We start from the raw sequence: 72,089 nt of genomic DNA, 5'->3' as shown, positions 1-72,089 counted from the left end.
GAGCAGATATTAAATTTGCTTTCAAAATAATTTGATCAACAGCCTTGGGAGCCTCTTAGAATAGCATGAAAGTCAAAAGTTATTGCTAAAACAGGTGCCTTTCTTAAAAATGTCCTGCCATTGTTTAAGTAGTGTTTTTGTTTTTGTCCTTGATATGATTGCTGCGCTCCATGCCATGTGCTATGGCCGTGAGCCGTGAATAAATAAATGAAAAAAATGAAAAAATGGAAATTATCATTGGAACCCTTTATCAGTTTTTCCTCTTCCCTGCCCTGTGTGTTTTTGTGTGTCGTAGCACTAGTGCTTTCATTCTCTTTTTCACATCATTTAAGCTTCTGTTTATCCTTATATGCCTTATCTCCCTCTCTTTCTCTCCCACTGTGTGTGTGTGTGTGTGTGTGTGTGTGTGTGTGTGTGTGTGTGTGTGTGTGTGTGTGTGCTTTTCTGTATATGAATAGATTAGGTGGGCACAGCAGCTCCCATTAACCTTCCATTTCACAGTCCACAAAGTGCAATAATCTAGGGGCAGAAGACACACACATACACACGCACACACATACCATGGTACATTGAAAAAGTGTGGGAGGTGATTCCTGTGACTACATCTGTGATCACACCAATTTAAAGTGCCTCTAAGGCAGTCTCACACCGCACACACACACTCTCTCTCTCACATACACACACAAACACACACACACACACACACACACACACTCACACATAGATAATACTCTCAATGATTTTTCCCTCTGGATGTAGTCATTATATTGGATTGCATCTGGATAAAGTTAATAAAGATCAGATCAGAAGATGTCTGATTATAGATAGCCTCCACAACATTATGGACAATACCTAAGAGTGTGTGTCTTTGACTTTTGGGAGTGTGTACTTGTAAGCTTTATGAAGGTGCATATGTGTATTTGAGAGTAAGAGATGTATTACTTGTCTAAAGTATATCTGGAATGTGGACACAAATGCAGTCTTTTACTCTAATCCAATGTTGTACTTTAATTAGGGGTTTGCCAGAATATTGATAGAAATGTGTACTGCTCTGGCCTCCATTGACCTATTATTTACCCTAAAGGGACAAGTAATATGTTTAACAATGAATTTCAGGGTTGGTGTTAAGGAGTAGGAGCCATTGCAGCTCGCAGTATGTGTTTCTCTGGCTGCTAGCCGACTTGGATTCTGTGTTTTACTTTATCTATTTAGGTATGAGTGCAACCCACGGCCACTGGTAGCAAAACATTTGTTCTTGTGTTTTGTTTTGCTGCTCTAAAATAACTTTCTTGCAGCACGCAGGTGGAGGGGCTCACCTAACATTGTGTACTTATAGCCCAGATGGGGATGTGCTATGTTGCTGTTGATTGTAATGTCACATTGAACAGTTATCACAAATGCATGTTTTGTGGTTGTATGTGAATGCACACACAGAGAGATCTCATTGTGAATGCTTTCCATTGTGCTGGTCAACGCTTTGTCAAGACACAAGCATTATGGTCCAGCTTTTAGACCTATTTGAGTCATCTTAAGCTGATAGAGTGGCTATTTTTCTTTGACATTAGTTTTCAGTATATGACGGCAAAGGCAGCAGTTCAGCAGATAAAAATGTACTCATTGTGCTTCGAAAAATGCATCAGCACATAAATGTTGATACTGATGAATTGAAGTACACCATCTCTTCCTTATTCTTCACACACATTGCTTCAAGTGTGAGCGTGCATGTGTGCTAGGGGTTTTGCTGGAAGCTTCAGCACCATAAAGGATGTCAGTTAGCACATGTTTACTCACACTGGGCCATGTTCCAAATCCAGCATCACACTCTCTCAAGGGAGGACACTACAGACATTACAGCTAATATTCCAAAACAATAGAGATGTAGGCTTAAATAGATGGCTAACATTGATCCAAGCAGCACATTTGATTTGACTTTTGTTTAACTCTATTTTGCATAGATTTATACAATGTTTTCCTCAAAAGAGTAACAACAGGAGGTTATATTTTCTCAATTAGATGAACACATTAATGTCAGCTGTATTTTCAAAAATCTCTCTCTCCCTGTGCACCAATATAATGACAAACATACTCGTACATGTTACATTTACATTCTCTATGGGGAAAACAAGCAGATGAAACCTGCATCTCCCCAGTCCTTTAAAAAAGGATTTTATAAACAAAATGTTATAAACAAACAGCACATAATCCCAAAAGTGTTAATACTCATTACACTTGCCAACTATATAGTTAGCCATGGACTGGTGGGGCACTGGGAAATGTTTTTTTTTTTAAATACGGTATGTTTACTGTTGCTCCGTTACAATCTTCCTTAGATGGGGTACTCTGGACATTGCAGTATTCCCCTTACATACTGTATAGTGTTAGGGTTTTTTAGTATATCATTGTTCTTTAAACTTGAACTGAATACTCCTTGCCCTGTTTGGAGTCTGTTAGGGCAGAATTTGAAATTGGTGTAGCAGAGCGCTAATGTATATCCTGTCCGTGTGCCCCTGATATGGGTCATGCATGCTCTGAAATACATAATTCTGTTATTTCAACAACATACCACAACAGCATTTTTGTTCGACCCTTCCTGACCGGTAAACCATTTTCCTTTCGAAAAATAACAGATAACAGCACTAGTTATTAACTCTGACAGGAGATATTGTACAAGTGTGTTACATGTTCAGCAGCAATTCCTTTGTTGGAGTTATCCTTCAGTTTTGCAAAATCTAAGTTGTTAGCACACCTGACACTGATGGCTATGAAGGATCTATATTACTGGTAATCAAATCTTCATCCTCCCAACATCTCTCAGTGGGGTGTGGCAGGTGCATGCGGGAGAATCCAGCTGATCACATTTCAAACCTTGTATTCCCTGTGAGCTCTGGCACAGTCCGGTGGCGAATATGGGCTGTGGAACACACTTCGAAGTAAACAAGAATCTAAAATAAATCCCCCGGTTGCTTTAAATGAAACTGCTAATCCCAGTGGAAGTCGAGAAAAAACATGCTGCCTGTGGGACACATTTCAAATTAAAAACAAGTCAATACGTGTCCTGTTTCCCCTACCGTGATGCACTGCAAACAGCCCTGAACAACCAGACGGATTACATTCACCATCAAACCAATTGAACATGTTATGAAACCATGATGAGAACACTCAATGTAACCAGAGGTCAGTGGCAGAACAGTATCACTTGAGGTGGTGGGGATTTATGCCTATAATTTCAGGAAAGGACAAGACAAAAAGACAATTCTACTTGAAGGATGATCATTTGAGAGGACAGGGCACAGAAACAGTCAAAGATATCTCATGAACCGTGAGCCGGTAATGACATGCATTTCTTTATTTTCTCACTTAAATCATCAATTAAGATTGTTGTGCTCTTATAACTCACAGTGCCTTATATTATGCTGTGCAGCTCAGGAACAATACATATTTACTTAAGGATTTTTGATCATAATCCTTAAAATAGTTTTTCTCACATCAGCAAATAGTTTGTAGGCTAAACTGTCAATCATTTATCTCATTATTTGTATCTTTCCTGCAATTATTTACTGTCTTGCAAATCACCACAGTATAAGCATAATATGCTGGCTTCATGTGGTTTTTCAACAAAGCGTACAGTAATTGCAGGTACAGCTTTCCTCATAAGCAAAATAAATAAATACACATGAGACATATACAATTTTTATATATATATATATATATATATATATATATATATATATATATATATATATATATATATATATATTTCACACAAAACATGCCAAGATGGAAAACTCTCCCTTTCTGTTTAAATGATGGTACTATGAATACTTAATTTATTTAAATATAGCTTTCTAAACTTCCTTGTTGTTTTGCCACTGCAGCACGAAAAAATTCTGCACCACTTACAGTTACAAAGCAAATGAGTCAATTACCATGCCTGTTAGCAAATGAAAACACTTTTCATGTTTGAGCAACTTATTTCTATAGGCCACCTGCCACATTTATGTTAATGTCAATAAAATATCACCTTAGTCAAAGGTGACGTCCACAAATCGAAACCTATGATCCTGGTAGCACTTAGTGTATTGACGCATAGTCAATAGTCATAGTCGCATAGAGCACAACCTTTAAACCAATCAAATCACCACAGCTAGACTGTCAAACACAAATTGGATCACAAGTTCAACATAAACCAACGTCTTGTAGCCAAGAAGCTTTGACAAGTATTTGCAGGTGCATTCATCAAAATAAGCTTGTATATAGTGTATCTGCTTAAAGCTCTACATGTGGTCAATCTATTCACAAAAGCATATTGCCAACCAAATGGAGTGACAACCAAATTCTTATTTAGTAGTAAAACTTCACAGATTTAAACTGACTTCAATAAGAGAAACATAAAAATGTTGGCTCTGCTGTTGTAGTACGTGGATAGAATCTACATCCTGCTAGCTACAAGCTGGTGAGAGACTTCCCTTGGAGGGTGATAAAGTGTTGGGACGGCTTCCAGTTCAATTCAAGTTAAACCAAAGAGTATTATAGATGCAGTATATGCACACACAAAAACCCATACTGAATAATATATATGCATAAATACCTGTGCGGATAAAGTGTGATAGCAAGATGAGTGCTGGTTTCCGAAAGCTGAGTAGATTTAGTGTGTCCCTGATGTGATGCAAAATTTGAGCTGACGGTTATTTGTGAACCAGAGATGAAAAGCTGACAAAAACAAGCTATTTGTGATTGAAAACAGCGGAAAGAAGTCCTGAAGCTATAAATAGACAGAAAGACTCAAGAAGTAATGTATTGTACAAGGTGATGATGTTTGAATGGGAGATTTGCTTATGGTGGAAATGGAGAACATCATCATCATCATAATTTTAGTTTTCAATTTCCAAACTTGTAGTTTTCAGCACCAATCAATTGTTGTGCATCTGCAGTTGTACTTCCAAAGACCTGTAAACAGAAATTGGTGGTATTCCCTTTGAGTGGGTGTGGGGGAACTTGCTTGACCTGCTGCTGTATTGAGAGACAGCCAACACCTTGTTTGACTATTTATTTTGCATAAAACTACCTCTAGCCTGGCTCCGCCCGCCTACCTACTTCCACTCAAATTTAATTTTCCCTTCAGTAGTCAGTCTGGGGATGCGGCGTATTCATGGCTTCTTGCTCGGACAGATTTCTGCCGGTCCAAACAGCGAACAGAGGGAGTGGCTGAGAACGATGATGACGAGGTTGTGCGCCAGTTTCAGTTGTAGTCACAGCAAGACAATGGATAAGGATATGAGAGAAGCTATTCAGTCTGTTGTGGCAACGCTGCCGAATATCAGAAAATTGAAGCCGGAGCAAGAACAAGCTTTGCTGAGTTTTGTTGGTTTCCGGCCGGTCCCGGCGCAAGATAGCCTGGCTCCGCCCGCCTACCTACTTCCGCACAAATTTCATTTTCCGTTCAGTAGTCAGTCTGGGGCTGGGGTGTATTAGTGGGATCTAGCAGAGGAAAATTGACGGCCGTCCAATCAGCGAACAGAGTGAGTGGCTGAGAACGATGACGTCGAAGTCGCGCTCCAGTTTCAGTTGAATGCTGCGTTCCTTTATACTCGTAACTCTGAGATTTCCGACTTGGTAGTTCCAAGTTCCGACCTGTATGTGTACCAGTGCATCTGCTTGCGAAAGTATGGACGCGTACAACCTTTCTCATCCAAATAACTAAACATTAGGCTCTAGCAAGTTACCGTTGCCAGGTACCGGTAGATCCATAGACCACAATATGTAGTGAAGTCGGAAATTTACGAGTTCCCAGTACAACTGGAACGCAGTGCCAGAAGCCGGCTCATGACATACGTCATGACAAAACGTTATGCTGTTGGTTGGCTGATCCAGAGTGGCACTGCAGATCCAATAGTTTTAAACTTCAACAGACATCCGCCTCCAAGTGAGTGAACGTTTGCCAAATAGAGCAGTTCCAGACCTTGAAATGTAGTATGATGGTCTGGTTGGACCAGGCTAGGCGCAAGACATACGTACGTCACGACCAAATGCTATGCGATTGGTTATGGCAGATACGGGTGGCACTGGGCAGATCCAATCATTTTAAACCTCAGCACACACCCGCGTCCAAGTGAGTGAACGTTTGTCAGTTGAGCAGTTCCAGACCTTCTTTACAAATGAAATGAAGAACGATGGGCTGGTAGAACCAGGCTAAATTACCTCTACATGTGTTTCCTTTTTGGACCAACCACAGACACCAACACATAAAAAAAAAATCTATTTTCAATGGACTCAATTTTGGGTTGACATCTGCTTAAGGGGCGGCTGTGGCCAAGCTGGTAGGGTGGTCGTACACTGGATTGCAGGGGGCAGTGGATCGATTTCCTGCCACATGTCAAAATGTCCCTGGGCAAGACACTGAACCCCAAATTGAACCCAGTAAGCTTTCACCCTGCGTGGTAGCTGCTGCTATCGGTGTGTGAATCTGTACAAAACAATGTAAAGCGCTTTGGGTCTATGAAAAAACAGGGGAAAGTGCTGTATAAGTGGTGTCCATTTACCATTTGATGCCAACCACAAAAGAAAGCCTTTCAATTCCTTTACCTCGGTCCGTATATTGTTATCTGAAAGCATATCACTGTGAAAAGAACTGAACACCTCCAAACAACACTAAAGAAAATATTGGGCTCCTATATGTACAATTTTCTCATTCTTGTTAAAGTTTTAAAGGCTTCTAGTGTAATCCCGCCGCTGCCATGTATGTACCACGTTTCCTGGGACATACTGAATTATTGGAAGTGAAATCATTATTTGTTTAGTACATTGTTCCTGTAAGGCTATTTTACCTATACCATTCCTGGTGCAGAGTAGGATAATGTAAGATAGTAAGATATACAAAGTAGGATAATGAGCAGAAATGGTGAATTCGCAAATTAACACATACAATGCCAGACACTGAAAACATCAACATCACAGAAAGATATTTTCTCAGGCCTACTAACAGCTCTCCATTCATTTGCTTTTTTGGACTTTTCTCCTCCTGCTTTTTGCCTCTGTCTTCTTCTATGGATGACAGAATGAATTTTTTTTTTTTAGAGATTCCGTTTTCAGATTTTATATCCAAAATAAATCAATGCCAATTCAGTCAAGCACGCTGGACACACTGTATATTCATGAATGCGTGTAGGTAGAAGCACCAGAAAATTGGCAAGCTGATGACTCCTGAATTCCTGTGAGGCGGTGTCAGTAAACTCATAGTGGCACTCAACTGTATACCGGCCTGTGTCAGTGATGATTTATTGAATACCAAAAGATACCAAACGGAAGAGAGGAGCGATGTTTTATGTATAATCAGTCTGCCTTTCTTTGGACAGAGTGCTCACACACCACTTTAAGAGACAGGACTGTTAAGTTTCAATTTGTCACTTCCTGCTGGCTCAGAACATTTCTTAACAGAGTCTATACCCAGCAGTGCAATTTAATTTGTGTAAATAGGGCAAATCTACTGGGGGCCTATCCGAATAGTATTTTTAGCATAGGAAATTTCCTTTCCTATCGAGATGACCCGGAAGTACTCGGCAGATAGGTGATTCGAATTCTCAAAGTGCTTAGGAAAGGCATAGGAAAGGAGCCTCGATTCATCCTTTAACCCTCCTTTAGCATAGGTTACTCCGGACCAACCTATGCTAAAGGAAAGGAGATAGTGGTATCCCATAATCCTTTACGGCGCCAAGATTTAAAGCAACAGGCCACCGCCGGAGTTAACCGACTCTACACGAATACGAACGAGAGGTAAAACAGAAGAGAGGAGAGGAGAAGAGAGGAAGATTTAACTCGGCTAAAACAAAATACCCCCCCCCCCACACACACACACACACACAGGCTAAAGATAATAAAGAACTCATAAAAGACCAACATCATAATAGTTATTTTCGTAGCACATAATTTACACCATAAGAAAATAAAATACCAACTTCACATTTAATGAAGTTACTGGGGGCAGTTCATTTCAACATCAACACAAGTGTAGCCTCTTTTTATTCCACATGTGAATTGGGATATATGGGAGTGATTCTCACTCTGTTGGCGACAACCTGATTAAAATCAATATGAAAAGAACGCATGGATCAAACGAGCGCTTGTTGTAGTCAATTTTCGGAGAATAGGCTATAGTGTAGTTTCACGCTAGTGACTCACGTCAGCAATACTCGCCGTCGCGCAATGACGTCGGTTAGGAAAAGTGGAGTCGAATTATTTTGAAACAGTGCTGTCTTTTCCTATGTTCGATAGGAAGCACCTTTCATCTCTCCTTAACCCCGATGACGTTTAGGGGTTAAGGTATAGGAAAGGAGGCTTATAGGTTAGGAGATTAGACTATTCGGATAGGCCCTGGGTCTCCATTAGTGAAGATGAGATTCTGTTGTCTACTGAACCCCACCTTTTAGATTAAAGGATGGGGGGACTTTCACATTTGTGAAAAACCCACAAAAAAAACACTTTTGCATGCTGCAGCTTTAACAATATCTCATGTCATTGTTCATATTTCAACCTCTAAAGCGTTCACATTTGGGAGCTACACATAGCATGCTTTTTAGAATGCCATCTGTTTTTAAAGTGATTGTTGCATGTCCCATCCATTTATTCGGTCTGTCAATCATCATCTTTGTTCTTCTCCACCTGATTGTGGCGTGTCCTCCCGTCCTTTTTCATTAGCTGCAGAGACTGTATGCCTCAGTTTCCACATGCAGTTCTATTTATCTGTATCCAGTCTCTTTGGAGGAAGAAACACAAACAAACCCGAGTGCACAGTGACACACACACACACACTCTCTCTCTCTCTCTCTCTCTCAAGTCCACTGTGTCTCCATTATTATTTCTGAAAACTTCAGCGTTACTCCTGACTCCCAACCACTCACCTTCAGAGCAGTTGATTTAAAGTACAGCAGCAGGAAGTGAGAGCGATAGCAAGGCACTGGGGACTATTGCCACTGCAGCATAGGTAGGTACTGTATGTATGCTACCTTATAGTAAACTATGGAGAGAGAGAGAAATGAGGGCCAAGGGACATAGGGAAAGAAGCCAGAAAGAAGAGGAGAATAAAAGGTGGGAAAGGTATTTGTAGGCTCTAAAGCAATGTGCTGTTTTAATGTTTAACTGTGCAAATACAAATGCAGCCTCCTCATTCATTTGAATGGAATCAGTCTGGGGGATGCAGTGGCCAATCAAACACAAGCAGGTCCACATGGCAGGCAGATTACTGACGTTGTTGTAAAATCCCCACTCAGACGATTATAAACAGCTGTGGAGTGATTTAGAGACTGATAAGCCTTAAAAACCAGTGTCATATTTCATGTATCACCAATACCATGGAGTAATACATTAACTAACTCAAACGGTATCTAAATGTTTAATTTATGCACCGATTTTGACAATGTGTACAACAAAACACAGAGAGCTACTCATTTCTGACATCTATACGATCAGTGCAAGCTCAGGTTGTCTTTTCCTATTGTTAAATGCAATGCATAGTTTCATTTGAAGCACACGCATAGACAAGAAGGAGTGAGATAAGAGAGACAATGAATATTTAAGGTTCTTATTGAGGGCTTCAAAAATACAAATAGATGAATGCAAACTCCTATTTATTCTCTACGTATTTGTTTGTTTCCCCTTCTGAATTATTTCTTTCACTCTTCTGTCATGAAACAAATGATAATGTTTATGCATGGTTTGCTGCCATTTTAAAATGTCACTATATTATATAGCAACACACTGCACCATACAATTGTGTCAGGGCAAAACAGAATGCTTCATAATCCTTTCAAAATGGGATTTGTGAAATAGAGATGGAGGGTTATTCCCCACATAGGAATGCCCACTGAATACTAGCCTCATTTGAATAAACTGTAAGAGAAATGTGTTAAGCAGAGAACGAGAAAGATAGAAAGTGAGGTTATTGCACTAACAAAAAAATCCATGTTCATACGGCAATAACATTGCAGAGATTTCTTCTGGGATTTGGTTATTTTTATGGGGATTGGAGATTGCAATACTTCAAGTAAAAAGAGAAATATCCAGTAACCAGTGTCTTATCATTTTAAGTTAAGAAAAAAAATACCCTCCACTTCTAGTTGGAGGTTATGATTCTGGCCTACTTGGTGTGTGTCTGTTGGCAGGATAATTCAGAATGTGAGAAATATGGAAAACTTTGTAGAAAAGTTGGTCAAAGGCAAAAGAGAAACTCAAGATTGATGAAGTGCAAGTTCTACCACAAGATAACTCATTGTTCCTATAATAAATGGATTGTGTGTTAAGATGTAAAATATGGGAAGAGTGATACAATATAGAGTGAGTCAACCATAGGAAAAAAACACATTCTGTGTACGGACAAATCAGTCAGTTTGTAGTTAAGAACATTTCATAATTTATAGAGGATAGCAGAACTTTTCTCTTCTGTACATGGTATTGGTAGTTATGCAGCCAATTGTGTACATAGAATTCATCTTTATCGGTACCAATTGGTCATTCTAGCCGGTCTATGTACTATGGAACACTGTAGCCATTTGGCCAAAAAGATCTACTTCCTCCAATCTGTACTGGTCATTTGCTAAAATAGAAACTTCCACAACTGTTTCACGTCTGATATTTTTATCATACATGTCAGATTTTCTCGTGCTACCTGTCATTTGTATAACTGCCACAAAAATTATTTTATTTCAATACATGTGACAATCACCATGGTATTACAAATATGCATTTATAACTCTCCGAATACAGTGCATTTTAATTTTTTTCATATTATACTATTTTATTCATACGACATCCCTGCTATATACGCATCATATGTCACAGTCAAATAGAGATTGCAAGAATGCGGGTGGAAAGGAAAAAAGATGGGGAAGGAAGAAAGCCAAAGATGTTAAAACGGATGACTAAAAAGAAAGTGAGTAAGATGTGTGAGAGAGGGAGAAGGAACAGTAGCTCCTCAATTGCAGAAGCATCTGTGCCCTGTCAGAGCTGCCTGACTTACTATAGGATATATACACACACACACTCCTTTCAAAACGGTATGCAAAAGAGATGGAAACAATAGGAGAGATTTACACAAACCCATACACAATGCTGTGCTGCCATGTATGATAAATGTGTCTTTCTGCAGCCTCTGTGACCCACTTGAAGAGAAACCCTTCCACCGTGTCTCCTGGCACTAACTCACCGAAACATATTATCTATACACCTCCTTTCCCTTCTCTTTCTTTGCCTCTCTCCTCCACTTCTCGCTCTCTCCTCCCACTCAAACCCTCTATTGTCAATGTTTATGTGGGATCTGATTCACTAGAAGTGAGACATCTCTTTTTCTCCCCTCTTTATCAGTTCTTAAAACATCAGTCCCTCAATATTTTTTCTGCTTGTACCCCTTCCTCCCCATGTCATTGTAATACTGCTGATACTGTTCTGTGGACACTTGTGGCTGGTCTGAAATGTTCCCTATTCCTTGTATTTATGGACAGTCCTGATGTACTGAAACCTCTATATGCTCAAATATATTTTGACTGTAGAGATTGTTTTTTCCTAGCTTTTTAAGAAAGAATTTTCATTGCGGAAAAACCCACTCAGAATTTCTATAAACTGACTCATATTCCCTTGTCACCAACACATGCCTATCTGTTTCTGAAGTCTCTCTCTCTCTCTCTCTCTCTCTCTCTCTCTCTCTCTCTCTCTCTCTCTCTCTCTCTCTCTCTACCCGTCCTGTCTTCTTTTCATCCTTGTTGATATAAGCTGGAGTAAATCCAGTAAACAAAAATAAACCAAAAATACCCATCTTCCTCTCCCATCCAACTCATCTATATTTCTTTAATATCCACCTTCTCTCTCCAAAATGTTGGCTTTTCCTCACTCCTTTTTGTCCATCCAACACGGCATCTGTCAAACATTATTTCCATCCCTACTCCTTGGCTTCCTTCACTAAGAACTAAAATCCTTCCCTAAATCACCTACGCCCCATCCTAGTGCCTCTGTTCGAATACTAAACGAACTTTAGACCACAACATAAACCCCCTTGTTTCAGTCAGGGTGTCTGCTTTGATCTCACTACCAGACCAAGTTTCTACTGTGTGTCTGGTGTTGATTTAGACCATGCCTGATGCATTGCTGCTGCACCCTAAATGAAATGTATTTTTCAGAGGAAAAAACAACTATTTGGAGGCAATTTTAAGACTTACTGTATTCCGTCTTGTCTGGACTTAAGCCCAAGTTTCAGTATTTCTGCACAATTCAATCCCTCGTGATTTTGTTCTACGCCAGTTCATTCCCAGCAGTGATGAGGACCTTATCTTGTGAAGCAGAGACATGTCTCTCTTTTATTCAAGAGAAAATAGTTAGCATCGCATCAATGACCATTAATTAACTTCTAAATATAACCGTAAACTGTCCATAACCCTATTAAGTAAGATGCATAACTTATTCATAGTGTATTTTCCACAAAGCCTTCGATTCACGCGCTTCGATGAGGCGCGGCCACGCGCTAGTACATTGACTTTGTATGTAATCTCGCCGTGCGGCCAGTGCAGTGTGTTCGCAGTTTAAGGGGCCTGGTACACCATGGACAGGATTCTAGCCTATATCCTCTAACCATCAACACTACTTTATACAGTGTAAATAATATAACATACTATTGCACCACCCTCCCTCTTTGACTGTCTCTATATGCTTACATCCTTGCGGAAATATTCAGTCGTAGAGGTAAATATTCCACTTTCGGCTGCATCTCCCCATCACTTCCTACCCACTTCCCTATTTTCTTCCACCCTCTCACTCCCACTGAACATTGAGTCCCTGCCCCTTATAATCATCCATACATTTCAACTCTTCCTTCCCCTTATCTACTCTTCCTGTCCTCTCTCTTTAGATTTCATGAGATTTTTTACCAGGACTAGTAATTTCTTAAGCCTCCCAAAAGTCTTTATTGGTAGCTGATTCTTTTCAATGCTTCTGCTGCACTCCATTTTCATTGGAATATGAACGCTAACCTTCAGGAATCACCTCGGGTTAGCCATTGTTAGCAATAGCAGTTGAAACAAATGTGCATACAAATATGGTTGCAACATATCTACTGTATATCTTATAGAAAATGGGCAGGAACATGTGTACTGGTGACTTAAAAGTGACACAAATAATACAGAAGACCTCAAATGTAATATTATCAAAGTGTTCGCTGCTGTTTACATGCTGAGTAGCCATGTTGAATGTTGCACTCTGGGTTGGCCAGGTTTCTCCGAGTTTCCAAGTAGGAATTTTTACTTAATTTGAAATTTCTAACAGGGAACTCTGAACGACAGATTTCCCAGTACAACTGGAACGCAGCATTCTTTTCCTTTATTTCCACATTCTGCCTCCCTTCTTCTTCCGCGTGCCTCCTCCCCTGGCTGGATATCTCACCTTCTGGTTCTCTTTCCTATCATCCTTATTTGACATTATTCCTGTCTCATACTTTTTCCCCTATCTAATCACTCCTACTTAACAAAACACTCCTCTTTCTCTTTCTTCCCCCTTCCCTTTTATTTTTTCCTGTTAATTCATTTTCTGATGTCTTTCTTCCTCTCTTCCCACTTCAGTTCTCGTACCGTCCCTTGCGTTAACCTTCCTTTCATCTCATACTTGTTCCTATGCAGTCTCCCTCCCTCCCTTCTTACCCTCTTACTGTCTGATTTCCTCAAGCCTCACTTTCCTATATCCCACACTCTTAACACTTCCCCAAATTCCTGGCAACCCTCTTCCTTTTGGATCCCTTACCCGCATTGTCATGATTTCTCGAACCTTTTGGGCTTTCTCCTCACTCACTCTCTCTGCTAGAGTTACAAGTAATACAGTATATATTACACTCTCCAGTCCCCTGTCCAACCCTTCCCTCTGTATTCTTCTTTAGCTGAATTCATTTCTCTGTTTCTCAGCTTGAAATGCTAGAGATAATTCAGTAAACACAGTATATCGGCCCTACTCTCTCTCTCACACACACACACACACACACACACACACACACACACACACACACACACACACACACACACACACACACACACACACACACACTTACTTACCTAGAGCTCATTCCCTGCTGGTTCTGATCTTGTTCTACATCTCATTCTTGGCTGTATTACTCTGTTACTCTGGTGCACTTCTTTGCTCCAGCAAGGCCAAACATGTACTCACCACCAGTCCCTCCCATGCTCTTGCTAGCTTCATGTTTCTTGCACTCTAACGTCCCTCTGCTCTCCTGTCTTCTGACGATCTCCACACCATCCCTGACTTTTTTTTCTCATCTCTTTGCTGAACCTGCACAGGAGACCGATGCATATTTTCTGACTGATTCCTACTTTTCTGTTTTTTTTATTCATCATTTCTTTCTGAAAACCCAACCTACCCTTATCCCTGACTTTGCCATGTATCAGTTCTCAGCTTATCTTGTATCTCCTCTCCCTCCCTCTGCTTTTGCAACCCATTGGTTCCTCACCACTCACCTCTCTTTATCTCCTGAACATGCCCTACCTTCTCCCCTGTAACGCCTTCTCACTGTGTTGCTTCCACTGAGGATTTCAATTGAGAAATAATTACAATTCTGTAGGGGTGAAGCATGGTCATGCATACTTAGTTTGCACACATAATAACCCACGTTCACAAACAAAGGCACTGTGTACCAAAATGCTCAAGTAAAGTCAAGGAATGAGAGCCAAACAATAGCGCAATGCTGCTATCTGCTGGAAATTCATTGAAACACCATAGTGCATGTGCACGGTATAATTATACTAAAAATGGCTGATGGCTGTTAGCTGCCTTAGTGAGCAGGTTTTTAAATTGTGCATGCTTTCCGGGATACTTGAAACACCTACTGTATGTGTTTCCTACAATGAGGAGTCCCAACTTCTGTTAAAATGGATCTTGGATTAACAAGGCTAAAGACATTATCTAAATGGCGGCAAATGGAAATTATTGTTTGCCATGCCCATTTTTTTATAAACAAAATAATGTCTTAATAAAGAAAGACACTATTAGGAAAACAACACTAAAAGGTATCACCAAAATATAAAGCACTACGCAAATGTTTTCCACACCACATCTGTTATACACTTTCTGTTTCAGTTGATTAAAAACCATTTTTAAAAAGCCTTTATATGCATGTTAAAGCTCCCAGACCTCATACATTTTGTGAAGTCAAAACACAACTGCAGCGACAACATACACACATAAAACACACACACACACACTCCTCTTCCTCTATGTTAATTTTGTTTTAGCAGCTGTCACATCTGTAATATCAAATTCTAATATCCATTCTTCCCCTGACCAAAATTAATTTGTCTGCCTGATCATAGTAGTACTCATTACTCATTTTGCTTTACCACATTCGGTTCCATTGCTATTTAGGCGATGACCTTTGATACCTTGAATTAGTTTATTGCTGTGGTGGTTGTGTTGTGTATACTTCGGTATGATTTGTTTTCTTTAAATAGATTGTGTGCATGGTGTATAATACCAAAAAAAGTTAAGATTTACTTTTTGCAACGAGCAAAACTGATATTTATACTAACAAGCAGTGCAAGTGGTCATGCTATCAACAAAACTACAGCAGTGACTATCTGCAAACTTAAGAGGCAACTCCCACAGGCTGAAATGCACTGAGTGTAGAGACCAATGTCTGACGGAAATAATTTAGCAAGCTCTGTGGCCCACAAGCAGCGTCTTTCTGCATTCATCACTAGCACTATGGTTTGTATGGTTAGTTATGTTGAGGTCACTGAAGATGTGAGTCATGTTTAGCACAGGATATGGTTTTGCAGCAGTAACACATTTCTTTGCACTGACCACATCAGCTATCATATAAGCTATACTTTCTCACGGCACTCAAACTGAGTTTGTACAAGTGTAAAGATTGTAATTCTTCCACAGTCAAGATTTCTTAACAGATACATATGCAAAGTGGTACAGATTGGGAATGGGAATAACTCATTACCTCTCCAAATCTTTTTCTTTTTTTCCCTTTTAGATCAGTTACATCTCGAGTCTACGAGATGCTAAAGGGGACATCCAATTGAGCATGGCTGAAGATGCTGGTTGATGACATGCACTCTGACTGCAAAGTAGGGATGACAAAAATGGTAGAGGACTAATACTACATAAAAAGAAAGAGGGTAATATTTGAAATATTATGGGGAACAAGTTTGTCTTAATTGATCTCTCGAGTATAAATAAAGGTTAAATAAATAAAACTAAGACCTGGCCTTTCCCTGTCTTCCTTCCATCCTGCACCTCATCCACACACTATATACAGTATATACAGCAGACTTCATCCTTTGTTACTTGTCAGATCCTCACTGTTGTCAGCTGTCATTGTGATATGCCACCTATCTACCTGATTGCTTATCTACCTGTGCCTCCCTGCTCAACTGTCATCATTGAAATGTAACCTGCTGGCTTGACTGTCTATGTTTGAGACCAATCTCCATTACCCAGCTCACACCATCATGACTGGAGAGTCTGACCAAATATGAGACCAGCAGATGGATTACCTTCTGATGAAAGTTTGATTTTCTGATGAAAGTCAATTTGTCTGAGGTGACTAATAATACTATGTGCATCAACAATGACTGGAAAATTTCCTCCAGTAATTAGTAGAGGCAGGCAGCCTAATCATCGGCACCGCGGTAGGTGTCTTCTGGGCAGTGGTTGGAGATTGCTATCTGCATGAAGAGTTGAGAGATTTCATCAACACACCTCTGTCCTAGAAACCAGCATTACCCACCAACCAAGGCCCCGCACACCCCTGCCTACCTCCAACATGACAACCAAGTGTCTGCATCCAATGAATTTTGTATGCAATGATACTTGGCCCTGTTATATTGACTTAGACAACTGTCAGATTTGCTTTTGGCCTCCGTTTTGCATTGAAAGCCTATACAGAATTGGTGATGGTCCTACCTGCCTGTTATAACACTGAGCGACACTGCTAACTAGCATTACAATTAACGCAGTTTGTCGTCCTTTGTTCCTTGTCGGTGTTTTGATGTGAGTGCCTTTGGTTTATACACTTCATGTTCTCCGTTGAAAGTTCCTAATTTAGATCAATTGTGACCTTTAATGTCCTTAAAGGTCACTGACAAGGAACAAAGGACGGCAAACTGCGTTAATCATCTGTCAAGCTGCCTTGAAACTGGACCAGTATGTCGCTTGAAGAAATGTCATGTATAACATTCTCCATCTCACCACTCAATGTGAGATGACAACAATGTCTCTTTGGTTCTGATCATTTGGCTTGCAATTAAAAAATACCGTATGTATCTACTGTATCATTTAACAATAATACACTCTAATTGTTTTCCTTTGATGTGCTGCAGCTCTCTCATAGTGTGTAAAGTGTGGATGGATCTGCATACAAACACATTGGTTAGTGAGACAATGGACCACTAAAGGTAGGAAACTTGTCAACTGTCTGGCACAAACCTGACTCATTTCCTTCAACAACCACAGAATAGTCACAGCCGAAAAACCCACCTTAGGCACACAAACCAAGCTTGACAATGACATGTGCAGACAGCATACAAACACTCGTTATAACCAAGTTGCAGTAAGTGCATGTGGAATTTGTCTGTCCGCAGATTGAAGTTGTACTCAACATCATTATCGACTGAAGACTGGTGAGTATCTACATGACTCATGCATTTTTAGCATTTGCCACGTCCAATTATTGGTACATTAAAAGAGAAACTAAATTATTCTTGACGTATAACATATTCTGTGCACATTTACTGCAGGTCTGTGTACGTGTACATTCAGAAGTTGTTCTCTTGACTGCAGTGATGAAGGGTAACATGCTGATATTTTCTGTCCTGTGCATGTTCCTTTGCTGGATGCTGCCACTAGAGTCAATGAAGGTATGTGGAGCCATTTGGGATAAATCAAAGCATGCTAATATTGTTGTAAATACCATGAAAAATTATAATTTCTAAGATTTTATAAATGTTAACAATGAATGGATATTCGTCATTCATGATGCAGGACAATCATGGTTTATTAGAACTTAATAACAATGGTTCTCTTCTCAGTATAATTAAAATTGTGTCGGGTTAGTTAACACTTTTCTTTTAATATATTTTAATAATTTCCTTCCCTTCCCTCTAGATCAGCGTTCTTTTCAATCTACCAAAAGCACACCAGGGCACCCCAATGAACATGGTTGAAGATTCTGTTGATGACATGTATTTTGGCTGCAACAAAACCATGACAAAATGTATCAGAGACAAATACTTTAAGAAAGAGAATACTGGAGACTTTGGAAAGGCCTGGAAAACAGCACGACATTGTGCAACCAGGAACCTGGACCAAAAAGATACAGAGGATGCGGGTCTAACAAAGGATCATATGCAAGCAATCTGTGTTTATACATCTTATTTTTATGAGAAGTTCAATCCTGCAATCAAGGAAGGCCTGCCCATATATAGGTCTGAATTTAAATTCCACTCCTTACATTTCTGGCTGACATCGGCTGTACAGATCCTCAATAATGACAAAGCATGTCACACGACTTACCGCAGAACCAAAGATGAGCTTTCTGCCAATGTCAACCAAATCATTCGGTTTGGTTTCTTTGCCTCCAGCTCTTTCAACCCAAGACTGACCGACTTTGGTTCCAAGACCTGCTTTAAAATTAAGACTTGTTCTGGTGCTCCCCTGAAAAAGTATCCAGCCCTTAAAGAGAAAGAGGAAGAGGTGCTCATCCCCCCCTATGAGAAGTTCAAAATAACTGAGAAAAAAAAAGGTCCACAAACACATGTCAAAGTTCTAGAAGATTGTAAGGTTGTTTATGTCTTGGAGAGTGCAGGAATTCACAGCAATCTGAACTGCGATGCTGTGCACTAAAACTAGACCATGGTTTTACTTCATCATGTCTAAAACCCTGTTTTTTTTCCTTATTGTTTTTTTTTAACCTTTTACTCTTGCAACAATTCATGAGAGCCACTTGTGCCATTAACTGCTACTATATCTGTAACAAATATTTTACTGTGGAAATTCTTTCTATTAAATCAATAAATGTGTCATACAGCACAAATGTGTTTGTTTTCTTTCTATGCGAAAATGTCCAAAGCTAATATGTAGCCTATTATGGAGCCTGGGATGTATAGCGTGGAGTAGGTGACACCACACTAGGGCAATGCCTGTCGAGTCAGGCTTCCTGTATAGACATTACATAGTACATGACATCCTCACATATAAAACTAACCCAAGTGACTAGCCATTGATCAATTGCAAAGAAACCTTGTCCTTAAAGTTTTAATTGAATTGTATTATTGTTAGTCAGTTAGTTAGTTTTTTTTTTTTTTAATTTCCAACTACTTTTGATGTCTTTGGGTTTTCACTTTTTTGATTAACAAATGAAACTTCAGGAGACAGACTTTAGAAAATAACGTGTCAATTATTCTACCTTTCACAAGAAATGCTGAAATTTCACTCGGCAGCTTGTGATATTGAGCCAACTTCATTTGTATCATCAGTCATCCTGCTAATAGTGTCAGTGAGTGAATTTGGCTTTTAAGAAGAATGTTCTCACGTAGGAAGATGGAATAAAAAGCATATTTTGTGACCCCAGAAGGAGGAAGTCTATAGTCAGTGTGGTTAGAGTGGGGGACTATGAATGTTGGAAGCAGTTTATGGGTTAAGATGCAGTGCAGCTGTTTAGATAGGTGACTTTTGGTAAGATGGGCCAAGTGATTCAGATATGACATGAGCAGGCCTGATGCATCTGTGTGCAATGAGAGCAAAGGTTCTCAACTGAAGCACACATTTCTGCACCATATCTGATTTGACATGGTTTATAGTTACGTTAATGGAAGGGACTTCTCTCTGTCACAGTTAATCATGTTTTCTGTTACTTTACAGTGGTCTGATGTAATTGTCTTCCCAGCTCAAGTCAATAAGAAGATTTCTTTCAGAAACTGTGACAGAAATACATTCAAAGAGACAGGCATGCAGGTCCATGAGGTCAGGGCTAGCAAACTGAAGGACTTTGGGCTAGTCTCACAACACATGATTATTGGTGGCTTAGATTATTTAGAGTGAGTGAGTCAAATTACTGGCCAGACATGCTGTATGTAGTTGTAGTTGATAAACCTAAATAAATGAAATAATAAATAAATAAATAAAATAATTAATTAATTAATGAATTAATTAATTAATTAATTCATTCATTCATAAATTAATACATTAATAAATAAATGCTTATATGTCAACTAATATGGTGTAGTGCCATTCATTTGTTTTCAAGACATTGATTTATTTTTAGACCACACTGTGCTATTACACATACTGTAAGGCAGGGGTCCCCAAACTTTTTTCACTGAGGGCCACATACAGAAAAATCTACGAAGGGCCGGGCCACTTTGCAAAAATAACACATTTATCAGGACATGTAGCTGCTCTGATGTTTAGTTTCATAGTGTCTTCGTAAATTGTAATCCTTCTTCACGGCAACACTTTCCTTGCACATTAAACAGACACATTTCCCCTCTTGTTTATATGCCAATGATACACCCAGTGTTTTCTGCCTTTGCGTCCAATGTCCAGCAGGGTGAATATAGTATCCAGCCGAGGTCCCGACCCTCCTAGGGGGGTCCGGGGGTATGCCCCCCCGGGAGATTTTTTAAAGTTTTTAAAGCAAAATGCATGAATCTGGTGCACTTTGAGAGGGAAATTAAGAGGCTAAATCTGAAGAATTTTGTATGAAAAAAATGGAGACACTGTGTCAGATGAATTAGAAGCTATTGGAGAAGGACGCATAGATTTTCCATAATAATATTAACTTAAAATAAAATATTATGCAGGGTCCTCTGGGATGGGCTTGTTGCTCATTTTCTTTTAAAGGACATATTTCTCTGTAATATAATGAGTGCATTTAAATTATTTAAAAATTAAAAACGCCATATTACATTATATTTTTAAAATGTGCCACGGGCCAATCAATCAGTGTTTGACACCTCTGCACTAGTGGGTTAACTAAGAAAAAAAATAAAAAAATTCAAAGGGCCATATTACATTATCTTTTTAAAATCGGCCGCGGGCCAATAAAAAGCGGGCCGCGGGCCGCATTTGGCCCGCGGGCCGTAATTTGGGGACCCCTGCTGTAAGGCATCCATCCTATTGTGTGTTTCATATCTGTCTTTATTTTTATGTGGAAATTCCAAAATGTATTTCCAGAAACAATACAGTAGACACATAAAAGCTTTTGATCGGGCAGACACTTTAGACCAAAGTTAAATAGATTAATATGAGGCTACAGTGGGGTAAATCAGGGAGCCAGAGAAGGTGTTTAGGCCCTGGACATTCCCACATAGCTGCCTGCCGTTCAGCAGCTCTACGTAGACCTGGCCTCCCTTCTGCAGCGTCAGCAGTACAGCCTGGGAGCTGCTGTCCTCTGGGTCCTCTCTATTGTCTTCCCAAGTGGATGCCACCACCTCCCCATTCCTCATCAGCTGCACCTTGTAGTACATTTTGCCTCCTGTCCCGCTCACCTTGGAGTAGACTGAGAAGGAGAAGGAGTACAGTCCGGGACGGGGAGCGGTGAATGTACCTGGAAGTCGGAACAAAAAGCAATTTTTTTTATATTTGTTGCGCTAGGCAAGCCATTTATGGGGACGGATATGTTTCCCAAGACAGACAGACATGCATTAATCCGACTATTATCAGATGAGTTTAGGCCGTGTTCTCTTTTCTTTAATCTGTATTTATATACCAGTGAAATGTTTGCCAACCAAATACTAAATCAGCTCATGTTACTACTCGTCTTGTGGGTAAAGTTGCCCGTCATTCACTTAAAAATCCCGACATAACATGAATCATGAATTTCTATGGAGTTGAATTGACTGAGCACTAACCCAGGGCGGGGTTATAGCCACTTCCATGGTTGAGTGTGATGACATCATACGGAATGGGCCGGTTCCTGATAAAAGGTCCAAAGCAGTTTGTTCTGGGGCTCATGGAGGCTGTGAACGCCACCTGTATCCCTTCTGAGACGAGCCAACAGGGAAGCAAAAAAATGCATTAAGATTCTCAGAAAAAATCAGTCAGTGAGATTAAGAATGAGGACATTATTGTTGTTTATCCTGTAGCTACATAGCTACCTGCATTTTTAAAAGTAGCAACAGAAAAAAGGGGAAGGAGGATGGATTATAGCAACAAAACAATCCTCCCCCTAGAAACTAAAAATGGGCTAACACAAACATGAGGATAAATAAATTAAATTAAACAATATGGCAGTTCAGTCTGATTATAATACATTTCACTTGTGTTGGTTTTAAAGTTGAGTTAAGTAAATAAAAGACTTCAAACACCACAAACAGTTATATCAACTGCTATAATCACATGAATATGGATTTGATTCTGTGGGATTATTTCTACCGGTGTCTGCGTTCCATGGTACCTATGACTTCAAGGATGCCGTCACGCAGCTGGGATATCCTTGCTGACAGGTCCATGACTCTTGTAAAGATTTGATCCTCCGCCTCTGGCAGCTCAGAGGCGGCGCAGCAGCAGCCTCGCTGGCGCTTCAACGTACAGTCACAGTCCCACTTTCTGCACGGCAGCTCCCCCTCCCACGCCACTACAGATGTGGAAGGAAGGAGGGAACTATCGTTTAGCTAGTAATCAACTTCTGCGTTGTGTTTGGGTGTAAAACACACACAATCATATTCCAATGATAAAAATGAACAAAAAGCACCATATATGTACAGTATGTATGCAATGAAAAGTATGTGGTTCTTGCCATGACATTCATGTAATGTGATACACATCAACACATTTCATGCACCAAATTTAAAGAGATGAATGTGTGTGTTAAATTGTGCTTTTTTGCCCCTGAATTGTGCTTCTCCATGCAGAGTCAAAACAATACTTGAATAACAGTTTAATTTACCTGCTGCCATTTGCAGGCTTCTGGTTGTGTTTTCGGCTCTCACGCTGTCCCACAGCAGGCCCAACACGAACAGAGTGAATGCTGTAGCTCTCATTTTACAACACAGAGAAAGGTCTGCAGACAGAGTAGTTTGTGAGAACCAATATTAATATTAATTGTATAACACCAAAGACAATGTTATGGTAACCTGGAATTCGATGTTCTTTAGATAGACAGCAGTAACTGTAAAGAATTTTTTTAGAAAATGTATCGTTAATTTTTTCTTTGACAAAATCATTTGGCAGGTTAAAAAAAGACTAAATAATGGTTTCTTTGTCAATAGATTGTTCCAATTGGCAGATCTGTTTCCGTTCTTTAGCTGAGTTAAGTTTAGTTCCAATAATAGAGGTGAACGCTATTTTTTGCACCTTATTTACTGGATATTTCCATGTAAGAAATACCAGAAATGCATGAACTTTTTCTTGATTCTGATTATATCCGCAGCTCAAGACATGTACACGAGCTGAAAGAGAATGGCTGAAACACAGCTGTTTCTGATGTTACAAAGATAGAACTGCAACAGCAAACGGAATGTTGCTTTTAATATGTTTGATTTCAGTAATAAATATCTTGACTCACAGCAGTCTGCCAAAATATTCTCCTCCTCAGGGGTTATCCAAGTCAAATCTTTGTAGTCCAGCGTTTAAACCAGCAAACAAGGTAAACATTTACAAATATCCAGGACCGTTGAGTCATATGCAGAGAGATATTTGTTTACGCATCATTTTTATTTCCAAGAGGGTGGAGGGATGTCTGTGTCCAATCAGCTGGCAGCTCACCCTCTCCAGTCTAAGTACCCTAACATTTTTCTCCCCTCCTATTCACACTTTAAAACATGTGCTTCGCTGACTAGCCTAGGTGTGACCCTTGAGGGAAGGCTCCCCAGTGACCATCCTGATAATCTCCGAAGTGTATCTCAAAATCTCTTAAAGATATTATCTTATAGAGCCAATGTGTATATGTTGGTGATTAGGTCAGCGGTGTCAGGTTGACTGATAAGGTTGCTTAGTTAGTTGTCTATGATAAGCCTGCTTCATTATCCCTCCGCACCTGTCTCTCTTCCTTGTAAACTGATGACACTGGGTCAAACAGGGCTTTAGCTTGGTCCAATAGTTGTATAATGGTTTCTATCCATGGTGGTTGAATCATGAAGAAGCAGTTTGAAATGGAGAGTGTTAAGTGGAATATTGACACTATTTCAACAAGTTCTTTACAGTGTCTTTATGAGCAGTTCAATGGGGGCTGAATGATCTCTTGTGTTCATTACCAAAAATAAAGACATTGCATTTTGTAACACTGCACCATAAAGGGTGAGATGCGTAGAGCTGGCCGTCGCCGTAACCTGTCTCATGACATATAGCTTAGTTTGTCTGAATTGTGAATTTCTATAAAACACATCCAAAAGAAATGTATCTGTTCTCGAAATGAATATTCTGTTTTGTGGTAGATAATTACACATTGTATTATTTGAATTCAATATTTGTATGGAATGCCCTTGTTGTATGGACTACAGCTGTCATTAAATTGTCAGCTAATGGGGATCCTATTAAAAACAAAACAAAAACAAGCTTGTTTGTCCGCATTGTACATTGTAAAAGTGGTATATCTTTTTATTCTGGATTTCCCATAACAGTGTATTTGTCATGATCCTGCCTGGGCCTCTTTGCCTCTGTTTTGTTTTTTGCCCTTTGCCCGTGTGCTTGTCTGGTTTATTGCAGGGTTGGAGCAGGTTCGTGGGAGTCAGGCGAAGCACTCACAGCTGCCATCAATCACCAATCAACCCCTCTTCATATACCCGGCCCGACCTTCCAGATACTGTCAGATTGTAGTCTCAGTTCACGCAGTCAGAAGCGCTATCTCTCTACCTACCTGTTTGCAGCTCCGTTCGCATTTTTGCCTCGTGCTCATTTCTGTTTTTTCTGCCACAGCTCTCCCGGCCTGACTCCCCCATCGGCTCCAACCTGCACCAGCGAGCACCTCCCCCCCGGACTCCTCTGCCCGCCTGCTCTGGTTTGCTCTCGCCCAAGCCCCTGGACATTCTCTGTTGCTCTCCCCCTGGACCCCTCCCTCACCCCCCCCCCCCCCCCCACATTGGAAGCAATGATTTGGTAAACATGTTGGAGCATTTAGCCGCTTAAGAGCCAGACCTGTGGTCCAAGGGAGCGCATAAAGAAGAGTGAGAATGGGACTTAAGTTTGTGACGCAAATTAAATGTAAAAGTTTCTCCAAATATGCTTGATCTAAATGCACCATATATTTTTCATTAAGTAATATAATGTAATGTCAATGTTGTGTTTCCAGCTTGTTTCAAGTGGCGTGAAAAGCAATTAATGCAAGTTTAAATGTCTTTAAAAACAGACAAGAAGTTTCACCTCTGATAACCAGCAGTGAATGATGACTCCACAAAAGTTATAATATACAAAATACATTTTTAGGATTTTAAATGTTCTATTTGTTTATGTTTTTGCATTGAGATCTCAGCAATTATATTGAATCATGCGTTGAGGCAATACAGAGAATACATGCTCCATATCATGTAATGCAATGTCAGTGTACCAAAAACCCAGGTGATGCTTATCAGCTCAGGCTTATAGTGTGAAAAGAAAAGGATTAGGGATATATAGACAATAAGCATTGTTAAAATGGTTACTATGAATCCTGCATAAATGCCATTAGTGTCAAATTACAAGTAGGTTCCAGGTAGGATGATGAATGTATACTGAGTGTGTATTGTTCTACAATGAACTCTTTGTGTTGTGAAATTCTATCCTTGCTATTCCTGAAACTCAGAAGGGGTTAGGTAGGTGGTTGTTATCTTTAACCTTATTTATAAAGAGAAAAAGAAAAAATTATAGGTAATTTCATAAATTATATTCGAAATTTCCTTTCTTTTTGGGGGGGATTTCAAGTACCATGCTCAATAAACGTATGAATCAATATGTGTGCCATGGATCAATTTTTTTTTTTTTTTTTTTAAGAATTCCCTTATTAAGGTCTACAGAGGTATGGGTAGTGTTGCTGCAACAGACAAGTATGAACAATGTATATCATAACTGACACATTTAATTTGGCATTGCTTAGCCACAACACAGCACTGCTAAAGCTATCATTGGGGGCTCTTCTAAAAGATGACAACAAAAAGCATCTTCATTTTCCTTTGTTATCATGTGATATTGCAGCATGCCATATAATTCACTGAGACATAGAATAAACATAATGGCAAATATTCATATAAAACTGTCATATTAGTACATATCTATTTGATTTATGTTTTACATTCACTCAAAGCATTTTCCAGCCTTTAATTCGAAGAGCAAGGAGGCATTCTTAATTTATTAAACATGGGAACAAAATAAAAGTGAAAAGATACAATACCTGAGCATTAGCAATCAGCATAATGTTGTCAAGAAGGAAGAGATAAATACAATTTAAGACTATCAGTCCTCAGCATATGTACAGTAGCTTCAGTAGCAGTGTATTATACTGTGTTACATTTTCATGAGGTACTTGTGAATAGAAATGTAATTGAATGATATGAATAAACAATGACACAAATAGTAAAGAGCACTGATTGGTCAAGTAGCATAGGCACTCGATAGAGGACTTAGCAATTTAGGAGTGACTACTGTGGTAGTGTAATTTAATTAGCTATTAGCTCATTAGATATTACAATATAGCCTGTTAAGTGACTATCAAGGTACCTGAATAATAATGGCCAAAGAATAGTGCATCACTGTACATGTGAGCATTAGCATCTACATCAATTGTAAGGCACAGTGTTAAGCTATAAAGCAAAGCAGAGTTAGTTTAGATTTATTAATGCAAGCCACAAGTACAGTTTTATTTTTTGGTCCTTGTAAAAAAAATTAAATATATATACAGAACAAAAACTTTCAGTTATTCATAATACAACCCATTACATGTTTGTGTCCTTTCTGCAGCTAAGTCATTTTCTTATCTTCTCTAATTTAAATTTCCTAATCCAGTTGTCACTTATGAATACCTTGAAAACTCTTCTTACTGTATATGCTTTTTAATATTTGTTTTCATGAAACCAACCATTGTTATGATTGGTTTTGCCAAACGAAGAACTACAATATATTTGTTTATATCAGATAAGTAATATTGCTATTTCTATGCGTCATATTCAAGTTATTGGCTAAACAAAGTTTTCATGATCTTACAGCAGAATTATGCCTCTTTCACTTTGTCCTCATAAGTGCCGCTGCCCTTGTAAGCTCCCACATAGCCACTGGTGTCTGGGAGGTCCTCGCGCCCGGCCTTTCCTTTGCCTTTGCCTGAATCGTCAAACCGCTCCTTGTGTGATCCAGTGTACTTGGTGGCATCCGTCAGTCTGTCCACTGCTGCTGCCTTTGCCACTTTCTATGAACAGAAGAAGATCAACGTTACAGGGAAGATTTGACTCACTCACTCACTCACTCACTCCTCTTTGACCAATCCAGGGTCGGGTCGCAGTTGCATCTGCTCTAGCAGATGACCCCAAACTTCCCTTTCCTGAGCCACATTAACTTGGGGATCCCGAGGCATTCCCCGGCCTGTGTGAAGACATAATCTCTCCACCTAGTCCTGGGTCTTCCCCAAAGCCTCTCCCCAGCTGAATGTGCCTAAATCTTCACCAGATGCCCGAACAACCTCAACTGGCTACTTTCACACCCGGCTGCAAACCTACTATTAATCATCCTAGTAAAATGGCTGATTGAACTGTACAATAATGTCAGTATGAAGCCAAAATGGGTTGGATTTGAAATGTACTTGGCGCCATCCAGTGGTATAATCAAGAATGACAATGTGACAAACAGTAATGAACGGCTTTAAATATCACAATTCCAATTGTTTTGCCCACAGACTTAGTTATGCAATTTAAAAAACATATGTGAAAAAACATTGTGATGCATCTCACTCAATCAGAGAAAAATAAGTCCCTCTAGTTTATCACCCCAACTTCAGTATTCTCCACATTATACCCAAAGTTATCCATGTTAAAAGCCAAACATAAGAATGGTTCAGTTGCATCGTGGTCGGTTGGAGACATACTTCATCTAACCTTTGACCGGATCATTAAGTGCACTCCTTCAATTGGACCTAAGTTGTGGTTATGACGGATGAAATACTCACAGTGATTCCGACGTTGGCAGGCCCCTTACCAACAATGAGACCATAGAGCTGCTGAAGCGCCTCCTCTTTGCTTTTGCCTTTGAAGCGTTTGGGAGCCAACTCCGTCAGGGCCTGGTTGAACTGCTCAAATGTGATCACACGAACTGACTTTGCCCTAAGGAAATGCACAGTGTTACCGAATGTGTTCTTCTGAGTAAAGTAACAGACTTATCTGAATAATGTCAGATGCCTATTTGCATATTAATATAATGCCCTCGGGCTAGTAAAAGGACGAAGCTACCCTGTAACCAAGTGTGATAACCAGACATTATTTTTTACTAAAGAGCATACACTGCAAATTAGAATTAGATGTATATATTTTTCAACAACACAGTCATTTGAAACTAGAAAAAATGTATTAACCCTCTGACAGACACTTGTGGTGTACAGAGGAGGAAATTGCTTTTGCAATCCCCTGACTTTTCATCTATGTAGCATATTCCATTCTGAATTTAAATGTGTTCAATGCTTTGGTTTAGGACCAAATATCTACAAAACTAATGGCTTTCCCATTACCCTCAGCAGGACTTTGTAGTAAGTGCTAATTAGCTCATCTTAGCATGCAACTTAGCATTAGTTTTATTTACCATACTATGATTACTGACTGTGTTTTTTCACAGTTTATATTGATTCCCTGAGTTAACTGCCTCTCTTGGTTGGTTGGTCAGCTATAGGACAGGGTTGCAGCATTTGAAATGTTTTATCTGTGGCTGTTTGAGCCTGAGTAAAATCTTACTTGACTTTGCTGAAGACTATGTCCACGTCTGTAGTGGTGACGTTCTTGCCGTCGATGACGTGGCAGTCCTTGCAGAGCTTAGCAAAGTTCTTGCCGTTCATCTCCTTCCCCGTGGCCTTAGAGTCTCCATGGACGGCAAACTTCTGGAAGGAGGTTTCCACCTCTGCTACAGACACTGAGCCCTCAGCCATACTGACAGTTACACATAAGTATACATAAATTTCTGGTCTGTGTGCTGACAGACAGACATATTTAGGTGCTGATGACGCAGGTTCACACACACTAACACAAACTGATCATGTTCAACAGATCAGCTTAATAAATGCATGGTTGCATTGTACCAACCTTCAAGTAGCCCTTTAGAAAGTGATGAGTAAACATCTTTGCTTTGGTTGATATTCATTAATCATGACTTGCTTTCCTTGTGAGGTCATTTGTGAAATTAAAGAACTCACATTCATTCAAAATGAGTCTATTAGCTGATTGAGGGTGGGCCTGCCAAGAAATAGCTGCCATCATGGTGAGCCTAAGTGAACATTTTCTCTCAACCTCTCTCACACACACACACACACACACACACACATATATATATAGTATACACACTTTCACATCCATCATGATGTTACTGTTACTCAAGCTGCTCTTGGGCCAATTCAATCAGCGCGATTTCCAAATGGCTGCTCTGCTGTTCAATCTACAGTGGATGATAAACATGCTCATACACTTTTCTTCTCCCCCTCTACTCACTCTCCCTCTCTCTCTAACACACACACACACACACACAGACACAAACCAACAGACGTACACACACACACATACACACACACTCACAATTTACTGCTTCTGGCTTAAAGGTCAAGATGTAAAGACAAACAATCAACAATAAAAACAAGATTTATGAATACCAATTAAAATTTAAAAGAAGGAAGGTCATTTTCTGATAATTGTTTTCTATTTACATAGAAAAAAAGTGCATCTGAACTGTTGCTGCATAAAACGTGTTTGCAAATAACCCTCTGGGTCCAATCATATATTTCTGCAAAGATATACATCGCAGGGAAATGGTTTTGAAACTGTTCAAGAAAATCTAACGGTCAAATACACAGTTGAATCTCAAAGTGTATATACTGCATATACTGTACATTACATAGGATTGGTCATTAATGACACTAATGTATGAAATAAGACATCTGGTTATGGCAGTGGTTAAATAATTAATGCCGTGTTTTCTGTTGCCGTTTCCATTGCCACTTTGTTGTTCTAGGTGCTATGGTATGAAACACAGATGCTGAAAAAGAGAAAGTAAAGTACCTGCTGTCCTGAATAGAAAGATGATGTGTAAATAATCAGGAAAACCCCAAGTCACACGCAGCTGCTCGGCCTCTTCGGTGTCCTCCTCTTCCTATTTCTTCTTCTTTCTCCTCTGCCTCTCCTCCTTCCTGCCACTCCCAGGTTGTATCACTATGACGACACAGATGGAGAGATGCAGAGAGGCAGGAGGAGAGAGAGAGAGGGGGATGGCGACCGGGAGGAGGGCAGACGGGGGAGGGAGAGAGTACCGACCAGCACAGACAATGACATCATGGAGCTCTCAGCCTCTCTTGTGTCTATTCAGTCTCATTTGCCTCTGTGCACAGACATGTTACTGTGGGGTTCAGCTGTTTCTGCTCTGACACATTTACGGGCAGGTGCTATACGTACAATGCATTCAGAAAGTATTCAGACCACCCTTTTTCAGCCTTCATGCCTAAGTAGTATTTATTCCTCATCAAATACAGTGTATTCCCCAAGCGTAAACAGAATTTAAGATATTTCTTCACATTCTAGAGAACACATTGAAATATTGCATCGACGTAAGGATTCAGGCCCTTTGCAATGACACTTGAAATGTATCTCAGGTGTTTCCCATATCTCTATACCTTCTACACTTTGATTGGAGTCCAGCTGCTGTAACAAGATGGTCACTCTGGCTGAGCTCAAGAGATCCTGTTCCAGAGATCAATTCCCTAGGAAGACAACCATCACGGCAACACTCACACCGATCTCGGCACTATGGGAGAGTTGCTAGACAGAAACCTCAGGGTCTTGGGAAACCTCAACGGAGTCAAGTACAGAGATATTCTGATTGAAAACTAAGTCCAGAGCATTCAGGAAAATAGGCCTGAACATTGCTTTCCACTGACAGCCCCCACCCAACATGACATAGCTTAAAGGGATGTGCAGAGAAGCATGAGCAGAAAATCCTCACATCCAGGTGTGCAAACTTGCTTGTCACGTCCTACCGAAGGAGACTCAAGGCTGTATTCTCCACCAAACCTACATCGATTAAGTACTCAGGGTCCAGGTCTGAATACATTTGTCAATATGATATTTAGGTTTGGAAATCCTGTTTTTGTTTTGTTTTTATGATTATTGTTTATTAACAATAATCAAGACTCATAATGCGATCAGGTGTGAAAATTGGGAAGTCAGTAGTGTTTGCATGTAGGCATGAGTGATTAATAATCAATTAAATGCAATGTTGTGTGGAAAAAGAAAACAAAATAAGGTTGTGGCGCGGAAGCATAAAGCGCATATTGTCCACCTTTGCTGTGTCTCCCTCTCAAATGGAGGTGGCTAGCCTTTATACTAGTGGGAGACACTGAGCCCAGGTTTTCCCAATAGACTAACAAACCTGAGCATACCTTCTGGATCTCGTCAATGCAAAAGAAATAAGGCATCAGGGGCAAATAATAATTGAATGCTCCAACATTAAAGGTGCACTATGCTGTTTCAGAGGAGGAGGAGTTGTTTACATTTTCAGAGCTTGCAGTTAGTTTACAAAACAGATTTTCTCTACATGTAATTCTCAGTATTGAATATTTCTATCATCATAAATCAAAACTAAATTATGTTGAGACACATGGAAGGCGTACAACTAGAAATATCTTTTTTTTTTTTTAACTGTGGACCCTGCTGCTGTAAACAACAACGGTCAAACAGTAACTTTTCAGGAAGCTTTCAAACTTCATACAGTGTTCCAGAAATCTAATTTTCCTGTGAGGAAAGTTTGTTTATTCAGTTATGAGAATATACCTTAGAAAATGTTCACTTATCTGACACACATAAAGTTACATAGTGCACCTTTAAAAAAAATCTGAATGCACGGTAAATAGAAGATATGATTCGCTCCATTTCCCCCAAAATAAGCTGATCTGACCCTTTTCTCCTGTACATAACACTGAACTCAACTCACAGCTATCTATCAAGCCCACACTCCATCGCTCTCCCCCTTTTGCTTTCTCTCTCTAACTGTCATTGTCACAAGAGCCCTCTTGTCTGGACAAAGAAGAGAGCGGCCCTTCAAAGGACAAAGAGCACTGACTGTAGTAAAGCTGACACTTTACAGGAAATGTAATCCTTTCTCACAGCGTCATATCAATCACACACTGAATACCATACCAGGAATACAGAGCCGACCTCTTTACACAGTGATGACAATGGGGTCATTCCTGTGCACTACAATGGTCAAACAATGCCGTTATAGTTAACTTCTATACAGCATTATTTCCAAATATAGTGTACACCTATCCACATCCAAGTGCATGCAATCTAATGTCTATCTATGGGTTTATGAATGGCATTTCTAAATAGTATAAATAATATATTTTTATTCATTTAGATTACAACGTAAGGGTGGCACTTTTGAATGTGAATGGTTATTAAAAGTACAAATACCGGTGTATGGTCATTGAAGGTAATTTGGACAAAGGTATTAGTAAATTAGCAGCAACCTGAGACCACTCAGTGACCTCTTTCAGTTGATGATAATTAAACCAGAAGACGTTCAGAGTAATGAAAGCACGCCCACTAATGGCTTATGAACGATATGTCCATAACTTTAACTTTTGTAATTTAACAGAACACATTGGGGTTAGTGTTGTATATCAATGAATTGACTGTCTATAGTACAATCATTTGGAATGTCAATATTTAGCAGAGGTTTTAGACCACTGTTTTGTGTTTTTACAATATGAGCATAAAAAACTATTAATGAAAAGGAGTGGAAAGAATTATAACTATTTTGGAGTGTGCTTTTGTGAATAGTTGCCAAATGAATCCTTTTTGGAAGAAAATTCAAAAAAGCATGCACCTTAAATTATTAGTATACAGCAACCAAAATATGATGTATGATTTTAAGGGCAGATTTTAACGTAACCTGACTCAACCTTTCAGTCTTTTTTTTCTCTGGCACTCCTACAATTGTTATTTTGCCCATTTAAGCTGCTGGCTTTGACCCAGTTTAATTAAAGCTCAGACTACACAAACTTATTAAGGCAATGAAAAATCATTTCTAAGGCCATTAGGATTTTGACTTTATGCTCCATTTAAACATTTATTACCCATGAACTGTAAATTAGATATGCCTACTGTTTATCATTTATGAGTTTGAGGTAGTAAAATTTGGTATTTTTTCCATTCATAAAATCTTTACAACATAGATTTGTGACTTCTGGATTAACTGAAACATTTGATACATGTTTACAGTAAAAGCATAAGAACATAAGAAGATGAACTGAGACTTTTTGTTGAGATGTTAAAGTAATAGATAATTAACCAATGTAAGTAACGGTTGATAATTTTTACATCAAATGTACTGATATTTTCCTACCAATTGTATTTTAGATCCAATCTGCAAATAGCAGAGTATAGGCCTTTACATTGATCTAAAATCAAGCTGTGTATTATTGTTTATGCTTTACTCTCTGACACTTCAGTTTTTACCCTTGATTGTTTTTCAAGTTTCAGGTCAATGTGCTCCTGTGGGTACTACCCACATGATGATACCGATGATTGTGTTCACAGGATAAACAGAACAGGTTGTTTTGACATCATGCACCATCATGAAACTCACTGCTCAGTCAAAAAGAAAGCTGAACAAGGGGAGGACTAAGTGTCTCTTGGAAATAATCCATCATGATAAACAATGGTTCTAGAGGAAAATTACATTGAAGCCAGATCAAAACACTGTTTGGTTTCTTGTTTGGAGTCATGTGTGTATTTCCATTGATCATCTAGGGATCAACTCATTTCCAGTTATAGAAGTTATGTAATGTGTTGATGTTCTTTAAATGAGATATTTAGTTTCATGTACTGGGAAAACTGTCTTAGCTATAATTTAGCTGACCTTCAACATGACCTTATGGTGTGAATTCACCTGAAATGCCTGCTTACTAAGCAGAATCCGTCACGGTTGCATTCCTCAGCGCTTTCGCTCCTATGCTGGTCAAAAGGTTTCTGTGGGAAAAGATCACCTGTCTGCTTACAGTAGAAACAAACCCTTCCCTTTAAATATCACCAGAGAACACCAGCATCTCTGGTTTGAAAATGAGTTGTAGGATCCAAAGAGCCTCTCCAGACATCATACTAACTTTGGGAGACTTGCTCATTTCGAGATTTTTGACTTGAAACTATTTTCGATTCCAGAGTTTGGCCTCATATTTGTCTCATCCAACGTCATCATGGCTGATTCCAATTTCCCTTTACCCCCATATGATTACTGTCCACTGTGTGTGGACGCAGTGAGAGACCCGGTCACCATCCCCTGTGGTGACACATACTGCCTGGAGTGCATCAAGGTCTACTGGGACCAGTTTGACCACATGGGTGTGTACAGCTGCCCACAGTGCCGCGCAACCTTCACACCTCGGCCCGTGCTGAAACGTGACGTGGTCGACGTGTACCATGAGCCGAAGCGGCAGCTTCCGGAGCTCACTCCGTTCCCCGACATGCACCGGGACTCCTACTGCGACTTCTGCGTGGGCCGTCGCAACAAGGCCGTGAAGTCGTGCCTCATGTGCCTGGCCTACTACTGCGAAACGCACGTCAAGCCACACTATGAGTCGTCCACCTTCAAGAGGCACAAGCTAGTGGATGAGACGGGCCACCTGGACAGGAAGATCTGCCCGCAGCATGAGAAAGGCCTGGAGCTGTTCTGTCGCACTGACCAGATGTGCATCTGTGTGCTGTGTACTGTGAGAGAGCACCGCAGCCACAACATTATCTCCGCGGAAGAAGAGCGCAACGAAAAACAAGTAAGCCTAAAAGTGTGAATTATTTGTGAACCAACATGTGTGACATATTGGCCTTAATGTGCGCACTGAAAATGCTGCAAGAAAAAAAAGTAAACGCTGAAATGGTCTGAACAATTTCAATTGTGAATTCAATAACTAATGTTTAGCAATTCCAGGGTTGTGATAAAAACTCTCTACATCCAAAACGCTACAGATCTTGAAGCATTTTGGATCTTGATCTCTTCTGTGACTATTACATGTAACAAAATCATATCTTCTTTTTGTCATGATCTTCCAAACAGAAAGTCCTTGTGGTCACCCAGTCTGAAGTCCAGTACATCATTCAGGAGAGGCTGAAGGAGCTGCAGGGGCTCAAACATAATGTGGATGTTCTCAAAGTAAGATCAGATATTGTCTAATCAAACCTATTTAATAATATATGTACATTTTTAGGAGGTGTTTTTTGGAGGGGCCACTATCTATAGAAGTAATAAACTGGTTCTCCCCCTTTTTAGAGTGGTGCCCAGCGAGCACAGGCAGAAAGCGATAAGACATTCCATGAAATGCTGCAGGCGGTGGAGCGCTGGAAGGCAGAGATCAATCAGCTGATCACGGCCAACATGCAGGGCGCCATGTCGCAGGCCGAGGGCTACGTGGACCGCCTGGAGCAGGAGATACAGGAGCTACAGCGCAGGGATGCAGAGCTACGGCAGATCCTCGAGACGGAGGACAACATTCACTTTCTGCAGGTGCTGAAAGATCACACAGAGCTTTAAATAGCTAAGAGTTATTAACTGTAAGGTTGAGTTAAAGGAGAAGTAAGTGATACGGCCCTTTTAGCTATAACTTCCTGTCAGTGACTGCAGTTAGCAGTCCCCTCCCTCATCCCTAAGTCACCACCACATGTACGCACAGCCGCCTTCGTCAGATAGCGCCACAATGGAGAGCAGCGAGTCATCTTTCACAGGCACAGAGAACTTCTTCTTTAAAGCACTGTCTCTGGATACTCAAAGTGTTATCTGGAAATGACTGCAAAGCTGAATGACTGGGAGACCTATGTTGTGAACTGTACATACTGTTTAAGTGATTGCTGTATGAATATAGAGTGATTAATATTAATATTAACAAACAAAATATCACTTCTCCTTTAATCAGGGCAATATCATCTGTAAATATTGTTAAGTTATTTTAGCAAAGCTGAGGCTACTTTCCAGTTTGTGTTTCTGACTCAATCCTGACCCTCCTACCTCTGGTTGAATAGAATTTCCCAACCCTGTGCGTTCCTCCTGAGCCCACGGTGCCCAAGGTGCTCATCAACCCTCAGTTCTCCTTTGGAGAGATGAGCAAGACCGCCACAGAGATGAAGGAACAGGTGGACGACATCTGCAAGAAGGAATTGAGCAAGATCTCCAAGACAGGTCTAGTACAGTGCTGTACATGGGTGGGGGGGGAACTGTGGCAACCATTAAAGTGGGTGAGTAACATAATGTTGTATCATCCTCACAGTTAGTGACACTCCCGTGTACATACTTCTGCCCAGAAATGGAGAAAAACGACTCAAAGGTAAGTAACTTTTAACTGAAATATTTACAACTTTGGCTTTAAACACGTATTAATAATGATGTTATAGAATGTATCGTTGGGAAGAGAAGAATGAAGCTATAGATCAAAAGTGTTTCAAAGTTCTGTTATTCAATTTATTTAACTATATTAGTTTTTTTAAAGCAACTGAATACAATCACAAAATATGTTTTCATATCCACACAGTTCCTTCCAGAGCTGATTTTCAAGAGCCAAAAACCAGGACAGACTTCCTAAGATGTGAGTAAAGTGTTGATGGTTATCAGTCTGTTTGGTGCCTATCACTGTTGTCAGAAACCAAGGGAGAACTTTGATGTATTTGTTTTTTTTCTTTTTCCTTTCCTTTACTTGAACAGTAATATATATTAATATGTATAATGCAGTATTGTATTGTGTATTGTCTGTCTTTGGTCAGACTCCTGCAAGCTGTCCTTCGATCCAAACACAGTCTATAAGGAGTTGGTTCTGTCAGACGGGAACCAGAAGGTCAGCCGAAAGCGAACGGTCCAGTTCTACCCCGATCATCCAGAGCGCTTTGACGGCTTCTCCCAGGTTCTGTGCAAAGAGCCTCTGAGCGGCTTCAGATTCTACTGGGAGACAGAGTGGGGCGGGGAGTTCTCCCTCGGGGTCGCCTACAAGAGCATCAGTCGCAAGGGGAAGAATTCTCAAAGCCTGCTGGGCTACAACGACAAGTCTTGGAGCCTCCTCTGCTCAGACTCAGGCTACTCTGCCTGGCACAGCAAAGCAGACCGGGACATTCCTGATGCTCCCAGGACCTCGCGACTGGGTGTTTACCTGGATTATGCAGGCAACACAGTGGCCTTCTACTCAGTATCGGAGACCATGGAGCTCATCCACAGGTTCAAAGCTCAGTTCAGTGAGCCGTTGTACGCCGGTTTCGGTGTGGGCTCCTCTGTTACCCTTTGCCAGCTGAAACAGAGTACAAAGCCTTACTAAGATTTAAAAAGAAGAAAAAAAAATGGGATATCCATTGTCAAGGGTATATAACTGATACAGTGTAAATTTTAAATGTTGCCTGTGTATTGCAATGTAAAGTTATTTTAAGCAAAAATTAATGTAAAACCTTCTCATGTTCGTCTTGCACGCTTCTGTGATCAACGTTTCTTTAATATCTGACCATAATTTCTAACTGACCGTAATTTAAAGTCCATTATTTTTAGATATCTATGCCAATGTGTTTATGTCATGCAAGTTCCTGTTTGGACAAGTATATGCTGGTTAATGACAGACACTGCAAATAACAATGTAATGTGTATTATAGAAGACCTATATGATGTTTTCAATGAGATTTAACTTGTGCAGTACAAAATAAATTCTATATTTTGTTTTAAAATTAGAAATATACACAGTATATATTGTCTTACAAAAAGTGACTCACAAACACCTCTGCATTTGCATGCTGTTAAGCTTTGTTTAATGACTTATTTATAACTGTTTAATTTGGTTATTTTTCTGATTGTGGCAAGTAGGGTTAATGCCTTAAAATAACACTACACCCATACAGAACCAGCGTTCTATCATTATAAAATCTCTATTATAATATAATGAATGAGGTTTTTCTTCCCTCAGTCTTCCCTTGGCCCAGCTGTCCTGTTAATCCTAACCCTACATTTTACCATGTGTGATGCCACACATGGGAAAATGTAGGGTTAGACAGTGAGACCATAAAAGACTCTTTCTTTTCTCAGGCTAGGATGTACCGATATCTAAAGTTTTTGCACATTTATACTATATAGGATCTCAGAGTTCAATACACCTTCATATTCCCACTGGTGAAGTAGGTCTTTAACCCTTTTGTGGTGTTCGGGTCTGTGACCAATTTCCATTCTCTATCAAAAGAAAAATTATATTATTAATAATCATTTCAAACTGTAACTCATTGGCCTTGTGTTCGGGTCCACTGGGGCTGGGGCTAATAAAAGTGTAGAAATTGTAGGTTTTGGAAGAGAAATAAGTTTTTGATGATTATGTAGAAGAAGATGTTTCAGAATGTGAGGATCACTCACTCGCTCATGAACATTACTCATCATAAACCGCTTATCAGGGGTCGGCTCGTGGGGGATCCAGGTGTTTCCAGGTCAGGGTGGAGACGTGGACATCCAGCTGGACGTGACGGGAACATTTCCCCAGGGAGGCGCCCCGGCAGCATCATTACCAGATAGCCTAACCACCTCAACTGGCTCCTTTCTGCACATAGGAGTAGCGTCTCTACTCCAAATCTCTCAGGATGACTGAGCTTGTCACCCTATCTATAAGGGAAACGGCAGCCACCCTCCTGAGAAAACCCATTTAGGCCACTTGTAACACAACCACTGACATACCATTTTACAAACGGTAAATGCCGGTCCAAAGAAAGGTAAATGCCGGTCCCAACAACGGTATCCTGCCTCTTCCGCTGCCTACATCACACCAGCATGCCCCGACTCCCCCTATAGTTTCACGACAAATGTTACCGTAAATGTATAGCTATGTATATTTGGCCTTTATTGACTCTATATCACAACATAACAGAGTTAATAACGGGATGTATACTTTTCTCTTGTCCGTTCTGTTGCTAGAATATGTGCGATCTGTTTGTTGTTGATTTTGAAAATACAGATGCTTTTGAAAACAGTCGGACTTGCTCCGGTGACTGTAAAGACCATCAATAAAGATCAAATGTGTACAGTATGGCTATACATTTACGGCAATGCTTGTCGTGAAATTATAGGGGTGAGGCGGGGCATTCTGGTGTGATGTAGGAAGCAGAAGAGGCAGGATACCATTGTTGGGACCGGCATTTACCGTTACTGAGCGGCATTTCCATGTTATGTCAGTGGTCGCTGTGGCACACAAGCCGATAAATGTTCTCGCCCCTACTGTGAGAATTTACCAAACATAAACTTAAATGAACCACCGACATCTTATTAAAGTAACATTTATTATTTTTCTTTCACAATCAATGAAAAAATGTGTCACTCAAGTAGATTCAATGAAATGCAAGCAGACGTCTGTTTATTAATGAGACCAATATTTTTCTCCATGGTATTTTTTTAATCGACTAACATTAAAGCAGATTTAATACAAAAGAAAAAGAGCTAAGAAACAATCAGTATTTGCAAATTTGTGCTTGTTGATATTAATATAAATCACAATCAACAAGAACCAGAAAACACTGCAGCATGTTATACTACAGTATACCACAACATCAAACACATACAGTACATAGGTTTATTAACAGTGATAATTAGACCTTCTTGAACCAAGGACGTTTCCCTGCCCTGTGGAGATACAGGAGGGGCTGCATAAAGCCGGTTAGCAAAGCTAAGCCTCCACAAATGATTAACGTAATACGATAATCTATACACGTCAAGCAACTTTGCAGTGGAATGGCAACCGTAAACAAAACAAAATAATTAGCCATGGCAATAATTACAAGCAAGATGGTTTTAAAGGCCGTTCTCTTTATTGTGTTGGTCTTCTTTGTCTGTTTGTCTTTTTCGCCTGGGCCGGGGCGTTTCAGAGCCCTGAGAACTGAGAGGCAGCAGAAAAACATCACAGAGACATAGAGTACATTTTGGATGAAATACCCATAGAGATACATAGGTTTTGTGAAGGTGTACCAGGAGAATATGCAAGAAAGCAAGGTAATCGACCAGACAACACAACAGCAGGCTACCTTGTACCTCAAGGGTTTATAGCAAAGAAATAACACAGGATGGACAACCGCAACATAGCACTCGACACAGATGCAACATTGGAAGAGGGGACGAGCGGTATAGAGCAGGCCACGTGAGGACATGAAGACTTCAAGACAAAAGAAAACCCCCCAAAATCTGTAAACAATATAGAACAGGGTGAATAAACACATCATGACCTCAGATATAGCCAGGTTGAGAGAAAAGAAGTTGGAAGCCAAAGTCTCTCTGGCTCCTGTCAATATCAGCCACAGAACATAACCGTTCAGAAGAAGACTCAGGACACAGTTGACTAAAACTGCAGCCAGGAGTGCATCATCATAGGCAGACAGGTGGCTTGACAAGGTGGTGTTCATCCCGTGACTGTCAAGAAGAACAAGAGAAGCTTTACTTGATATGAAACTTTTCTTTGATTTTTTTGGCTTGTCAGTACAAAGTGTTAGCAAGAATGCATACTAACTATTTGTTAACAGCAAGCATTTACAATCATTTTAGAGGAAGTTCACAGCAGCAATATACTGAACATAAGTTAACAAACCTAATCCCTATAGTTCATACCTGGTTTAGTGCTGAGCAGTGTCTGGAGTTCTGGTCAAGCTGCAGTGAAGTGAAGTTCTGAATGACAAGCTGGGAGCAAAGGTTTGTACTGTTTGGTTTACTAATGACATAATCAAATACACTGCAAAAACAACAGATACACAACAAAAACAACAACACGCTAAAAGACCACATGGAAAATGGAAATTTTATCCAGCACCAACAGGAGTTATTCACATAGATGGCTGGGATAGATGATACCAGCTGTGACCCTGCACATGTTTGTAAAATGAGTTAATGGGTATTTGTCTACTGTTTTTTTGTGTTACCTACTACACAGGTTTTTTTTTGTGTTACCTACACAGGTTTGATTATTGAAATTAATACTGAGTGGATGTGTATACACTCACCGGCCACTTTATTAGGTGAGTGTATATATATACATTGTATATATATACACTCACAGACCACTATATTAGGTACAGCGGTTCCCTTTTTAAAATATTTTTACATCCAATGCTTACGTGTATACGGTCTTTTTTCTAACTTTTGCACATGGCCAATCTGGTAAGACTGAGGTTAAAGCGAGACAGTGGTAAAAAAGACTTAAGACTCGGTCACACTTTTATTTCCAATGTTTTGATACTCGCTTGAACATTTGCATGTTCAGATAGAGAGCTCATACGAACAAAATGAATGTAAATTATTATGAATTATTTAAACCAAGCATTCTTCGTATGCACTGCCTATGCCTGTAGACAAATATCCATTAACTTATTTTCTAAACATTTGCATCCATCCCAGCCATCTATGTGAATAACTCCTGTTGGTGCTGAATAAAATTTCCATTTCCCATGTGGTCTTTTAGCGTTTTGTTGTTTTGCAGTGTATTTGATTATGACATTAGTAATATGAGCTTTGGCTCCCAGCTTGTCATCCAGAACTTCACTTCACTGCAGCTTGACCAGAACTCCAGACACTGCTCAGCACTAAACCAGGTATGAACTATTGGGATTAAGTTTGTTAACTTATGTTCAGTATGTTGCTGCTGTGAACTTCCTCTAAAATGATTGTAAATGCTTGCTGTTAACAAATAGTTAGTAAACATTCTTTGCTAAAACTTTGTACTGACAAGCCAAAAAAAATCAAAGAAAGGTTGCATATCATATCAAGTAAAGCTTCTCTTGTTCTTCTTGACAGTCACGGGATGAACACCACCTTGTCTGCCTTTGATGAAGTTCTCCTGGCTTCAGTTTTAGTCAACTTTGTCCTGAGTCTTCCTCTGAACGGTTATGTTCTGTGGCTGATATTGACAGGAGCCAGAGAGACTTTGGCTTCCAACTTCTTTGCTCTCAACCTGGCTATATCTGAGGTCATGATGTGTTTATTATCCCTGTTCTATATTGTTTACAGATTTTGGGGGGTTTTCTTTTGTTTTGAAGTCTTAATTTTCTCACGTGGCCTGCTCTATACCGCTCGTCCCCTCTTCCAATGTTGCATCTGTGTCGAGTGCTATGTTGCGGTTGTCCATCCTATGTTATTTCTTCGCTTTAAATCCCTGAGGTACAAGGTAGCCTGCTGTTGTGTTGTCTGGCCGATTATCTTGCTTTCTTGCATATTCTCCCTGTTCACCTACACAAAACCTATGTATCTTTATGGGTATTTCATCCAAAATGTACTCTGTGCATCGGTAATGTTTTTCTGCTGCCTCTCAGTTCTCTGGGCTCTGAAACGCCCCGGCCCAGGCGAAAAAGACAAACAGACAAAGGAGACCAACACAATAAAGAGAACGGCCTTTAAAACCATCTTGCTTGTAATGATTGCAATGGCTAATTATTTCCTTTTGTATACGGTTGCCATTCCACTGCAAAGTTGCTTGACGTGTATAGACTATCGTAGTACCTTAACCATTTGTATAAGCTTAGCTTTACTAGCCGGCTTTATGCAGCCCCTCCTGTATCTCCACAGGGCAGGGAAACTTCCCTGCTTCAAGAAGGTCTAATTATCACTGTTAATAAACCTATGTACTGTATGTGTTTGATGTTGTGGTATAGTATAACATGCTGCAGCGTTTTCTGGTTCTTGTTGATTGTGATTTATATTTATATCAACAAGCACAAATTTGCAAATACTGATTGTTTCTTAGCTCTTTTTCTTATGTATTCAATCCGCTTTAATGTCAGTCTGTGAAAAAACACCATGGAGAAAAATATTGGTCTCATTAATCATAAACAGATGTCTGCTTGCATTTCATTGAATCTACTTGAGTCTCATTGTGGCACATGTTTTCATTGGTTGTGAGAGAGAAACAATAAATCTTTCTTCAATAAGATGTCGGTGGTTCATCTATTTTTAAATACTGTAATGGTGATGTGTGGGAATTAGTGTTTGATTTGGAAACACATGCTATCACAAACTACCATGGGTGGAGAAAATCGTGTTATAGTTATACTGTATAGTTATGGTTAGTTTTTTAAAATATGTTTTACATCCGATGCTTATGTGTTCACTGTCTATTTTTTTGCACATGGTATATCTGGTAAGACTGAGGTTAGAGCGAGATAGGGGTATTAAAAAAAAGAAAAGGAATAGAGATTTAAATGCAGGTCGGCAACAGAACAAAAACTCTCGCTGACGTGTTATCTCTTCATCCATCAATCCAGCCTTATCAACCCTTACCTTCCACCTCCCTACATAGGGCACACTTCCACTCGCATTCGGCACTCAATGTTGGCTTCCAATGTAAACCGTAAGTTGTGATATAAAACAATATGAATGTAATGCACTGACTTAAGACTTGGTCACACTTTTATCTGCAATACTGCAGCTGAGAATCATTTGCATGTTAAGATAGAGAGCTGATGTTAAGCAGGTAGTGAGAAGTAGCAGGGAGGAGCTTGGGTGGAGCTCAGACCTGAGTCTTCTGTTTACAAAACACTACTATGTAAAATACAGGCAAAGAGAGGAGGACTGTGCAGATAAACACACCACCACACTTTCTAATGGGGCAGAAGTGATCATTGAGAGTGATTGTTTTTGTGTGTGACTAATTATTGTTTTCATTAAAATGTTGCATAGTGTGCCTTTAACATACCTAAAATGCACATATTATTATGGTGAACTGCAGAGCCGGCCCGAGGCATAAGCGAACCAAGCGGTCGCTCAGGGCCCCCGACCGCCAGGGGGGCCCCCTGCAAAAAAAAAAAAAAAAAAAAAAAAAAAAAAAAAATGTAGTTTGTGTGTTTGATATTAACATCATATTATGCAAATGTGAGTTATCATACAAAAAAAGAATACAATATTTTGGTGTAAATAATTTATAGCCTAAAAATGTAATCAGTTCATCTGGGAGGTAATCCGAAATTATCTGATCATGTCGCGTTCACATCCATGCACAGTGTATTGAGTTTATTTAAAAACAATTGGAAATGGGGCTGCCCTCAGTTGCCCATGCACTGTGTATAGTCTATAGCCTATTTCAGCCTCGTCTGTGGAAAAAAAGATACAGTAGCTGGACAACAGAGTTCTTCTGCTTCGTTCCTCTCACTGCATTTAAATGCATTCATTATATTACAGAGAAATATGTCCCGTAAAAGAAAAAGAGCTCCAAGCCCAACCCAGAGGACCCTCCATAATATTTTATTTTATATTAATATTTTTATGGAAAATCCATGTGTCCTTCTTCAATAGCTTCTAATTCATCTGGCCCAGTGTCTCCAAATAATTTGTTCACACAAAATTTCTCATATTTAGCCTCTTAATTTTCCTCTCAAAGTACACCAGATTCATAGCCTGGAAATCCAGACCGTGATATCTTGAACGATAGAGGGTCTGGCCACGATCAATAGTAATTTCCAACTCAAGGGGCGGCTCCTACTCGTGCATTTCAAATGCCACTGCACGCAGTTGGATAGCACTACAACCAATCAGAGCGATGCACAAGGTGACGTAAGCCCCTTTCGTTTAGCGAACAGCTGTTAAACTGTTAAATTAAACGTTTGCCGTTGTCGGTCGGCAAAACAGAACATTCCACTTACTTGCTAATGAAAGATTTGAGTGCCGTCTTCCAAATCGTTAAGGGTCGAGGCCAAAGCAGTCTCAAACTCACACAACATATCCGCAGCCATCTTTGATGTTTACTATCACGGCTTCGACGTCGCATGCACGTCACTGTCGTCATCCGGTTACGTCCTCCCCAGAGTACCATATAAAGGGCTCTGGCACGCCCATATTAGATAGAACCAATTGAAACCATAGCCAGATTTCTGGTCTTCTTGATAAAGCTTCAACGGAGCGTGTCCAGACCAACACGCGCAGCAAATTTTATTTGCCAGCGCCTAGTGGCAGGTCTGGGAATGGCCAGGCTACCAGATTCATGCATTTCACTACCCTCCTATTGTACTGGGGTCAATTTGACCCCACAAGACATTTCTTTTGAGGGGAAAACATGTTTGTCATTCACCAAATGGTCTGAAAATTATAGGGGTTGTTCAATACTATGCTTTTGATGATTCCTATACATTTGAAGTGTTTTGATAAAATTATGGGTGTTTTATTGAATTTTATAACACCTGTTGTACTCTGGGGTCAATATGACCCCGCAGCACACAATGGTGCAATGGGGCAAAATGTCACACTATACTGCTTCTAACAGAGGAAATACCCGCCCCCCCCTTCTTCTAACGACATCCACACACACACACACACACCTACACACACACACAAACACACACACACACACCTACACACACACACACACACACACACACACACCTACACACACACACACACATACACACACACACACACACACACACACTTCACCAGCACACACACACGAGCACACACACGCACGCAAGTACGCACATACACACACACACACACACACACACAGACCCACACACACACACACAACACAGACACACACACACCCACACACACATACACACACACACCCACACACACACACATGCACATACCTGTACATGAGCACACACCCACGAGCGCACACACACGCACACGCACACACACATGCACACATGAGCACTCCCCCCCAAAAAAACACACACAGACACACACACAGACAGACCCAACACCTGTGCCTTTGATGTGTGGGGTCAAGCAATGGTTAGGAAAACAAAACACATAAACAGATCGTTTCTGGCAGACTCTGCACCATTTCAAATCGTAGTCTGAGACAGGCAGCATGATCAGTAGGTAGCAGGCTTTACCTAACAGGCTTGTGAGCTCATTTTGAACCAAGTTCAACAAAATGCAATGAAGTGAATCAGCAAAGATCACTCCATAACTACCGGCCTCGCATGCAACTGAGGGCCAAATCGAGGGTGACTCACTTCTAAAAAGTACATTTTTGCAAAGTTTTACATGGTGTAATGTTGTGTTGTGATGTTTATTATGTCAGGTAAAGAGTGAGGATAAAGTTGAGTATAAAACTGAAAAACTGAGATTAGTGATTATTTATGCTTTTTGCCTTAGAAACAGTCAAACCAGGCGAGAACTGACCCTGCCTGGTTTGACTGTCTAAATCAAAAAATGCATACTTTTATATAAACAAGGTCTGTTGGCCCTAAATTCAAAAACTAAGGGAAATATTTGTGGTAATGGGTTGGACTCAAGTCAGACTAAAGGTGTAACACAAAATTAATTGATAATTTATACTTTATAGGCTTTAAAAAACAGCCGAACTGGGCAGGGTCAATATGACCCCAGAGGACCATGGGTGTTTGTATTTGCTCCTATTAAAAAAATCTAAGTGATTCAAAAACAGTTTTTTCACTAACCTTTGACATAAGCCACTCTCTAATGAGTCATATAGTCAAAATCATGTAAAGGAATTTTATTTTTTTTTTTTTTTAATTTCAAATCGAAAAAATTGTATATTTTTATGTAAACAAGGTCCGTTGGCCTAAAATTCCAAAACTAAGGCAAATATTTGTGGTAATGGGTTGAACTCAAGTCAGAGTAAAGGTGTAACACAAAATGTATTGACAATTTATACTTTAGGCTTTAAAAAAACACCAAACCGTTTGGGGTCAATATGACCCCAGAGGACCATGGGTGTAAGTCTGTCGGGAGTACATTACAAGGGTTAAAAAGCTTCAAAAAATCTCCCGGGGGGGGCATACCCCCGGACCCCCCTAGGAGGGTCTGAATCTCCGCTGTCTAAAATTTTCGCACAGCTGCACAGTGGAGACACTAGCGGAAAACACTGGGTGTGTGAATGATATTTAACAAAGATCTAGTTTCTAGTTTCAGCAGCGCTAACATTGGAGAGGGGCCCCCTATTCACATTTCGCGTAGGGCCCCCTGAAGGCTTGGGCCGGCTCTGGTGAACTGTGTTGTATCTGTTAAGTTCAGCTATTATCTTAGGCAGGCCTTATACAGGGACTCACTTATAAGACCTTTGACAAGCTCAAGGCGTTCAAGTAATTTTGCTTAGGGCATAGGCGTGGTTTCAGAAGTGGCCGGGGGAACAAAAAAGTATATGTGCCCTTCTCTCCTCATAGTACAGAGGCGGTAAAGGGCACTTTTTTCAGCCCGGTGTCTGCAGTATGCTATATGTTGACTGAGAGGTGAAACAAAAGGCAAAACAGGTCAGAGAGTCACTTGAGGCTGATATAAATGAAATTGCTGTGAGCACAAGGCAATGACTAAGGACTCAGATAAGCATATTCATGTTTCAATCAAGCCACAGTTTCTCTCATATTTATTTTGGGCAGTAAGAGGACACTGATTAGTGAATGATCCCAACTGAATCGGGAAACACATTTGACAAACATTCACAATCTTTGCAACACAGGGGTGTTTAATCATTTTGTGGAAACAGTTTTGAAACAGTAACATTTTAGGACATACTTTGCATCATGCATTACATTTAAATTGAATTAATTGATTGACATCATGGGAAATACACTTTAATACAAGATTTTACACGTTTACCAACTAACCAATGTGTTTCGTGGCTGCTTCATTGGCCTTGGCTAGAGGCTGTTGAAATACATTTAACATTTCAAATTCAACTACAGTGTGTTTTATGTTGAACAATATTCAGTTGATGCTTTTCAAATAATGAGCTCAGACTCATTCTCTATGTTGGTCTAAAAATTATGGTTTTAAATCTATTTTTCATTTGTCAAATTATTGAAATAATAAAGTTGTTTTTTACCTGTGTACTGTATGTAATAACAGATAGTTTGTGATACATAATACAGTGCATCCTAAAATGTTATAGTTTGCATGTTTTGTTTTCTGTATGTAAAACATGTCAGACTTCTCATTTGAAATAATCACAATTCAAATTGGAAAGAGTTCTTGTACTTTTCAGTTTATACATCACGTCACATGGATCCTTCGGTTTGGATCGCTTCTTTATCTCAGTGACTTTAAAGACCTCATAAGGAGGAATCAGCCCTCACCTTCTGCATCTCCAAATTTAGAGAACATAGAGACGTCTGCTCCAAAACATGTGTAAATCTCAAAGCATGACTTGTCTCTGAAATGGTCAGGATTGGGGTACAGACGTAAGGAGCTAGACGCTAAAGAGCCTAAGCGAATATCCTTGTTGAGAACATCTTGGCTATAGTACTTGTCCATTCTACGGTGGCCGGACACACATCTTTCTGCCTCTACTGCCATCTATTACCTTCAGGGAAGAAATGTTGTTCCCTGCCCCTAAGACCCAAACAAGTCATGTCCGTTATTAGACTGTTGAATAAACAGCTTCAGACTTTTACCTATTCACCTTTCCCCCAACTCACTACGTACAGTATGTATTCTCCCTACCAACAGGGATTATAGTTTTTAAACTATTCATTTTCTTCTCGTGTCTGACTATTGACTATTTATTTATGAAGTATTTTGTGTTTAAATGAGCCTTACCACAAATGAAGTTGCCTTACAGGAAAAGTTCTTTGATTTGAATTAATTAAATAGTTTGGGGAAACATATATACATGTATATACAGTATATAGGTCCTCCTCATATAATTAGCATATTGTGATAAAGTTGATTATTTTCCATAATGTAATAATAATAATTGAACTTTCATATATTTTAGATTCATTGCACACCAACTGAAATATTTCAGGTCTTTTGTTGTTTTAATACTGATGATTTTGGCATACAGCTCATGAAAACCCCAAATTCCTATCTCAAAAAATTAGCATATCATGAAAAGGTACTCTAAACCAGCTCTTAACCTAATCATCTGAATCAACTAATTAACTCTAAACACCTGCAAAAGATTCCTGAGGCTTTTAAAAACTCCCAGCCTGGTTCATTACTCAAAACCGCAATCATGGTTAAGACTGCCGACCTGACTGCTGTCCAGAAGGCCATCATTGACACCCTCAAGCAAGAGGGTAAGACACAGAAAGAAATTTCTGAGCGAATAGGCTGTTCCCAGAGTGCTGTATCAAGGCACCTCAGTGGGAAGTCTGTGGGAAGGAAAAAGTGTGGCAGAAAACGCTGCACAACCAGAAGAGGTGAGGAGGATTGTGGAGAAGGGCCGATTCCAGACCTTGGGGGACCTGCGGAAGCAGTGGACTGAGTCTGGAGTAGAAACATCCAGAGCCACCGTGCACAGGCGTGTGCAGGAAATGGGCTACAGGTGCCGCATTCCCCAGGTCAAGCCACTTTTGAACCAGAAACAGCGGCAGAAGCGTCTGACCTGGGCTACAGAGAAGCAGCACTGGACTGTTGCTCAGTGGTCCAAAGTACTTTTTTCGGATGAAAGCAAATTTTGCATGTCATTCGGAAATCAAGGTGCCAGAGTCTGGAGGAAGACTGGGGAGAAGGAAATGCCAAAATGCCTGAAGTCCAGTGTCAAGTACCCACAGTCAGTGATGGTCTGGGGTGCCATGTCAGCTGCTGGTGTTGGTCCACTGTGTTTTATCAAAGGCAGGGTCAATGCAGCTAGCTATCAGGAGATTTTGGAGCACTTCATGCTTCCATCTGCTGAAAAGCTTTATGGAGATGAAGATTTAATTTTTCAACAAGACCTGGCACCTGCTCACAGTGCCAAAACCACTGGTAAATGGTTTACTGACCATGGTATTACTGTGCTCAATTGGCCTGCCAACTCTCCTGACCTGAACCCCATAGAGAATCTGTGGGATATTGTGAAGAGGAAGTTGAGAGACACCAGACCCAAAACTGTGGATGAGCTTAAGGCCGCTATCGAAGCATCCTGGGCCTCCATAACACCTCAGCAGTGCCACAAGGCAAGGCAAGGCAAGTGCCACAGGCTGATTGCCTCCATGCCACGCCGCATTGAAGCAGTCATTTCTGCGAAAGGATTCCCGACCAAGTATTGAGTGCATAACTGAATATAATTATTTGAAGGTTGACTTTTTTGTATTAAAAACACTTTTCTTTTATTGGTCGGATGAAATATGCTAATTTTTTGAGAGAGGAATTTGGGGTTTTCATGAGCTGTATGCCAAAATCATCAGTATTAAAACAACAAAAGACCTGAAATATTTCAGTTGGTGTGCAATGAATCTAAAATATATGAAAGTTCAATTATTATCATTACATTATGGAAAATAATCAACTTTATCACAATATGCTAATTATATGAGAAGGACCTGTATATATATATATATATATATATATATATATATATATATATATACACACACACACACACACACTCACCGGCCACTAGGTACAGCGGTTAGAGTTCCTTTTTTAAAATATTTAAAAAATATATATATTTTTCTAACTTTTGCACATGGCCAATCTGGTAAGACTGAGGTTAAAGCGAGATAGTGGTAAAAAAAAGGACTTAAGACTCGGTCACACTTTTATTTCCAATGTTTTGATACTTGCTTGCTTGCATGTTCAGATAGAGAGCTCATACGAACATAATGAATGTTAAATATTGAAGATGCCTGTAGACAAATATCCATTTACTTATTTTCTAAACATTTGCATCCATCCCAGCCATCTATGTGAATAACTCCTGTTGGTGCTGAATAACATTTCCATTTTCCATGTGGTCTGTTAGCGTTTTGTTGTTTTTGTTGTGTATCTGTTGTTTTTGCAGTGTATTTGATTATGTCATTAGTAAACCAAGCAATAAGAGCCTTTGCTCCCAGCTTGTCATCCAGAACTTCACTTCACTGCAGCTTGACCAGAACTCCAGACACTGCTCAGCACTAAACCAGGTATGAACTATTGGGATTAGGTTTGTTAACTTATGTTCAGTATATTGCTGCTGTGAACTTCCTCTAAAATGATTGTAAATGCTTGCTGTTAACAAATAGTTAGTAAACATTCTTTGCTAAAACTTTGTACTGACAAGCCAAAAATCAATGAAAAGTTGCATATCAAGAAAAGCTTCTCTTGTTCTTCTTGACAGTCACGGGATGAACACCACCTTGTCAAGCCACCTGTCTGCCTTTGAGGATGGACTCCTGGCTGCAGTTTTAGTCAACTTTGTCCTGAGTCTTCCTCTGAACGGTTATGTTCTGTGGCTGATATTGACAGGAGCCAGAGAGACTTTGGCTTCCAACTTCTTTGCTCTCAACCTGGCTATATCTGAGGTCATGGTGTGTTTATTCTCCCTGTTCTATATTGTTTACAGATTTTGGTGGGTTTTCTTTTGTTTTGAAGTCTTAATTTTTTCACGTGGCCTGCTCTATACCGCTCGTCCCCTCTTCCAATGTTGCATCTGTGTCGAGTGCTATGTTGCGGTTGTCCATCCTATGTTATTTCTTCGCTTTAAACCCCTGAGGTACAAGGTAGCCTGCTGTTGTGTTGTCTGGCCGATTACCTTGCTTTCTTGCATATTCTCCCTGTTCACCTACACAAAACCTATGTATCTTTATGGGTATTTCATCCAAAATTTACTCTGTGCATCGGTAATGTTTTTCTGCTGCCTCTCAGTTCTCTGGGCTCTGAAACGCCCCGGCCCAGGCGAAAAAGACAAACAGACAAAGAAGACCAACACAATAAAGAGAACGGCCTTTAAAACCATCTTGCTTGTAATGATTGCCATGGCTAATTATTTCCTTTTGTATACGGTTGCCATTCCACTGCAAAGTTGCTTGACGTGTATAGAATATCGTAGTACCTTAACCATTTGTGTAAGCTTAGCTTTACTAGCCGGCTTTATGCAGCCCCTCCTGTATCTCCACAGGGCAGGGAAACTTCCCTGCTTCAAGAAGGTCTAATTATCACTGTTACTAAACCTATGTACTGTATGTGTTTGATGTTGTAGTATAGTATAACATGCTGCAGCGTTTTCTGGTTCTTGTTGATTGTGATTTATATTAATATCAAAAAGCACAAATTTGCAAATACTGATTGTTTCTTAGCTCTTTTTCTTTTGTATTCAATCCGCTTTAATGTCAGTCTGTGAAAAAACACCATGGAGAAAAATATTGGTCTCATTAATCATAAACAGACGTCTGCTTGCATTTCATTGAATCTACTTGAGTCTCATTGTGGCACATGTTTTCATTGGTTGTGATAGGAAAACAATAAATCTTTCTTCAATAAGATGTCGGTGGTTCATCTTTGTTTAAATACTGTAATGGTGATGTGTGGGAATTAGTGTTTGATTTGGAAACACATGCTACCACAAACTACCATGGGTGGAGAAAATCGTTTTATAGTTATACTGTAGTTATGGTTAATTTTTTTAAATATATTTTACATCCGATGCTTATGTGTTCACTGTCTATTTTTTGCACATGGTAAATCTGGTAAGACTGAGGTTAGAAGATAGTGGTATAAAAAAAAAGAATAGAGATTTAAATGCAAGTCGGCAACAGAACAAAAACTCTCGCTGACGTGTTACCTCTTCATCCATCAATCCAGCCCTATCAACCCTTACCTTCCACCTCCCTAAATAGGGCACACTTCCACTCGCATTCGGCACTCAATGTTGGCTTCCAATGTAAACCGTAAGTTGTGATATAAAACAATATGAATGTAATGCACTGACTTAAGACTTGGTCACACTTTTATCTGCAATACTGCAGCTGAGAATCATTTGCATGTTAAGATAGAGAGCTGATGTTAAGCAGGTAGTGAGAAGTAGCAGGGAGGAGCTTGGGTGGAGCTCAGACCTGAGTCTTCTGTTTACAAAACACTACTATGTAAAATACAGGCAAAGAGAGGAGGACTGTGCAGATAAACACACCACCACACTTTCTAATGGGGCAGAAGTGATCATTGAGAGTGATTGTTTTTGTGTGTGACTAATTATTGTTTTCATTAAAATGTTGCATAGTGTGCCTTTAACATACCTAAAATGCACATATTATGGTGAACTAACTGTGTTGTATCTGTTAAGTTCAGCTATTATCTTATGCAGGCCTTATACAGGAACTCACTTATAAGTCCTTTGACAAGCTCAAGGTGTTCAAGTCATTTTGCTTAGGGCATAGGCGTGGTTTCAGAAGTGGCCAGGGGCACAAAAAAGTCTGAAGTACCTCATCCTTTTAATGTATATGTGCCCTTCTCTCCTCATAGTACAGAGGCGGTAAAGGGCACTTTTTTCAGCTCGGTGTCTGCAGTATGCTATATATTGACTGAGAGGTGAAACAAAAGGCAAAACAGGTCAGAGAGTCACTTGAGGCTGATATAAATGAAATTGCTGTGAGCACAAGGCAATGACTAAGGACTCAGATAAGCATATTCATGTTTCAATCAAGCCACAGTTTCTCTCATATTTCTTTTGGGTAGTAAGAGGACACTGATTAGTGAATGATTCCAATTGAATCGGGAAACACATTTGACAAACATTCACAATCTTTGCAACACAGGGGTGTTTAATCATTTTGTGGAAACAGTTTTGAAACAGTAACATTTTAGGACATACTTTGCATCATGCATTACATTTAAATTGAATTAATTGATTGACATCATGGGAAATACACTTTAATACAAGATTTTACACGTTTACCAACTAACCAATGTGTTTCGTGGCTGCTTCATTGGCTAGAGGCTGTTGAAATACATTTAATATTTCAAATTCAACTACAGTGTGTTTAATGTTGAACAATACTCAGTTGATGCTTTTCAAATAATGAGCTCAGCCTCAGTCTCTATGTTGGTCTAAAAATGATGGTTTTAAATCTATTTTTCATTTGTCAAATTATTGAAACAATAACGTTGTTTTTTACCTGGGTACTGTATGTAATAACAGATAGTTTGTGATACATAATACAGTGCATCCTAAAATGTTACAGTTTGCATGTTTTGTTTTCTGTATGTAAAACATGTCAGACTTCTTATTTGAAATAATAACAATTCAAATTGGAAAGAGGTGTTTCTGTACTCTTCAGTTTATACATCACATCACATGGATCCTCCTTTTTGGATCGTTTCTTTATCTCAGTGACTGTAAAGACCTCATAAGGAGGAATCAGCACCTCACCTTCTGCATCTCCAAATTCAGAGAACACAGAGATGTCTGCTCCAAAACATGTGCAAATCTCAAAGCATGACACCTTTCCGAATATCTCAGGCTTGGGATACGGAAGTAGGGAGCTGGACGTAAAAGAGCCTAAGCGAATCTCCTTGTTGAGAACATCTTGGCTATAGTACTTGTCCATTCTACGGTGGCCGGACACACATCTTTCTGCCTCTACTGCCATCAATTACATTCAGGGAAAAAATTTTGTTCCCTGCAACTAAGACCCAAACAAGTCATGTCCGTTATTAGACTGTTGAATAAACAGCCCCCCCCCCCCCCCCCCATCGCTTCAGACTTTTACCTATTCACCTTTCCCCCAACTCACTACGTACAGTATGTATTCTCCCTACCAACAGGGATTATAGTTTTTAAACTATTCATTTTCTTCTCGTGTCTGACTATTGACTATTTATTTATGAAGTATTTTGTGTTTAAATGAGCCTTACCACAAATGAAGTTGCCTTACAGGAAAAGTTCTTTGATTTGAATGAATTAAATAGTTTGGGGAAACATATATACATGTATATATATACAGTATATGTATACCCACATATATATATATATATATATATATATATATATATATATATATATATATATATATATTAGTGGTGGGCCGTTATCGGCGTTAACGTGCTGCGTTAATGCAAGACTCTTATCGGCGATAAAAAAAATATCGCCGTTAATCTCTTATTCCACCTCCTGTTCGGCTCAGGGGAGATAATAATAGCCGGGGGCCGTTGTTGACACTTGAGGAGCCTTTATTCTCTCACACACCCGCCGCTCTCTCTCTCCATCACTTGCCCACGACACAATCGGGTATTGGAACGCAGGGTGGGTGTGTGTGGCCACCGGTCGCCACGTGACTATAAGTTTCCAAGTTTTAAACACTTCTATCTCTTCAACGTCAACGTCACCGTACCCGAATCCTAAATATCCCCATAGCAGACGCTATATTTCATCGGGGGGGAAACTTTGTTTTGCGCCACAGTTCGGCCGTAATGCTGCTGCACACATACACACACACACAGACACAGGCGCACACACACACGCTGCATGACAGAGACGAGGGGCGCTACCAAAAAGACGAGAGGAGCGGTTGGAGCAGTTGGAGCGTTTAGAGACACATGCGTGCACATTTATTTACATAAAATCGCAATCGCAGTCATTTGTGCAGTTATGTAAAATGTTTCACTAAGGAAAATTACAGAAAAAGTAACGCACAGTGACTTTGATGAGTAATTTTAATCTGATTACTGGTTTGGAGATAGTAACGCGTTAGATTACTTGTTACTGAAAAAAGAGGTCCGATGCCGGTTACTCGTTACTAAGTAACATCTTGTTGAACATTATTTATTTTCATCACCAATTATCATAGTAGAACAGCTTCCTCAAGCAGTTTGTGATGCATGTTGGAAACAGGAGATGAGCCCCTGGTCTGATGCGCCACCTGGCTTGAGAAACACGTTCTCAAAGACTTACTTTGAGTCATTATTTAGGGAGCACACACATATTATGAATGAATTCAAATGAGCCATTTTAATCTAGATTAATCTAGATTAATTCCAAAATTAATCTAGATTAATCTAGATTAAAAAAATTAATCTATGCCCACCTCTAATATATATATATATACACACACACACACACACACACACACACACACTCACCGGCCACTAGGTACAGCGGTTAGAGTTCCTTTTTTAAAATATTTAAAAAATATATATATTTTTCTAACTTTTGCACATGGCCAATCTGGTAAGACTGAGGTTAAAGCGAGATAGTGGTAAAAAAAAGACTTAAGACTCGGTCACACTTTTATTTCCAATGTTTTGATACTCGCTTGAACATTTGCATGTTCAGATAGAGAGCTCATACGAACATAATCAATGTTAAATATTGAAGAAGTGTAATCCTTGAGCTTCAATGTGTTAACGCATCCTTACTTTTCTTATTTTGTTTTCCTTTTTTATTTTGCAAAGCAATTTTGTTAAGGATATTTTGAATTATTTAAACCAAGCATTCTTCACACTGCCTATGCCTGTAGACAAATATCCATTAACTTATTTTCTAAACATTTGCATCCATCCCAGCCATCTATGTGAATAACACCTGTTGGTGCTGAATAAAATTTCCATTTTCCATGTGGTCTTTTAGCGTTTTGTTGTTTTTGTTGTGTATTTGTTGTTTTTGCAGTGTATTTGATTATGTCATTAGTAAACCAAGCAATAAGAGCCTTTGCTCCCAGCTTGTCATTCAGAACTTCACTTCACTGCAGCTTGACCAGAACTCCAGACACTACTCAGCACTAAACCAGGTATGAACTATAGGGATTAAGTTTGTTAACTTATGTTCAGTATGTTGCTGCTGTGAACTTCCTCTAAAATGATTGTAAATGCTTGCTGTTAACATATAGTTAGTATGCATTCTTTGCTAAAACTTTGTACTGACAAGCCAAAAAAAATCAAAGAAAAGTTGCATATCATATCAAGTAAAGCTTCTCTTGTTCTTCTTGACAGTCACGGGATGAACACCACCTTGTCAAGCCACCTGTCTGCCTTTGATGATGGACTCCTGGCTGCAGTTTTAGTCAACTTTGTCCTGAGTGTTCCTCTGAACGGTTATGTCCTGTGGCTGATATTGACAGGAGCCAGAGAGACTTTGGCTTCCAACTTCTTTTCTCTCAACCTGGCTATATCTGAGGTCATGGTGTGTTTATTCACCCTGTTCTATATTGTTTACAGATTTTGGTGGGTTTTCTTTTGTTTTGAAGTCTTAATGTTCTCACGTGGCCTGCTCTATACCGCTCGTCCCCTCTTCCAATGTTGCATCTGTGTCGAGTGCTATGTTGCGGTTGTCCATCCTGTGTTATTTCTTCGCTTTAAACCCCTGAGGTACAAGGTAGCCTGCTGTTGTGTTGTCTGGCCGATTACCTTGCTTTCTTGCATATTCTCCCTGTTCACCTACACCAAACCTATGTATCTTTATGGGTATTTCATCCAAAATTTACTCTGTGCATCGGTAATGTTTTTCTGCTGCCTCTCAGTTCTCAGGGCTCTGAAACGCCCCGGCCCAGGCGAAAAAGACAAACAGACAAAGAAGACCAACACAATAAAGAGAACAGCCTTTAAAACCATCTTGCTTGTAATGATTGCCATGGCTAATTATTTCCTTTTGTATACGGTTGCCATTCCACTGCAAAGTTGCTTGACGTGTATAGACTATGGTAGTACCTTAACCATTTGTGTAAGCTTAGCTTTACTAGCCGGCTTTATGCAGCCCCTCCTGTATCTCCACAGGGCAGGGAAACTTCCCTGCTTCAAGAAGGTCTAATTATCACTGTTAATAAACCTATGTACTGTATGTGTTTGATGTTGTGGTATAGTATAACATGCTGCAGCGTTTTCTGGTTCTTGTTGATTGTGATTTATATTTATATCAAAAAGCCCAAATTTGCAAATACTGATTGTTTCTTAGCTCCTTTTCTTTTGTATTCAAAACGCTTTAATGTCAGTCTGTGAAAAAACACCATGGAGAAAAATATTGGTCTCATTAATCATAAACAGACGTCTGCTTGCATTTCATTGAATCTACTTGAGTCTCATTGTGGCACATGTTTTCATTGGTTGTGATAGGAAAACAATAAATCTTTCTTCAATAAGATGTCGGTGGTTCATCTTTGTTTAAATACTGTAATGGTGATGTGTGGGAATTAGTGTTTGATTTGGAAACACATGCTACCACAAACTACCATGGGTGGAGAAAATCGTTTTATAGTTATACTGTAGTTATGGTTAGTTTTTTAAAATATGTTTTACATCCGATGCTTATGTGTTCACTGTCTATTTTTTTGCACATGGTAAATCTGGTAAGACTGAGGTTAGAGCGAGATAGGGGTATTAAAAAAAAGAAAAGGAATAGAGATTTAAATGCAGGTCGGCAACAGAACAAAAACTCTCGCTGACGTGTTATCTCTTCATCCATCAATCCAGCCTTATCAACCCTTACCTTCCACCTCCCTACATAGGGCACACTTCCACTCGCATTCGGCACTCAATGTTGGCTTCCAATGTAAACCGTAAGTTGTGATATAAAACAATATGAATGTAATGCACTGACTTAAGACTTGGTCACACTTTTATCTGCAATACTGCAGCTGAGAATCATTTGCATGTTAAGATAGAGAGCTGATGTTAAGCAGGTAGTGAGAAGTAGCAGGGAGGAGCTTGGGTGGAGCTCAGACCTGAGTCTTCTGTTTACAAAACACTACTATGTAAAATACAGGTAGAGAGAGGAGGACTGTGCAGATAAACACACCACCACACTTTCTAATGCAGCAGAAGTGATCATTGAGAGTGATTGTTTTTGTGTGTGACTAATTATTGTTTTCATTAAAATGTTGCATAGTGTGCCTTTTACATACCTAAAATGCACATATTATGGTGAACTAACTGTGTTGTATCTGTTAAGTTCAGCTATTATCTTATGCAGGCCTTATACAGTACAGGAACTCACTTATAAGTCCTTTGACAAGCTCAAGGTGTTCAAGTCATTTTGCTTAGGGCATAGGCGTGGTTTCAGAAGTGGGCAGGGGCACAAAAAAGTCTGAAGTACCTCATCCCTTTAATGTACTTCTCTCCTCATAGTACAGAGGCGGTAAAGGGCACTTTTTTCAGCCCGGTGTCTGCAGTATGCTATATGTTGACTGTAGGGCTGGCCCGAATTATTCGAATATTCGAATACTCGTTCGGAAAATTAGTATTCGGAGCTTCGTTTTTTTTTTTTTTTTTTTTTTTTTTTTTTTTCAAATTTTTTTTGCAAGAAGCTAGTACTGCAATATAATGTCATCAAATAATTTTATATTTGGATATAAAAGTTAGTAATATTGTAGTAGTAGTAGTAGTAGTAGTATTGCTCATTTAGGAGGATATTACATCACTAAGTGTCATAGCGCATCCATTACTTCACCTCCGAGCGCGTAAATCTTCAACAAAATATGCAGATACTGTCAAAATCGGTTCCAGGGAGTATATAGGGATTATTAACGTTTAAAAAAAAAAAAAAAAAAAAAATTATTTAATTTTTTTTTTTTTTTTTTTTATGTTGTTTTTGATGGTGTGTTTTTCTGGAACGAATATTCGAATATTCGCTCGGAAAAACCAACGAATATTCGAAGCCTGAAAAATGGTATTCGGGCCAGCCCTAGTTGACTGAGAGGTGAAACAAAAGGCAAAACAGGTCAGAGAGTCACTTGAGGCTGATATAAATTAAATTGCTGTGAGCACAAGGCAATGACTAAGGACTCAGATAAGCATATTCATGTTTCAATCAAGCCACAGTTTCTCTCATATTTATTTTGGGTAGTAAGAGGACACTGATTAGTGAATGATTCCAATTGAATCGGGAAACACATTTGACAAACATTCACAATCTTTGCAACACAGGGGTGTTTAATCATTTTGTGGAAACAGTTTTGAAACAGTAACATTTTAGGACATACTTTGCATCATGCATTACATTTAAATTGAATTAATTGATTGACATCATGGGAAATACACTTTAATACAAGATTTTACACGTTTACCAACTAACCAATGTGTTTCGTGGCTGCTTCATTGGCTTTGGCTAGAGGCTGTTGAAATACATTTAACATTTCAAATTCAACTACAGTGTGTTTTATGTTGAACAATACTCGGTTGATGCTTTTCAAATAATGAGCTCAGCTTTGCACTGTCTCTATGTTGGGCTTAAAATTATGGAAGAACACAGATCCATTATAACACTAACATAATGTTAACAATTCATTTTCATATATCAATTAGATTGTGCTTCTACACTGCACAATACAACCTCCACACTGCTGGCTATTCAACTTCAACAATTCTAATTCTAATTTTCATTTGTCAAATTATTGAAATAATTAAGGTGTTTTTTTACCTGTGTTTACCACCTGTATGTAATAACAGATAGTTTGTGATACATAATACAATACATCCTAAAATGTTAATTTACAAGTTTTGTTTTCTGTATGATAAACACGTCAGACTGCTTTTTTGAAATAATCACAATTCAAATTGGAAAGAGTTTTCTTTGTACTCTTCAGTTTATACATCACGTCACATGGATATGGATCCTCCGGTTTGGATCGCTTCTTTATCTCAGTGACTTTAAAGACCTCATAAGGAGGAATCAGCACCTCACCTTCTTCTTCAAATTTAGAGAACGCAGAGATGTCTGCTCCAAAACATGTGTAAATCTCAAAGCATGACTTGTCTCCGAATATTTCAGGGTGGAGGTACTGACCTCTTGAGCTGGACGCAAAAGAGCCTAAACGAATCTCCTTGTTGAGAACATCTTGGCTAAAGTAATCGTTCGTTCTACGGTAGCCGGTCACACATCTTTCTTCCGGAGGTTTGTTCCTGTTGCGGGTTTCCACGGCACTCGTCAGGAAAAAGTGAAGAGTGTGATACTGGAATAAGGTATTGTACTCAGATTTCTGGGCTCGAACTGCTGTATTGAAATCAGCATAAATATTCTTTTCACCAGAAGTATAAACTCGAATAGCCATAAACTGTTCTTTCCTACCAATGCGTATCTCTGCCCGCCATCTCTTCCTGGTGTATTCCTCTGCTTCTTGCCAGGCATTTTTGAATTTGCTGACCATGTTCTTCTCATTCTGCAGGAAATCTTTCAGCACCTTTTTCTTCATGCCGACATTGCAGCCATGGTACATGTCATCAACAGAGTTTGGAGCCATGTCCAGGGGCAGGACATTATTTGGGCTTCTATGGACACCAGCTTTAGATCCACTGGCCCCCTTTAAGGAAATAAAAGTCATTATAGCAACAAATTATCTTGTTTTATGGTGCACAGTAGTTAGCAGGCAATCATCATAAATATATGTACACTACCATTGCGATTCCTTTGGAGACTCCATAAGTAATCAGAACTGCTGCCCAAACTGCCATCACTGCCATCTTCACCAGAGTAGAAACCTGCAGACAGAGTTCTGAACTTCCCTGTCTGAAAGGTAACTTATATAGGAAGAAGTTAAGAAAGTCAAACATTGGGTGTAAGATAAAACAGCTCATTTATTTCATGTAAAAAAAGAAGAGACCATTTTTTGCATATGATATGCAAATGTGCCATGAATGTGAACTAAAGGGCTTATCTTTCCCACTGAAATCTGATAGTGCTGTGGTAGCAATGTATTAAGCTGGAGGTAAGAGAGCCAAAAAGAGACAACCAAAGAAAAAAAGTCCAACCTTCTGTGTTCCTGTAGAATTCTTAACAAAAGTTTAGTTTTACATTATCAGCCTGCATATAAGCAAAGCCTTTAAATACACATGTACACTGTTTCTCTATTCCCTCAATTACCTTTAATCATCTGCATCAACTTTCCAGACTCTTAGCATGAAGAAATTGACAAATTTTTATTTTTTCTATTTTATTTATTTGCACAATAAAAACAACAACAAAAAACATAGGCAACACAAATATAACATATATTAAAATACAAAGAAAAAGTAGACTTAAAAAAATGCAGTTTGTCATAACAACCAGTAAATGGACGGTTGTTGACCTTTAGCTGAAGTTTAATGATCATTCTTGGCAAAGAAAAAGTTTTAACACATTCATCATCACCAGGAAATGCTGAAATGTAGCTGGCCTGTGTAGTCTCCTTCTTTTGGTAAAAACATTACGACTTGGGGGGGTGCTCGTGGTGTAGAGGTTAAAGCGGAGCCTTAATATTTGATCCCATCTATCCTGAATGTATATATGAATGTGAAAATGAGTTGGAGAATCATTGGAGCAGCCCCAGACCACTCTCACAGCCATGTTTGGATTTAAATGAATTAAATAGTTGGGGAAACTGTCCAGTAAATGCAAATTATTTATAAGCAGAGATGTATGTTAGGCATCCATGCTAAAGGCTAAGGGGAATATGAGTTTAAATACGAATCCATATATTATATATTTCTTATTTCTATGGCATTATTAAGTATTTTATCTTTCAGTGTTTTTATAAGCATTGATTGTGAAAGTCACTTTGACAATAAAGCCTTTATTTTTCAAAAGCCATGTTAAGGTAGGCAGCTATTATACTAGAGGAACTCCGGGTCACATAGTATTAGCTGTAATTTTGTATTTCAATGTCATTTATACTTTAATGCATTTTCTATGAAGATCTTCTAAACTTTTGTGGAACGCTCACAGAGTGACTCATTCTCCTATTATCTCAACTTAGTTCATTTGCAAGGGTAGTGATCCAAACTTGCAAAACTGCTTTACATGTTCTCCCTGTAACAGATATGAAGCACGGCCATGCAAACCTACAGGTGTTGGAGGGAGTCAAGCAGCAAACTATGACAGAAATGTTAGAAAATTATATATTGTTCACAGTAGTGTATAGGCTATATTGGGAAAACCTTAAGTGTTGGGAAAGTAAACAGTGTCGGCTGGATTTAAAAATTCTCTTTTGCTAAGACAGAAATCAAAATATTATGAGTGCACTAAAAATATACATAGTTGAGGTCACATTTAAAATATGTGTGGAGCAATTTATTCTATTCTACCTGAAAACTGTATAATTAGACACGTATTAGATAACGGAAGGATTTCTCGAGAATTTTGAATTTTTTTATTTGGTAATTAGTTTATTACAAGCTAGTAGGTCATGCTTTAACTGTCCCACATTTTCTACAACCAAACTATTCATTCTGTGTTAAAACTAAACAAAAACCATTAAACATATTATTTGTCCATATACCTCCCAAGAAGAGAAGAGCATTTTCACCTTAATGCAGTGCTTACTGAGAAGTATTACCAAATGAGCTTACAATGTGTCCAAATAACTTAAATTAAGTAGTTAATTTAATAATATATTGAACATTCAGTAAACTGAACTCACAACAACCATCATTTCTGAAATAACCTCTGAAAACTTGTTGAGAAGAAACACCCTTCAATGAGAGCACAGTCTCTGTAGTCTTCACTGACTTAGGGGGTAATACAACATCAAGCAGTTAATGATGTTAAACATTGGGTGAAAGATAAGACAGCTCACTGGTGGTGTCGAATACGAGAGAGGTGGCAGTTTGCCTAGATAAACATGTTCTTAAAAGGGAATGTAAGGCCTTATCTTTACAACTGTGCAGTGTACAGCCACTGGTGTCTACTCTAGAACATGTGACAATGCCAACTAAGTCTGCTAGCACTGTGGCAGCAAAGCATTTAGCTGGAGGCAAGAGAGTCATAGAAGAAAAGATAAAGAAAAACGTTTGAACTTCCTGTTAGGGAACAATGGAAATGTGTGAAAATTAAATTTGGTTGGGTTGATTTCTTCACACAAGTCAGAGAATGTGAAAGAAATTATCAAAATAAATAACTTTTCAAAATAATAAACGTAAGTCTGTTGAACGGAGTCTCTACAGGTGCATCTAAATAAAAATGGAATATTAATGAAAAGTAATTTTTCTCTGTAGCCTACTTTCATTTAAAAAAAGGGAATCTTTCATATTTTCAAGATTCATTAGACATAAAAGTGAATTTGGAATTTTCAGAAGGTTTAAATTTCTGAATTATAAATCCTTTTTCGATTTGTTCATGTGATATTCTTATATTTTGAGATTATTTATTATTTATTTATTTTATTCCATGAGTTGTAATGCGTTATCATGAAACTTTAAACAAAAGAAATACTTAAAATATTTCACTTTTTGTAATGAATCTTGAATATACAAGAGTTTCCCTTTTTTAATGGACTTTTTTCCATGATATTCAGTTTTTTTAGATGAACCTGTAAAGAATTATGTTCACTGTTACTCTTACCTTCTTAATAAGCTTCAACCTGCTCAACCAACTATGTATACTGCCCAACAAGATATGCAGCAGTAGCATACTCTACCAAATCAATCAAATTAATTACTTTTAAAACTCCATAAACTTAACATAAATAAATTATTTTCTCATATGTATATGAGACCATGTACTAAAGACACATTGACATACCAACCAATACATGGACAGTCATCAACCATTAGCTCAGCATTTGGGACCTCTCCTGGCAGAGAAAATATAAATTTTGTAATGTTATAAGCTTATCTGGAACTTGAATATTGATAGGCGGAACAGCAGTCTCTTCTCTCACACGTCTCTCATTTGCAAGAGAAATGATCCAAAGCTGCAAAACTGCTTTACATGTCGCCCTGTAACAGACACGAAGCACGGCCATGCAAACCTACAGGTGTTGGAGGGAGTCAACCAGCAAACCACGTGTAGTAACAAGCAAATATTTAAGATGGAAGTTACATTTAGAAAATGCATGGAGCAAGTTCTTCTATTCTACCTGGCCCATTTCAGGCTCAATAATCTAACTTCATGGGAAATAAACAAAGGATTTCTGGAGACTGTGTAACTTGATGCAGTATATGCTGTGATGTGTTTGCTTAAATTGTAAACTAATCTGATAAAACATTCAGCTTCTTAATTTAGCTAGGATGAACTTTTGAAATATCTCTGAAACAGTCTAATTTTTCCTCTGATGATCACAAATGACATGTAACAGCAAATGAGACCATCAGTGCAACGAATGCTATTTTTATATCGTTTTTTTGTAATTCCCTAGTCTGGGTATGCCTCACCAGGTTCAAACATTTCCAAGTCGCTACTGTGTTCACCTCCCGCTGCATGCGGTGAGTAAAAAACATCCTTCAGGACAATCTACACCCAGCTCACCACCTGTTTCAACCATTGCCCTCTGGGAGAATATATAGGTCCATCAGGGCCAAAACTAGCAGGCTGGCCAACAGTCTATACCCCCAGGCAGTCAGGCTGCTAAATGGACAGTCCTTAATTGTATGAAGGAAAAAAAGCATTACAAAAACTTTTGTTTTTCGGATTTCTTTTTATGAAGTTTTACAATTTATTTGTTTTCCGTTGCACTGTATCCAACTGCAGTTTTGGTTATTATTATGTTAAAATACTGAAATTTCCCATGTTAATAATACTGCAAAGGTCAACGATGTCACACACTTATTTCAAGTCGCTTTTATATCCAAATTCCTTTTGAAAAATAAATTAAATCACAAATCTGGTGCTTTCAAATTTGAAACCCTAAATGCACGACCTACACAGTTCAGAAAAGGGCACAATTCAAATTGGAAAGCGCTCTTCTTATGCTCTTCACTTTATAGACCACCTCACACGGAAGACTCTTCCGGTTGGATCTCCTGTCAATCCTAGTGACTTTGAAAACTTCGTAAGGAGGGATCAGGGCTTCTCTCTCCGACTCCCCGAGCTTAGAGTAGAGTGAGATGTCTGCTCCGGAGCACGTGACAATCTCAAAGCACGACTTGTCTCCGAACCTTTCAGCGCTGGGGTACCAACCCATCGAGCTGGAGGTGAAAGAGCCGAAGCGTAAGGCCTTGTTGAGAACATCTTGGCTAAAGGAGGTGTTGACTCTACGGTAGCCGGTGAGACATCTCTCTGCGTCAGGTTTGCGTCCGTTGAGGGTTTGAAGGGCGTCGGTCAGGAAAAAGTGCAGTGCGTGATACCTGAACGTGGTCTTGTACTTAGATTTCTGGGTTCGAACTGCATTATTGAAATCAAGATAGATTTTTGGTTTGTCGAGGCTATATGCATAAATGGCCATGATCCGCTCTTTCCCCAGGGAGGTGGAAGGTTGCTTTCCCTTTTTATGCTTCCATTTTTTGTTGTAGTACTTTTCCGCTTCAGCCCAGGCCAGGAGAAAGGATTTGTCTTTGTTCTTCTCATTCGGCAGGTACTCCTTCTTCACCGTGTACTCCATCTTATCTTTGCAGCCAGAGTACATGTCATCAACACAGTTCGGAGCCAAATCTAGCAGACCTTTTAACACAGGTGCTGCAAAGTCCTGAAAAAAAAGTAGAAATTAAAAAAAATAAATAAAAATTAAATTAAATTAAATGAAGGCTGTCACTTCAGCAAGGGGTCAGACAACCTATACACTACCTTTGCATTTCCTTTAAAGGCTCCATATGTCATCAGCAGTGCTGCCCACAATGCAATCATTGCCATCATTCACCAGCAGAGAAACCTGCACACAAATATACATCTTTCAGTTAACACATTTCCTGTGTAAATCTTTCATTGTTTTTTGTTGTTGTTGTTGTGGACCAAACCCTCAGGACACAATAGGAAGAAATCAGCTACTTTAATTCACTTACCACAGGTTCTCAAAGGGTGTAGTGCCATTTGGGTGACTTGTGACTGTTTTTAGGTGAGCTCCTGCTTGTCTTTAACCAGCTGCAGGTCATTCCAATCAGGGGTGGGACCTTTAGTAGAACTGTAGGGTCAACTCCTTCCTTCTGTGATTGTAATGAATTGTTGTGTCTTTGGATCAGGGAATTGTTCCGTTTTAACTTAAATGGCCATAAGGTAAGAGTGTCTTAGTGTTTTCAAGTATCCCTTAAATTACCATTGTTAGAACACATTTTGTTTTGTTTTTATGTATGAGTCATGAACATTGAAATCAGTCACATGAAATAATCACTTAACTTGCAGGTAAATGTATTTCTGCCGGAAATGCCATCAACACAAGCATCCAACTTTAATGTTTTTGTCCAATATGTGGTAATGCTCACAGTGATGTTACAGCAGGAATTTACATACTGTACAGTACAAACTTAGTGTTTATCAACAATATTTTTTTGGTCCTGAATAAAAAATTTAAAAAATCTACAAATATTATACATAAATGACAATGTGTTTTACATTATTGCCAGAAAATACATAATTATATTACATTATATACAATGGGGTAGTTTGTGTGGTGTGTGCATGTTGTTATGGTAGGAATTGTACTATTTAAACCATACATTCCACATGTCAAAGCAGTGAATCAGAAACTTTATTAAAGAATTAAATTAAACTTCCTTGATAACAATAATGATAGTAAAACATGTTTTAGAAAAGGTATCAATATTATATAGTTTTAGGGTTTCGACAGCTAACAACAAGCTACAAATTTCAATCAAGCAAGGATTGTTCAAAAATCTCTTTGTCAGGATCTCAATGTTCTCCGCACATTAAAGGTGCACTATGCAGATTTAGGAGAAGGGGTTTTGTTGTGAAACATTAACTTGTATGGTAGCTTTCTAACTTCAAAAAGTGTTCCAAGGATCCAATGTTCCTGTGAGAAAGCTTGTTTGTTCAGTTATGAGAATATACCTTACAAAACTTTCACTTCTCAAAGGCTAAATATAATTAGATGTAAATAAAAAAAAATTTAAGAGATAACTTTTGGGTTGTTTCAAAGGGAACATTTTCTCATAACATTCATACATTTTAACACACGTTACCCCTTCAGTTTCAACATCACCAGAATAATCACCAGTGCCAGCAAAGCACTGAGAACTGCAGCTACAAAGGACTCCTGCCTGCGCTTTACCAGGATTACAGAAATTATAATCAAAAGCATAAGGCACGCTGACATCATCCAAATACTGCTCGCTTGCCGGTGTGTTGAAATATCTCCAAATAAATACGCTTCCATTTGCCTTTCATTCAATTTACAATTTAAATCACTCCTTGGCATTTTGGTGCTCCGTAGCTTGTAGACCACTCTGCACCACGGCTCATTTGTCAGGACATCTGTGATTTTGAAGACCTCATATGGAGGGATCAGCACTTGGGCCATGTGTGTTTTAGCAGAGTAATAGGTTATATCAGCACCAAAGCATGAGTAGATCTCGAAACAAGAGCCATTGCCATTCAAATCCAACGACTGCTTGCTCAAAGCCACCAAGGTGAAAGTCCCAAAACGCATGTTTGTGTTGGACATGTTTCTCCTGTGTGTACATGAATAAAACGATTGCATGCTCTTCTTTAAGGTCCTGGTGCACAGGTTTCTTTGCCTTTGTTTCAGCTGAAGCCCAGGCTAAACTGAACCTTGAGTTGTGGTGCCACTCGAACACACCAAACGAGTCGATCATAGAGGCCTTTTCAGCTCGGCAGCCGTCATACATGTCGTCAATGGAATGTGTGGCCATATCCAGAGGCAAACTGTGGCCAGGCTGTATAGTGACAGAGCAAAACAATCACTACAGTGAGCAACATCACAATCGCAGAAGGTTTTGAATATTTTGCTGCTCTTCTCACAAGTAAGAGGTAACACAGGTACATTTGTGCATTAGTTTTGGTGCATGTGAAAGAAAGAACTGTCACCTCTGCAGGTTTCGGAGGCCACCAGAGTAGAAGAAATGGGTCACGATACAATAGGAGCGCCAGCGGGAACAACATACAAAGGGTTGCACAGTTTCTCAGTGACTTGCGCTTACACAGTGGTCCTCTGCCAAACTTCATATCTGAATCACAAGGGAAAAAAATACCCCTTATGATTAAACAAAAAATGCTAAAACAAGTGAAAATATGTGTCTTACTCCTCATGATGAATATGCACCAACCTGGGTATTATTCTATTTGCATTCGCATTGATTAAGTTTGTACCTGCAAGTTAAAGTGGCTGGAATGTAGGAGTCAAATGATAAATTGTCCGGAGCCACACTCCATTTCCTTGTTGTCTAATCTACATAAAACATTCTCATATTTTCCACCTATCAATGTATGTAATCTGTTTTTGGCTTACCTTTTGCCGGCTAAGAGCTCTCAACAGCAGCATTCTATTCCTGTGATAGTGTGGTCTGGTGTTGTTTGTCATCAGAGCAGTTCCAGCACACAGGATTTACAGGTACAACCACACAGCACAGACACGAGGCTCCGGGGGTTAATAGGAACCTGTGTTACAGTATTTGGTTTATGATTTGAAATCACTTAACAAAAGAAAATGTTTTTAAATTTTTATTCATTGTTATGTCCCTGATTCCCTAAAAATAGGGCAGCTTTTTAAAATGTAAACCGGAATGTGATCTTTTGCCTCTTTGACATTATATACATTTTGTCTATAGCCCAGAGGACAAGACTGTGTTTTTAATATAATTTTGCAATGTGGGCTGGGAATTGCGTTTTTTTAAATCTAGTTTGTAGGACCACGTGCTAGGCCATGTATGTATTTGTCAAGGGTTAACCCTGGCTTCACACTGGCTCCTCTGTCATGTCACTGTTTTGCTGTGCCATAGGGAGTGTCTACACGAGGTAACACTAGTAGATCCTGTTTGGTAGCTTCATCAGGGACACACACCAACCAGCCAATAAGGCATTGAGTTGCACAACACGCAGGAAAGCACTGACTAAAACAGGAGACATTATGCACACTGAAAAAGATCATCTTCTAAGATAAAAAAAAAATTAAAAAAGACTCAGGGTGTGGTTTGTGGTAAATAAATAAAAACATTCTTTGTTTCAGTGTTTTCTTGTCTCCAGACCCTGCTCACTCCTCCCAGAACAGGTATTTGTTTTATCAATCTCCCAGATCTGCCATTCCTGAGACATTCACCAGATGCCCTCATACTTCTCCACCAGACATTCGTTCACATTCATTCACCTGTTTTTACATCCAGTGCATTTTGCATGTGGGACGCCTTACTAAATCCACCACAATGCTATTTCTTCCCGAACAACAGATTTCCACTGTTCCAATCAGATGTGCAATGCCTCATTGGGAGAGGCAAACGTGTCAGAGAAAAGCCATATCTGCATGTGCCATTACTTCAATCGCTCTTTTGGTGGGACTGCTGATCTTTGCTGTCATATATCTGACATCCCGCAGGCAGGACATTGTTGGAGAGGTATTTAACAATATTGTTTTGTTTGTTTTTGAAGACAAAAAAGTGGACTGTGCAAAACAGGTTATATGCAAATAAATATCATTAGGTATACAGCATGTTTCAATGGACTGCATGAATATTTAACATGTTTCTCCTAATTTCAGCATTCTAATCCGGATCTGACCTATGAGCTGGGTGACACCATGTATGACGACTGCAGAGCCAAAGCTACGGTTGTGACTGATAAAGCCATGAAGGAGAAATGGGATACACTCAGTAATGTTAGTCAGGACTGGAGCAATGCTGAGCAAAAAGCTGCACAGCCCGTACACATGTACTTGGAGAAACGTCAGTCGACTTCCATATACATGTACACAGACGTTATGCTGCAACCTGTCAAGCAAGACCTTGAGACTGAAGCAAAACCAAAGGAGACGTTTGAGCCCCGCTCCTCCCTGTATGTTTGCCTCAGTGAAGCCATTCAGATTCTGAAGCACAGTCAGGTGACATGCCTTAGTACAAACTACAGAACAGACACATTGTTAAATCTGAACATTTCTGACAAACTGATTCGGTTCAGCACTTTCATATTGGCGTCTGACGGTTGGAACGGCACGAGAAAGGCTTCATGTTTTCAAGTGTACACATGTTTTGGTGCTGACATTACACACTACTCAGCCCTGAAACAACAAGGCCAGGTGCTCATTCCTCCCTATGAGGTTTTCACAGTCACTGACACAGAGACAGATACACCGAGGTGTAAAGTCGTCTACAGACTAAAGAGCAACCTGAACTGCGTTTATGACAGAGAGAGCAATACCTTACATTCAATAACTGCAATGCCAATGGATGAATTTTGGATCATTTTTAGCATCACTTGTGTTCTCATTGTATCTCTTTTGCTACCCTTTGTCATTGTTAAGGTAATGGATAACCAAAGGAAAATTGTTCATTACCGAAATACATCTCTGCATAACAGTACTTACTCTCCTGCTACAGTTGTCTTTTAAAGGGCAAGATTTGATTTCAAATGAAGTTGGTCCTGTGAGCTTTACAATTGGATGCAATCACAATTTAGCCTGGAGAATGGATTTTTGTTTTAAACGGCATACATAGAAACAGAGGAAAATGTGGTTATATGTTTATATTATGAGTAAAAAAACATACCTGATAAAGAAAACTTAGTTAATCAAGAGATGTGACCTCTATCACAAATCAGTTGATAAAATAAAAGTTTGAAAACATTAATGAATTGTACTCTTCTATTTCTTTTTCACAGTTGTTTCTTCAGCTTAGTTTTAGTCGCACATTTAAACCTTTGCTGCATCTATTCTCTATTTTCCCCAAGCATCCTTTGTTATATTCCTCGCCAACATTTCCAATGAACTCAATAATTATATGATAATGACATGGGTATACCAATGAATGAAAAACTGTACCATCCATTGCATGTCATCTGAATCACCCATGTCCTGCACTGAACACTAATGAAGCAAACTCTTGGAACAGCCACTAGAACATTTTAGCTAACCTAACAAGCCAAAATTAACACAGTTAGCTGGCTTGTTGATAGATGTAGGTTTAAATAATTATATATATATATTTAAATAACACATTTCTGTAATTTGACAATTGTGGGGCTTCAAATGTGATAACAGTAAAACCAAATGTTGCAATGAAAAGTAAACTGAATAAGCCTATTAAGCTATTACAATGAATGGCAGTTCAAAATAACAGAATAAAGGCATATGAAATGACATTTTAAAGAAGATAAGTTTATACTGTACTTTAAACCTGGAAAGCTTTGAAAACAAAATTGAGGAAACATCTGTCAATGTGATTAAATGCTCTACAGTCCAGATTGCAAGATATATTTTTTCTAAAGACAATGGGCTGGTATGTGATTTACACGCATTCATAGTTTGGAGGCTCATCTGTCAATTCATGATTTAAGCTGCTTTTAGCAATGTTTATGCAGCTTACTTGACAGAGTTGCTGGAATGAACAGGTATGTCAGCAGGTATGTATGGGTGACACCCAAGTTCATTGTTCCCATCTGACCTGACCCTTCTAAAAAAAAGTGTGTAATTTATCTGCTTTGAACGTGCTATCTTTGCACTAGTACACTTTATCAAGAAGTGATCGGTACATTGAAATACTATTTTCTCAAACTCGTGACATGA

The 72,089-nt window shown here is 39.3% G+C and overlaps 5 protein-coding genes and 1 long non-coding RNA gene across 6 annotated transcripts; 3 read left to right on the top strand and 3 right to left on the bottom strand.

The window, feature by feature from the left end:
- Positions 1-18,201: 18,201 nt before the first annotated feature.
- LOC307251458 (ecto-ADP-ribosyltransferase 4-like) lies at positions 18,202-18,888 on the top strand (the record flags this gene model as incomplete). Its single annotated transcript, XM_080028829.1, has 1 exon — positions 18,202-18,888. One exon carries the CDS (start codon positions 18,202-18,204, stop codon positions 18,886-18,888), a length of 687 nt encoding a protein of 228 aa, XP_079884955.1.
- An 8,275-nt stretch (positions 18,889-27,163) lies between these two features.
- On the bottom strand, positions 27,164-29,074 carry tppp2 (tubulin polymerization-promoting protein family member 2; the record flags this gene model as incomplete). Its single annotated transcript, XM_080030121.1, has 3 exons — positions 27,164-27,355; positions 28,109-28,262; positions 28,884-29,074. 3 exons carry the CDS (start codon positions 29,072-29,074, stop codon positions 27,164-27,166), a joined length of 537 nt encoding a protein of 178 aa, XP_079886247.1.
- A 5,186-nt stretch (positions 29,075-34,260) lies between these two features.
- ftr84 (finTRIM family, member 84) lies at positions 34,261-39,134 on the top strand. The gene is made up of 7 exons (XM_080029124.1): positions 34,261-34,957; positions 35,239-35,334; positions 35,452-35,685; positions 36,198-36,354; positions 36,443-36,499; positions 36,704-36,757; positions 36,933-39,134. Exons 1-7 carry the CDS (start codon positions 34,385-34,387, stop codon positions 37,472-37,474), a joined length of 1,713 nt encoding a protein of 570 aa, XP_079885250.1. The 5' UTR covers positions 34,261-34,384; the 3' UTR covers positions 37,475-39,134.
- A 1,101-nt stretch (positions 39,135-40,235) lies between these two features.
- LOC307251457 (G-protein coupled receptor 4-like) lies at positions 40,236-57,535 on the top strand (the record flags this gene model as incomplete). Its single annotated transcript, XM_080028828.1, has 4 exons — positions 40,236-40,309; positions 41,953-42,132; positions 56,722-57,378; positions 57,502-57,535. 4 exons carry the CDS (start codon positions 40,236-40,238, stop codon positions 57,533-57,535), a joined length of 945 nt encoding a protein of 314 aa, XP_079884954.1.
- A 2,707-nt stretch (positions 57,536-60,242) lies between these two features.
- Positions 60,243-66,504, bottom strand: LOC307251456 (uncharacterized protein; the record flags this gene model as incomplete). Its single annotated transcript, XM_080028827.1, has 4 exons — positions 66,409-66,504; positions 66,194-66,278; positions 65,352-66,095; positions 60,243-61,019 (listed from the first exon to the last, which is right to left on the bottom strand). The coding sequence occupies exons 2-4, from the start codon at positions 66,260-66,262 to the stop codon at positions 60,243-60,245; spliced, it is 1,590 nt and encodes a 529-aa protein (XP_079884953.1). The 5' UTR covers positions 66,263-66,278; positions 66,409-66,504.
- Positions 66,505-67,888: 1,384 nt separating this feature from the next.
- On the bottom strand, positions 67,889-68,894 carry LOC307252495. The gene is made up of 3 exons (XR_013844929.1): positions 68,829-68,894; positions 68,408-68,547; positions 67,889-68,256 (listed from the first exon to the last, which is right to left on the bottom strand). It is a non-coding gene; the product is annotated as an uncharacterized lncRNA (long non-coding RNA).
- Positions 68,895-72,089: the final 3,195 nt, after the last annotated feature.

Source organism: Ammodytes marinus, assembly GCF_949987685.1.
Source record: "Ammodytes marinus genome assembly, chromosome: 6".
In the NCBI taxonomy this organism is placed as follows: domain Eukaryota; kingdom Metazoa; phylum Chordata; class Actinopteri; order Uranoscopiformes; family Ammodytidae; genus Ammodytes; species Ammodytes marinus.
Note: the sequence above shows the minus strand (reverse complement) of the source record. Positions and strands in the feature narration are given on the sequence as shown.

Excerpts from the sequence above, each read along its gene's own strand:
- ftr84 (XM_080029124.1), top strand. The coding sequence starts at position 34,385 with ATGGCTGATTCCAATTTCCCTTTACCCCCATATGATTACTGTCCACTG. Across the intron at positions 35,335-35,451 it reads ATAATGTGGATGTTCTCAAA|AGTGGTGCCCAGCGAGCACA; the intron begins GTAAGATCAGAT and ends CCCCCTTTTTAG. Across the intron at positions 36,758-36,932 it reads CAGGACAGACTTCCTAAGAT|ACTCCTGCAAGCTGTCCTTC; the intron begins GTGAGTAAAGTG and ends GTCTTTGGTCAG.